The sequence below is a fragment of the Primulina eburnea genome, chromosome 8 (genome assembly GCF_022965805.1).
Source record: "Primulina eburnea isolate SZY01 chromosome 8, ASM2296580v1, whole genome shotgun sequence".
Lineage (NCBI taxonomy): Eukaryota > Viridiplantae > Streptophyta > Magnoliopsida > Lamiales > Gesneriaceae > Primulina > Primulina eburnea.
The window spans coordinates 14,767,324-14,839,412 of NC_133108.1; the positions used below are offsets into that span (position 1 = coordinate 14,767,324).

Below are 72,089 nucleotides of genomic sequence, written 5' to 3' on the forward strand. Positions count from 1 at the left end.
TACATATATTTATATATTATGAAATATATAAATAATTATATTATATTTTGTTAAGAATATTTTTTTTACCTTAATTTTTTGTAATCGACAAAATAACAGTATCGAGCTGTTATAAGAAATTAACCGGTTATATTGTTATGATTTTAGATTTCCGACAGCTGATAAAAAGTCTAGCTGCTCTAGTGCTTTCATTCATCACCACTTGCAGATCACATATATTCTTACAGTCGCATATCAGTCAGAGTGTGCAAATTAATGAAGATAAGTTACTTTCAACCCGCTTAGAGATTATCTGTTTTAGCATGAAACAACATTGCATTAAGTTTGAGTCATTAAGAATTACTGACTTTGGTGTCATTTTCTATTTTTTGATAAATAAAAAATATACTTTTTTCAATTACAAAACATTCTATTTTTGTTTAATAAAAATGTCTTCGTACATATTTTAATACATTGACATTTTATTTATCTATATTATCCTAATAAAAGTTTGTATCAACACATATTTGACATTTTATCTATACTATCCTAATAAATTTTTTTAAATCAACACATATTTGAAAGTTTGAATTAAATAATCATATATTTCATAACATATAAATGTTTTTTATAATATAAAAAACATTTTAAAATTTTAATTTAATATCTCGAATGATTATTGAACAACAAAAATTTTAATATCGCGTGCAAAAAGACAAAAATATATATACATAATGTATTGTTTTTATAAATTATCTATATTATATAATACAATTATTCTACCGCCTGTAGAAAAGACAGAGTGGATCTTATTTTTTAAATTTCCTTCCCCCCGTCTCTTGCACAGGCAAGGGAAGGCAAAAAACAAATTTGCCTCTGCAAGAGACGGGGCAGTGTGCATAATATTTTTTTAGATTTTTAATTTATTTTTACAATAATTTTATAACCTATCAAAAATCATGGTATTTTGATAAAATGTTGTGAAAAAGTAAAAATTTATGATAAAAAGAAAAAATCTCAAAATCTCAAAATTTACCAAACTAAACATTTTATAATATTTTTCTCTCTACTCAATTGTGAATTTCTTCACAAATGGTGAGGCTATTTATAGAATTTCTTTACAAATAATCCAAAAATAAATAAATCATTACCTACATCATCACACACTAATTTTCAATATTTACAAATCTTATTTTCAACATTCAAATATTCAACATTCAAATATTCTATACACACATTTTAAATATTATTTTTCAACACTTCTCCTTGTGATGATGATCATAATGATTGTCTTCATTACGTGTTTTTATATTGTGTCTTTAAAAACCTTACTAGGAAAAACCCATTGGGATAAAAACCATAGCAAGGGAAAAAGAGTGTAGTCACGTAAATTCCCCCTCATGTTGACACGAACAATTCTTCACAAATTTCTTAGATTGCGCATCCCAATATTATATATGTGCTTTCTGAATATTGTCGTAGGAAGTGCCTTTGTGAAGAGATCAGATGAGTTTTCACTTGATTGAATGTGACGAACATCAATATATTTATTCTTCTCAAGCTCCTTGGTGAATGCGAAAAACTTAGGAAGAAAATGTTTAGTTCTGTCGCTTTTTATGTATCATTCTTTCATTTGAGCAACACATGCAGCATTATCTTCATATAGTATCACAGGCTTCTCGTCGAATGATAATCCACATGAGATTTGGATATGTTGGCTCATTGATTTTAACCACACACGTTCACGGCTTGCTTCATGTAGTGCAATAATCTCGGCATGATTTGATGAAGTTGTTACAAGCGTTTGTTTCTGTGAACGCCAAGAAATTGCAGTGCCTCCACGAGCAAATACATATCCATTTTAAGAACGTGCCTTGTGTGGATCAGATAAGTATCCAGCATCGGCATAACCAATTATACTTGGATTAGCATATTTTGAATACAAAAGTCCCATGTCTGTCGTTCCTCGTAGATAACGGAATATATGTTTAATTCCATTCAAGTGTCTCTTTGTTGGATATGTGCTAAATCTTGCCAACAAATTTACGACAAAAGATATATCAGGCCTTGTACAATTTGTAAGATACATAAGGGCACCGATAGCACTTAGATATGGTACTTCTGGACCAAGAATATCATCATCATCTTCACATGGACGGAATGAATCATTTTCTATGTTTAATGATCTAACAACCATTGGAGTACGTAAAGGATTTGATTTATCCGTATCAAAACGTTTAAGGATCTTTTCTGTATAATTTGTCTGATGAACAAACATTCCATATTCTTTTTGTTCAATTTGTAAACCCAGACAATACTTTATTTTTCCAAGATCCTTCATTTCAAATTCTTCCTTCAAGTATGACACAACTTCTTGAATTTCCTTATTCGTTCCAATGGTATTTAAATCATCAACATATACAACAATAATTACGCATCTGGATGTTGTTTTCGTAATGAAAACACAAGGGAATATTGAATTATTTACATATCTCTTTTTCATCAAGTGATCACTTAGTCGATTATATCACATTCGACCGTATTGTTTTAACCCATATAATGATCTTTGTAATTTCACAGAATAACATTTTCCGGGTTTTGAACTTTGTGCTTCAGGCATCTTAAATCCTTCAGGGATTTTCATATTTATATTATTATCAAGTGATCCATTTAAGTAAGCTGTAACAATATCCATAAGACGCATTTCTAAATTTTCAGATACCGCCAAGCTAATCGAATACCGAAACGTAATTGCATCCATTACGGGAGAATACGTTTCTTCATAATCAAGTCCAGGCCTTTGAGAAAAACCTTGTGCAACAAGCCGAGCTTTATATCTTACTATTTCATTTTTCTCATTTTGCTTTCGAATAAAAACCCATTTGTATCCAACAGGTTTTACACTTTCAGGTGTAAGGAATATAGGTCCAAAAACATTACGTTTATTTAGCGAATCCAATTCAACCTGGAAGGCTTCTTTCCATTTTATCCAATCCTGCCGATTTTTACATTCACCAAAATATTTTGGTTCATGATCTTCATTATCATTTATGATGTCGATTGCCACATTATAAGAAAATATATCATCAATTTCTTTTATATCTTTTCGTTTCCATATTTTTCCAGTATTAATATAGTTGATAGAGATTTCATGATTCTCGTCAGTTTGTGGTTCTGACAGAACATTTCATCATCATGTGTTTCTTCAGGAACACCATTCTCTATTTTGTGATCATCATGTGTTTCTTCAGAAACATCATTCTCTATTTTGTGATCATCTTGTTTCTCTATTAATTTTCTTTTTTAGGATTTTTATTCTTGGAACCGACTGGCCTTCCACGCTTCAGGCGTTTAATGACATCATGAGTATCTTCAATTTGTTTCTTCGGAATTTCAATTCGAGCAGGGGCATTTGCAGCATGTATATGTGATTTAGTTACCCCTTTTGAGTCTGCAAATGCATCTGATATTTGATTTGCTATTCTTTGCAAGTGCACAATTTGCTGTACATGTTTTTCACATTGTTTTGTTCTTGGATCCAGATGTAACAATGATGATACATACCATGTAATTTCTTTTTCGGTATGTTTCTGTTCTCCCCCTAACATTGAGAAGATTTCCTCATTAAAATGACAATCAGCAAAACGTGCTGTGAACACGTCGCCTGTCTGAGGTTCAAGATATCGAATGATTGATGGACTATCATAACCGATATAAATTCCAACTTTTCTTTGAGGTCCCATTTTTTTCGTTGCGGTGGTGCAATAGGCACATACACCATACATCCAAAAATTCTCAGATGAGAAATGTCTGGTTCTTTACCAAATACAAGCTGCAATGAGGATTATTTATAATATGCACTTGGTCTGATGCGAATTAATGAAGCAGCATGTAAAATTGCATGTCCCCATATAGAAATAGGGAGCTTTGTTTTCATAATCATTGGTCTAGCAATCATTTGCAGACGTTTAATCAATGATTCAGCCAATCCATTCAGTGTATGTACATGAGCAACAAGATGTTCAACAATGATTCCCATAGACATACAATAATCATTGAAATTCCGGGAAGTAAATTCACCCGCATTATCAAGTCTAATTTTCTTGATTGTATAATCGGGAAATTGATTCCTCAATTTTATTATTTGAGCAAGTAATCTTGCAAATGCAACATTTTGAATTGAAAATAAACATACATGTGACCATCTGCTGGAGGCATCAATCAATACCATAAAGTATCTGAATGGTCCACATGGTGGATGGATTGGTCCACAAATATCACCCTGAATACGTTCAAGAAACATTGGTGATTCAGTTTGGATTTTGGCTGGTGATGGTCTTATAATAAGTTTTCCAAGAGAACATGCTTTACATTGAAACTTATTATTTTGAAAGATCTTCTGGTCTTTCAGTGGATGACCATGTGTATTTTCTATGATTATTCACATCATTGTTGAACCAGGATGTCCCAATCGGTCATGTCAATTTGTTAATATTGAAGAATTATCAACTACCATGTTTGATTCAATGTGACTTATATGTATATAATGCAATCCAATAGGGAGCATTGGTAGTTTTTCAATCACATATTTCTTTCCTGATTTATATGTGGTAAGACACATATATTTCTCATTCTCTTTATTCATTGTTTGAGTATCATACCCATGGGAATATATATCATTAAAACTCAACAAATTTCTTTTCGATTGTGGTGAATATAAAGCATCATTGATAAAAAAAAATTGTACCATTAGGCAACAAAAATTGTGCTTTACCACATCCTTTAATCAAGTCTACAGGACCTGCTATTGTATTCACCATTGTTTTTGTTGGTTTTAGTTCCAAGAAATATCTTTTATCTCGGAGGATAGTGTGCGTTGTACCACTATCGTGTATGCAAACGTCAGCTTTGTTCATAGCATTTTCCATGTTTGAACTTCAAAAAAATTTGCAATGAAATAAAATTACTGACAATACATTTATAAAAATAAAATGCAATACAATATATATGTGAAAAAATATAGCACACGATAAAACATTATCATACGGGTAAATAAAATATTTTACATATTTATTCCACCAGCAAATTGATCATTGTCTGAGAAATCAATTAGAAAATCTCCAGCATCAAAATGAGTTGAATCACTCAAAGGTTCACTTTGTTCAGTGAAGTTGATCTCTTTTTTTTCCCCTTTATTGATTCTTTATAAAGTTTACAAAGGTGCTCAGGGGCTCGACAAATACGGGACCAATGTCCTGAAGTACCACATCTGAAACAAGAACTTTCAAATCTTTTTGAGTGATTCTCATTAACACTCTTATTTTCATGATGCCTTTTCTGTGGATGGTTTGGGACGTTCTTTTGAGATGAGTTGATACGATCCCGCCTACGAGATCTTTGATTTGTCCCGATCTTTGAAACAAGTAATCGATAGGTGTGATAATCGCCTCTAGATCACGCAGTCTAGCAACAATTAATCAACGATAGAAACAATCGCGTTCAAGAGAACCTCCAAGGAACCCGTCCTTAGCAACCCTCGTGATATTCGATTGACAAACGCCACAAAAGATAAATCTTTTGATAAGTTTGATTTGATGCGACGCAAAAGTTATAACGAAACTTAAGCTTGTTTTTGAGAGAATTCTCAAAGAAGTTTTTTTTTATAAAAACTCAATCAATGACTCAAAAGTGTTTCTACAATGATAAAATTCGTCTATATATTGATACCAAATCAAAAGATATGAAATCTAGTTACCAAAATAATTAAAACTCTAATTTAGGAACAAATTCTCGCCTAAACTGCAACATCACCCTCCACTTGAGATTCAAGCCCAATTGCAACATCACCCTCCATTTGATATTTAAGCACAACTGGCGATTTTACTACAGTCACCTCCTCACGTGAACATTGGGTGATATCATGCCCACTTGCTAAACACCAACAACATATAATATCACAAGTACTAGAATTTGAGTTTTTAAACGTACCTTTATATTCATATTTGCTAGCTTCAAGTCTCGACTCCTTCTTTGGCCTGGCACTGATTTTCTTTTCCAAGCTCGTCCTCCAATTGGATGCCAATGACTCCCTATGCACATCACGTCCACCTCGTCTGCCTACTACTCTATTCCCCTCGCATCGCCTATCATACATCTCCTCTTCTTCACATCTCCTATACCTCTCACGTAGAGGCTTCAACTCCTTCTCCCATATTCTATCCGACCCTCCTAACATTATTTGGAATTGACGATCGTCAACCATTATACATGCAAGAAAAGGTTACTATAAAACAATAAAAGAATAAAGTTTCTCACCACAATTCTCACTAGTCACTCCAATGAAAATTCACTCGCACTTGTCTTTTTCCCTCACCACTAAACCTCACAAATCACTCCAATGAAAATTCACTCCACTCAAATATTTTCACTCAAGTGAGAATTCTCAAGGGGGCGCTTAAGTATCGTGGCTTCCACGTATCAAATTTATGAGATCAATCCGGTGACGCTTGAAATTCGACTCACTTAGACCACACAAGGATAAGCAACTTTGGAAATTGACTAGAATGCGACTAAATGACAAGGGTAGACTTAACGCTGAAATATAAACGCTAAAATTCCAACAAACACCCGATTAAATTTTTTTTTCGGGTGAACAGTACCGTGAACAGTAAATCTGGCAGATGAACAGTGCCGTGAACATAAATTCGGCAGATGAACAGTAACTCTGGCGGATGAACAGTAATTCCGGCATGAACAGAAAATTCCATGGATGAACAGTAACTCCGACAGATGAACAGTAATTTCGGCAGATGAACAGTAATTTCGAATATGAACAATACTTCCGGTGAACAGTACTTTCCGATATAAACAGTAACTCCGGCGAATGAACAGTAATTCGTGATTTTTTTTCCCTATAAGAATTCCGAAAATTTAAAGATAAATAAATAAGACCCAAAATTTCGTGTATCACAGATTCACGAACGACGAAGAACGATAGAACAACACAGATCTGAAAGCGGAACTAAAGAATAATTAGATCTGTTAATAAAACGAATGATAAACTTACTTGAATTCAATTAACCTGAGGTATGATTTGCTTCCTTACCTCAATTCATTAATGTGTTATTTTCAAAATTTTAGAGAAAATTTTGAAGAGGATGATTTTGAGAGAGGTGATTGGATCTTCACTTTTGTCTCTAAATTTTAGGAATGTGAGAATTATGAGAAGTTTCATGCATTGAGTTTGAACATTGTTGCTTTTGGTATCTCACAAGTTACTAAGTTGATGGGGTATGTTTGCTCCAATAGTTTATTTATATTAGACTTATATGCTTGTGATGAGGCAAGGGATTCTATGAATAGTACATGTGACATGTTCTATTTTCAAGTCCTATATTTTCTTGATGGTGCCATTGCAAAGAGCATGGATGGATATGATAATTGTTTCATTCATGGTGAATATATGTTTAAAGAGATTAAATTTGACATTTTATATTCATTGCATGAATTACTTTATGGTGAAGCGTATCTTAGTGGCTTGATAATTGACATAATGCATGCGTATATGTGTTGGTTGTATATGAAGAGGTATATTAAGTGGTGTAGTCAAGGGTGCATTGAGTATAGGGAAAGGGCATCTAAGCTAGATTCTTATATGTTGCATCAATTATATTTTATTCCTAGTAGACAATGGTTGTACTCATGTATGGATATTATTTTGGTATTGACTAGGTCTAAGAAGGGGAGAAATCTGATTTTTGTGATACTTAATGATATCTTGTTGTTATTATTTGGTGTCATTTGTTATTTGGTATGTGGCAAAGTTGACGAGTTTTTAGGAAAAGCAACGACGATGTTGGGAATTCCAGTGCTGGAGGAGCGAGCAAACAATAGCCCTACCAACTTGAGCTTAGAGGTAAGCATGTTGATAATATCATCCTTGTTATTACTAACTTGCTTCGTTTTTGTGCAGGGGGGCAAGATTTGAGGACAAATCTTTTTGCAGAAGGGGAGTATGATATGAATCTGGCCGGGCATGACGTGCTAATGGTTGGAAAGAAATTCAAAGATGCACTACAAGGAGTGATGATCAAGGAAGAAGGGCTCGTGATGCATGGGAGTATGTTTGGAGATCAAAAGAACATTATTCAAGCATCATTTTTGTCGACCGAGGATACACGGACCTGTACACGTGGTCCGTGTCCATCACAATCGAGAATGAAGAAAACCGAGCCTACACGGACCCATGCACGGAGGGCTACACGGGGTTCGTGTCTTTTGTTTGCTGGAGAATATTTTTGGCCAAGTGTACACGGACCCTCATCCGGAGGCATACACGGGGTCCGTGTCCTTTAGTTTTAGGCGAGAATTTGTTCCTAAATTAGAGTTTTAATTATTTTGGTAACTAGATTTCATATCTTTGATTTGGTATCAATATATAGACGAATTTTATCATTGTAGAAACACTTTTGAGTCATTGATTGAGTTTTTATAAAAAAAACTTCCTTGAGAATTCTCTCAAAAACAAGCTTAAGTTTCGTTATAACTTTTGCGTCGTATCAAATCAAACTTATCAAAAGATTTATCTTTTGTGGCGTTTGTCAATCGAATATCACGAGGGTTGCTAAGGACGGGTTCCTTGGAGGTTTTCTTGAACGCGATTGTTTCTATCGTTGATTAATTGTTGCTAGACCGCGTGATCTAGATGCGATTATCACACCTATCGAATACTTGTTTCAAAGATCGGGACAAATCAAAGATCTTGTGGGTGGGATCGTATGTGTTTGTGAGATCATATTTATAGGGCAAAAACTAGCCGTTTTGTTACCGTTTACGACCGTTGGTATACAAAAAATAAATGTATGTATTTGTATACTTTTATGGTAATAATATGATGTATATAATATTAGACATGTTAAAATAATTATGTAGATCATATCACATTATTATAATGAGGTGTCATAATTTATTTTGTTTAAAAATCTTATAGGCTTTTATACTTATCGTATCCATTACCGGGAGTGTGGGATGTCGTCTTAACATCCTCCCAGGATTTATAACATGTTTTTGAAAAATTTATTTTATAATATAATAACATTATATTATATATTAAATATATACACAATAAATAAAAAGTAAAATAAATATTATTACTTTTGTTACCTTTTTCTTCTGGTTTGGAGCTTGGAAAAATATGGACTGTTGAAAACCAAACTCTAAATTCTGGACTTTGACAAGCTGATCAACCAACTGATACGCGCAATTATATTCAGCAACTGGACTTAACAACTGAAATCAGCATCAGTTGGAAATTGATCAGTTGATATATTCAACCGTATGCTTTTAAGCTAAGCATCCTTCAACTGAACATGTCTCGGGAAAGAACATTCAACCGACAAAGAGACATAGCAGACTGCAACTGAATATGAAACGCCGCACCTCAATCATTATAGCTTAGAACAACGGATTTCGGCTAAAGCAGTTAAGACGCCGCATTACAATAAATGAAGCAAACAATGACCAAGGAATAATGAAGTGGCAATCAATAGATACAAAGATTCAAATATATCTCAAGTTACCGTTGGAAGGGAAGCTTATAAATATGACAGAAGAACAGCTGAATAAAAAGAGATCACTCTATTCAAAGCTTGCTGTTACTCTGCCAAAATCTTAGCTCACTTTTACTTGGTTTATTCGTAGCAGTCAAGGCTACAATTTGAGCTCACTAGCACTTTGTAATAATCGTTAAATTCGATAGTGCTAAGATCAGTTATGCACTGAGAACATTTTGTAATACTAAGAGTTTCAGCTTTAGGCAGTGATATGTCCAAACTGAAGTGGGTCAGTACAAATCTTGTATTCGATCAAAGTCTTTTAGTGAAAATCCTATCCTTGAGATAGAAGGGGTGACGTAGAAGTAATTGAAATCTCCGAACATCCAAAAACAATCCTTTTGTATTTTATTTCAGTTTTGTATTCTATCTTTCAGTCAGTTACTTTCCGCAACTACTTTAGTTTAACTGATTGTCATTGACCAGCAAGATTCCGAAAATCAGTTTGTCACCAAACTGAACTCAAAATTCGAAAAGATTAGTTTTAATTGTGAGTGTTTATTCAACCCCCCTTCTAAACATTCTTGATACGTTAATCGATCCTATCAAGTGGTATCAGAGCGGTTGAATCTTGTTCTTGAATACTTTTGATCTATAAACTTGCTAGCATGACTTCATTCAAATAAATTCCTATGTTCTCCAGAGAAGAATTTGATGATTGGAAAATCAGAATGCAGGCTCATATAGCTGCACAAGATGATGACTTGTGGTATGTCATAACTAATGGACCCATGAAGATTCTAAAAACAAATACAGTAGTTGCCATAACAGAAGGGGCACCACAAAGAATAGAAAAACCCATAGATGAATGGACAACTGAAGATAAAAGAAAAGCAAATCTTGATAATGTGGCTAAAGACATTCTGTACAAAACGCTGGACAAAGTAACCTTCAGCAAAATAAAGATGTGTAAGTCAGCCAAAGAAATTTGGGAAAAGCTGATTCAGCTGTGTGAAGGAAATGATCAAACCAAAGAAAATAAACTTTATGTTGCTGTTCAAAAGTTTGATAAAATCAAAATGAAAGCAGGAGAATAAATGCACGAGTATGATGAAAGAGTAAGCAGTATCATCAATGAGTTAAAAGTACTTGGAAAAGTGTATACTAACAAAGAGATTGCACTGAAGGTAATGAGAGGTCTTCCCAAGGAATGGGATGTCAAGACCATGGCAATGAGGGAGTCCAAAGATCTGAACCAGATTGAACTTCATGATCCGTTTGCTTATTTAAAGGCTTATGAATTTGAGCTGTTGACCAGGGAAGTAGAACCATCTACCCCTGTAGCCACAACTGCTCTAGCTGCTGTCAGAACAGAACCAATAAGTTCAGTCGAGAAATCTGCTGATCAGTTGAGCAGTGATGCTATGTCATTGTTCATCAAAAATTTTGAAAGGTTCATGAGAAAGAATCAAGGAAAATTCCAGAAGCCATACCAAAGGAATAGCTCCAAAGATGAATCAAATGCCTGCGACAACTGTGGCTAATCAGGTCACTTTATTGCTGATTGTCCTAAACCCAAGAAGGACAGTCAAGGCTTAACTGATAGAAGAAAGAAATCATATGAGCACAAAAAAAGACCCAAGGAAGATAATAAGTCCTTCAGAAAGAAACATGAGGTACTCTTAGCTGAAGAAAACAAATCTAAATGAGCATAAACTGACAGTGAGGATTCAGAACCAGAAAGCTCATGCAGCTCTAGTGATGATGAGAAAGTCAAGTGCTTGATGGCTAATGATGCAGAAGAAGAATCATCTAGCCAACAAGTAACAGGTATAAACAAGAACTCAATATAATATTTGGACAATGGATGTTCGCGACATATGACAGGAGATGCAAGTGCGTTATCTCAACTGATCAAATACAGTGGTCCAAACATCAGTTTCGGAGACAATTCCAAAGGTAGAACTGTGGGTAAGGGTAAGCTTATCCATGGTAATTTTACTTTTAAAGATGTTCTATTAGTAGAAAACCTGAAGTATAACTTGATTAGCATCAGTCAGTTATGCGACAGTGGATTTTCAGTACAATTTGACAAAAACTATGTTCAGTCAAAACTTCAAATGATGAAATCATACTAACTCGCAAACGTTATGGAAACACATATAAAGTCAGTTGGAATGATCAAACTTATGCACCAGTTTGTTTTATTGCTTCCAAATCATCTAAAAACTGGTTGTGGCATAAGAGACTAAACCATTTAAACTTTAAATCCATTGCCTATCTGTGTAAACATGAACTTGTAACTGGTTTGCCCAAAATAGAATTTTCAAAAGAAAAAATTTGCTCAGCATGTCAGTATGGTAAACAAGTACGATCCTCTTTTAAAAACAATGGCTGTAAATCTTCATCCCTATGATTAGAACTGTTGCACATGTATCTCTTTGGTCCAATACCAGTCATGAGCTTAGGAGGAATGAAATACACTTTGGTAGTCGTAGAAGATTTTTCAAGATTTACTTGGGTTATTTTTCTCAAATCTAAAGACCATACTGCTTCGCAACTAATAAAGCTCTTCAAAAGACTCAACCAAGTGGATAAAGGTGTGGTAGATGTCTTGACAAAGCTCTGAGAAACAATTATGTACTTAAGGATTTTCAGTTCCTTTCGAAAAATTAGCTGATAGATATGACCATCCTTAAAGATGTCCACCAACACAGCTATGTTCAAGTGCTCCAGCATTTTTTCAACTCTGCCACCAGTTCGGGAGTGGTAGCCTCTCCAGTATTATACAGGAACTCAAGCTTCTGTAACTTTTCCCAGTAGTGAATATTCTTATAGAAGACTTCATCTTCTATAACAGCCTTCCTGGTCTCCAGAGCAAACGACGAAGCACTCGAGCTACTCGTATCTGCCATTCTTTGTGTCTTGAATATTTTCACCAATATGACTTAATCTAACCGTGTTACTTCTATTTATAGCCGAAAATCATGGAAGCTGAAGGGCTGTCAACGTTTCAGCAAACGATAATCTTTCTAACCTTTAAATTTATTTTATATCGTCACTTTAATTATTCTATGCACCGTTTAAGGGGGAATATCAGTTTTGAAGAATTTAACTGAGAGGACAATTGTTTATGAATTCTCAACTGAAATGAATCAGTTTCCCAACTGATTGTTCAGCTGGATATTTTACAAATCTTCTCACATAAGTTAACAAAATAAAAAACTTATTATATTCCAAATCAACTGACGTGACTGCAGTTTTATAACGTGGCCTATTTTAAACCGCTAATTTTTTGCACACACGCTTACAGCACACGTACACATATTTATATTCAAATTTTTTCATGGACTGACACGTGTCCCGAATTTGAACAGTCACGTACAAATGTACTATGTCCGCTTCAATTCAGTTTTCTTTCTTACGAATACAATCAGTTCCTAAGAGCATACTAATTCCAGAGCTTATCTTTTACGAATTTCAGATCATTTTATCTTTCGAAATGGCGAATCAAATCCCAGCTCACGTGTTGAACGCTATGGCCATTGATTTTGACTCAGTTTTATCAGTTCAAGAAGCTGAAGTTAAGAACTTCTTTTTGAAGATTGAATCTGCTGGTCTCAGGATGTTTTTGGGACAATCTTCGCAGGAGATATACCCCAAGGAAGTAAATGAATTCTATCTGAAGGGGTTTGTCACTACTGATGGAAGTATCTCTGTAACTGTCAATGACCAGCTGTTGATCCTATCTGAAGAGACCTTCGAAGAAATTTTCTCTTGGCCAACTGATGGGAACGTCAGCTTCTCTGAAGTCAAAACATCTGACGTTGAGAAAATGCAATCTTTGCTGTCTGCTGATAGGCGGAAAATCAAAGTTTCCGATCCAAAGAAAGAGCTGAAATCAGAAATTCAGTTATTAGCCGACATTGTGGAAAAGGGCATATTGGCTAAGGCCGGCTCTTATGCTGCCTAATAGGATCTATTAACGTATCAAGAGTGTTTGGAAGCGGGGGTTGAATAAACACTCACAATTAAAACTGATCTTTTCGAATTTTGAGTTCAGTTTGGTGACAAACAAACTGATTCTTGGAATCTTGCTGGTCAATGACAATCAGTTAAACTAAAGTAGTTGCGGAAAGTAACTGACTGAAAGATAGAATACAAAACTGAAATAAAATACGCAAGGATTGTTTCTGGATGTTTAGAGATTTCAATTACTCATATGTCACCCCTTCTATCTCGATGATAGGATTTTCACTAAAAGACCTTGATCGAATACAAGATTTGTACTGACCTACTTCAGTTTGGACTTATCACTGCCAAAAGCTGAAATTCTTAGTATTACAAAATGTTCTCAGTGCATGATCATAGCACTATCGAATTTAACGATTATTACAAAGTGCTAGTGAGCTCAAATTGTAGCCTTGACTACTACGAATAAACCAAGTAAGAGTGTGCTAAGATTTTGGTAGAGTAACATCAAGCTTTGAATAGAGTGATCTCTCTTTATTCAGCTGTTCTTCTGTCATATTTATAAGCTTCCCTTCCAACGGTAACTTGAGATATATTTGAATCTTTGTATCCGTTGATTGCCACTTCATTATTCCTTTGTCATTGTTTGCTTTATTTATTGTAATGCGGCGTCTTAACTGCTTTAGCCGAAATGCGTTGTTCTAAGCTGTAATGATTGAGGTGCGGCGTTTCATATTCAGTTGCAGTCTGCTATGTCTTTTTGTCGGTTGAATGTTCTTTCCCGAGACATGTTTAGTTGAAGGATGCTTAGCTTAAAAACATAAGGCTGAATATATTAACTGATCGGTTTCCAACTGATCAGTTTTCTTTATTAGATCTGTTGATTTCAGTTGTTAAGTCCAGTTGCTGAATATAATTGCGTGTATCAGTTGGTTGATCAGTTTGTCAAACTCCAGAATTTAGAGTTTGGTTTTCAACAATTTTCCCCTTTATGGTGTTTGACAAAACTCAGCAAATAATAATAACTGAATACTGAACTTTATGTGGATAAAATAAGATCTGAATTTCTTGAACTGATAGAGGTCTTGATTCAATAACAGCTGAATCTAATAATCTGATTAACTGCTTTTTAACGAGATGGTTTCTTCTGCTGTTTCTCAAGATTCTCTTTGATTTCTTCCCCCTTTTTGTCAAACAAGTCCATCTTCACAGATAATCTTCGAACGTCAGTGGAAAGAATTTTAACATCTGAGGAGATACTTGAGACAACAGATTGTAAAAAAGTCTGCAGCAATTCCATTTTATTAGAAATAGAAGTTTCCAATCGCTCAACTCGTTGACTGATTATATCATGAGTTGTATAGAGACTTTGAGCTAGACCTCTGTTATTCTTCATCTCAAGCACAATTCGGGTAAGAGACTCCATGGTTGCTTGAATGGCTTTCAGTTTTGCTGAATCAAATTCAATTGAAGAATCCAATTTGACAGTATGAGACAATTGTGTGGATTGAATTTTCTTGATTTCAGTAATCATCTGCTGCATATTGTGTTGCATATTCTGGATTCCTCAAGAACAAGATCCATTTTTGTGGATTGAGGAGGAGGTGACTGATCAGATGTTTCCTGTGTTTGAACTTTAGAGGCTTGATCAGAAATTATTAGAATCTTGTTCTGGACTTCAGTTTCAGATGTTGTAAGATCAGGGACTTCTGATTCAATGACTTCTTCTGCAGTCTGAGTTGTAACTACAAAAATTTGTGCCTCTTGTTGTTTTTTCACCAAATCTGGGGCTTGCTCTTCAGTTGGAAAATTTTCAATGAATAATTGAGTTTCCTCCGATTCAGTTAGTTATTTTTCTGAATTTTGGATGGGCACTTCAGTTTGTTCTTCAGTCTCAGAAGATATTTCTTGCTGAATTAATTCTTCAGCAACAAGAGGCTCAACTGGTTCTTCAGATGATATCTGAACCTCTTGTTCTGGTAGCTCAGTTGAAGGAGCAACTGATTCAGAATTTATTGCTTCTAGCTGAGCTTCCAGGGCTACTGTCTGAATGATTTCATCAATATTGGCAAAAGTTAATTCAGCCTCGGAATACATGTGTTTATCAGCAGATGATAGTGGCATATCCTGAACAGGTTCTTCAGCAACCGGTTGTTGAGGTGGCTCTTTCTGCTGGGAGGAGAATGTATCTTCTTCTGTTTTCGAACAGGAGGATTTTTTAGGAAGAACCAATTCCTGATCCTGTTCCCAAAATCCGATTTCCCTTTTTAGGCCACTAAGATCTGAGTCCAGTTGAGTGAACACAGCTCTATCATGATATGCAATTGGGCCTTTGGGATTATAGTTGGATTTCAGCTTTTCAACCATTCTAGTCAGCTTTTTGTCTCGGATTTGATCAATGAAATATTTTTGCCTCTCCAATGCCTGGGCAATAGTAGCAGCTTTGACTATATTCAACGCAATCGCTTCAAGTTTAATAAACTTTTTCAGTTGGGATTTGTGCTTCAGCTCTTTGGCAAAAATCTCAGTCCTAAAACTCTTCCAACTATCAAAAGATTTTAGTTTCGATGTGGCAATTGCATTGACCTGTTCCCAAACCAGGTCAATGTGAGTTTGGATGGCATTAGATGGCCTTGGCTCTTCAACTAGCATGCCCTTTCCTTTTTCAGTAGTGAGAATGTGAGGAATATCCAAACCAGAGTGAGTGGTGACCACTGGTTCCCTCAATATAACGCCTTTAGATCTGGCCGGAGGCAAAATGGTAGGGCGATTTACATGAGTCAAGGGAGCTCTTACTTTAGCGGGTGCCTTTTCTTCAGTAACTGAATCATCAGGTGGAACAACCTACAAAGGGATAGCCTGAATAGGCTGTTGGGCAGTTGATTGAGTCAATCTCTCAGTTGGAATGAATTCCACCGCTGTTATTGGTTTAGTTCTTTGCGTCCTCGGTCTCTTAACAAGCTTATGAGAAGGAGTTTTCTCCGAATCTGATTCACTGATAATCAATTTTCGTTTTGCAGTCTTCATTTGGGCCAAAGTTTTGGCCTTCTTGACTGGTGTTGGAGCAAGTGGTTGTGTCCCAACCTCCTGTTTGGTTTTCAAAAACTGTTTGGGAGAAATGTCCAGTTTGGTCTTTGGCGGCAAGATGTTCTTGGCAGTGAATACCTTGAACTTTGATGATTTTCCAGCATTGTCAGCTACCAATCCCTTTAGTTTCAGAAGATAACTGATTGGAATAGCAAAGCCTCTTGATTGTTTGGTAGGTTGAAGCATATTCCTCAGAATATTGAAAATAATATGCCTTCAGTTAGCTTTCTTCTCTCCCATGATGATGGTCATCACTTGGAATTTTTCAAGAGTAAGAGCAGCATAATAGCCTGCCTTAGCCAATATGCCCTTCGCCACAATGTCGGCTAATAACTGAATTTCTGATTTCAGCTCCTTCTTTGGATCAGAAACTTTGATTTTCCGCCTATCAGCAGACAGCAAAGATTGCATTTCCTCAATGTCAGATGTTTTGACTTCAGAGAAGCTGACGTACCCATCAGTTGGCAAAGAGAAAATTTCTCCGAAGGTCTCTTCAGATAGGATCAACAGCTGATCATTGACAGTTACAGAGATACTTCCATCAGTAGTGACAAATCCCTTCAGATAGAATTCATTTACTTCCTTGGGGTATATCTCCTGCGAAGATTGCCCAAAAACATCCTGAGACCAGCAGATTCAATCTTCAGAAAGACGTTCTTAACTTAAGCTTCTTGAATTGATAAAACTGAGTCAACGTGAACTGAGATTTGATTCGTCATTTCGAAAGATAAAATGATATGAAATTCGTAAAAGATAAGCTCTGGAATTAGTATGCTCTTAGGAACTGATTGTATTCGTAAGAAAGAAAACTGAATTGAAGCGGGCATATTACATTTGTACGTGACTGTTCAAACTCGGGACACGTGTCTGTCCATGAAAAAATTTGAATAAAAATATGTGTACGTGTGCTGTAAGCGTGTGTGCAAAAAGTGAACGGTTTAAAATAGGCCACGTTATGAAACTGCAGTCACGTCGATTGATTTGGAATATAATAAGTTTTTTAATTTGTTAACTTATGTGAGAAGATTTGTAAAATATCCACCTGAACAATCAGTTGGGAAACTGATTCATTTCAGTTGAGAATTCACAAACAATTGTCCTCTCAGTTAACTTCTTCAAAACTGATATTCCCCCTTAATCGGTGCATAGAATAATTAAAGTGATGATATAAAATAAATTTAAAAGTTAGAAATATTATCGTTTGCTGAAACGTTGACGGCCCTTCAGCTTCCATGATTTTCGGCTATAAATAGAAGTAACACGGTTAGTTTCAGTCATATTGGTGAAAATATTCAAGACACAAAGAATGGCAGATACGAGTAGCTCGAGTGCTTCGCGTTTGCTCTGGAGACCAGGAAGGCTGTTATAGAAGATGAAGTCTTCTATAAGATTCTTCACTACTGGGAAAAGTTACAGAAGCTTGAGTTCCTATATAATACTGGAGAGGCTACCACTCCCAAACTGGTGACAGAGTTGAAAAAAGTGCGGGAGCACTTGAACATAGCTGTGTGGTTGGACATCTTTAAGGATGGTCATATCTATCTGCTAATGCTTCGAAAGGAACTGAAAATCCTTAAGCACATAGCTGTTTCTCAGAGCTTTGTTAAGACATCTACCGCACCTTTATTCACTTGGTTGAAAATGTGGATAATTGTTGTAGAGGAAAAATATGATGATGTAATCCATGCACACGTTTATGGTTGAATGAAGTATTTATACGAGCTTAACTTTGTTTTTCTTTTTCTGATATTAGTTGATAATGAACAACTGATAAATAAGAAGCCTGAGTAAATGAGAAAAACGCTTCGGTTGACTTGAGACTCTTTAGTTTCTTCAACATTTAATGTCATCTGTCTAAAATAGGACGATAGAGATAAAATTTGAGACAATAACAGTTCAATATGTCGGATTCAAGTAATTCTGATGCATGCAACAGTACGCATATTCAAGTTACTGAACAATTAAGTCTTTATTTAGAAGAGTTGAATAAAACGCTGGAGGAATATGTCTTGACGAAAGTGATGTCAACATGGTTCAAAATTCATGATTTGCAGAGGATAAGTAGTAGTAGTGGTGCTGCTCCTTCTCGTGCTCAAGCAGCAACAGCAAGAAAATACATTAATCGTTTTGAAGTCAGGCATGTTACAGACTTGGTTGATGACAATGTTCTGTTACATGCAATGCTATGGAAGGAATGGCATGTGATCGAGAAGATTTCTACAACTGAATCATTTTCTAGAATCCAAATTTATGAGTTGAATAATTTGATTACAGAATGACAAGATTCAGTTGGTTCTAAGTTATCTTCTATAAGATGGAATCGATTTTATTCTTAATAAAGTATCATTTCCAATTTGTTGTTGTGTTCTTATTTTCTGCAAATAATTTTATTAGTAAAATAACATCAATAATAATTTTAAGACAAGTCAATTAAACCGAGAATATTGCGAAAGTAAGAAAACTTAGTCTCGGGTAATGGTTTGGTGAAGATGTCAGCTGCTTGTTGCTCAATTGAAATATACTCCAGTCTAATGTCCTTCTTCAAAGCATGATCTCTAATGAAGTGGTACCTGACATCTATATGCTTCTTAGGATTTGCTTGAAATCTCGATATAATGTCGCCTCAACTGATATTCCCCCTTGATCAGTGTCCAATTTTACTGATGAGCTCATGGGAGTATTTGCAGCTGAACATGATTCCATGCCAAATTTCTTCAGCAGCTCCTTTGTATATTTAGTTTGACTGATGAATATACCAGTCTCCAGTTGCTTCACTTGCAGTCCAAGAAAGAATGTCAGTTCACCCATCATGCTCATTTCAAACTTATCCTGCATTAGCTTAGCAAAATTTTCGCATAATTTGGGTTAGTTGACCCAAATATGATATCATCAACATAAATTTGAACTAATAAAATGTGATCATTCTTAGCAAATTTGAACAAGGTCTTATCAACTGATCCAACAGAGAAATCATGATCAGTTAGAAATTTTGAAAGAGTTTCGTACCAAGCTCTGGGAGCTTGTTTAAGACCATATAAGGCTTTGTTCGAATGATATACATGATCAGGAAAGTTGTGATTTACAAAACCCGGGGGTTGTTCAACATATACTTCCTCTTGTAGTTGACCGTTTAGGAATGCACTCTTTACATCCATCTGATAGACCTTGAAGTTCTTGTGTGATGCATAAGCAAGAAAAATTTTGATTGCTTCTATTCTTGCAACTGGAGCATACGTCTCATCATAGTCAATTCCTTATTCTTGCCTATATCCTTGTGCCACTAATCTTGCTTTGTTGCGTCCAACTGAACCATCCTCGTTCAGTTTATTTCTGTACACCAATTTTGTACATATAATAGTTTTTGAAATTGGTCTTGGAACTAAGTTCCAAACATTGTTTTAAGTGAACTGATTTAGCTCTTCTTGCATTGCATTTACCCAGTTAGGATCAGCAAGAGTTTCTTCAGTTTTCTTCGGTTCTAGTTGTGAAATAAAAGCTGAATAGATAAATAAATTTAGCATTTGATTACGAGTTCTTACTGGATCAGATGGATTTCCTATTACGAGTTCAGGTGGATGTGATTTTCTCCATCTGTACTCAGTATTTGTTGTATCAGCAATTTCTTCAGTTGGTAACTGAACACAGTTTTCAGTCTCAGTTGGTGCTTCGTCAACTGGTATTTGAATGTTATCATTATGCTCTATCAACTGATCATCAGCAACGACTTCCTGCACATCTGATTGGTCCAGTACTTCTGTTCAGGTGTTTGAAGTATGTTTTGATTGCCATGACTTTCATTTTTGTCATCATCTTCCAAACTGATATCTGTAAATCGATCAATTAGCTCAACTTGATCAGTTGGTTTATCAGTTAGTTCAGTTTCATCGAAATCAACATGAGCAGATTCTTCAACATTTAGGGTTTTCTTGTTGAAGACTCTATAAGCTATATTAACTGATGAGTATCCAAGAAATATTTCTTCTGCAGATTTAGCATCAAACGCTTTTAAATAATTTTTACCATAATCAAGAATAAAACATCTGCAGCCGAATATTTTGAAATAAGTAATTATACTTTTTCTTCCATGCCAGATCTCATATGGTGTTTTCATATGATTCTTATTAATCATTGATCTGTTTTGAGTGTAACGCACAGTGTTTACTACCTCTGCCGAAAATCTTTGAGAAATACCAGAATCAGCAAGCATTGTTCTAGCAGCTTCTTTTAGAGTCAGATTTCTTCTCTCAGCTACACCATTTTGCTGAGGAGTTCTGGCTGCTGAGAGCTCATGCTTAATTCCAGCATTTTCTAGGAAATTTGAAAGAGTTTGATTGATGAATACAGTTCCTCGATCAGATCTGATTCGATCAATTCCAACTGATTTTCATTTAAAAGTCTTTTGAATACCTTTATTAGTTGCGAAGCAGTATGGTCTTTAGATTTGAGAAAAATAACCCAAGTAAATCTTGAAAAATCATCTACGACTAACAAGGTGTATTTCATTCCTCCTAAGCTCATGACTGGTATAGGACCAAAGAGATCCATGTGCAACAGTTCTAAGCATCGGGATGAAGACTTACAGCCCTTGTTTTTAAAAGAGGATCGTACTTGTTTACCATACTGACATGCTGAGCAAATTTTTTCTTTTGAAAATTATATTTTGGGAAAACCAGTTACAAGTTCATGTTTACTCAGATAGGCAATGGATTTAAAGTTTAAATGATTTAATCTCTTATGCCACAATCAGTTTTTAGATGATTTGGAAGCAATAAAACAAACTAGTGCATAAGTTTGATCATTCCAACTGACTTTATATTTGTTTCCACAACGTTTGCAGTTAGTATGATTTCATCAGTTGAAGTTTTGACTGAACATGAGTTTTTGTCAAATTGTACTGAGAATCCACTGTCGCATAACTGACTGATGCTAATCAAGTTATACTTCAGGTTTTCTACTAATAGAACATCTTGAAAAGTAAAGTTATCATGGATAAGCTTACCCTTACCCACAGTTCTACATTTGGAATTGTCCCCGAAACTGATGTTTGGACCACTGTATTTGATCAGTTGAGATAACACACATGCATCTCCTGTCATATGTCGCGAACATCTACTGTCCAGATACCATATTGAGTTTTTGTTTGTACGATTACCTGCAATCACACACATAATATAACTTGGTACCCATATCTATTTGGGTCCTGAGCTGATTAGTCCCTTAGGAACCCACACTTGGACTAGTCCAACAGACTTTTCAATTGCTGTATTCCAAATGGTTTTTCTCGGCTTTTGTGTGCTTGGTGTGTAGTGTACATATGATACAATATGTGTTTTAGCTTTATTCAACTGGTTGTTCAGTCTATATCTCTTCTGAACTGGCTTGCAGTTATAGTAATTGAAATAGCTATTCGAATAGTTCTTATGAAACCCTTAGATGACTGACTTTGTGAATCAGTTGAGAATTTTTGACTATAACCAATCCCATATCTTCTAGCCTTGTTCATATTCTCAGTAGGTTGCTCAATCAGTTTACTGGGCTCAATTTGTTCTTGTACCACTGCTGTTTTGACAAAGTGAATGTATTTCCCTTTGTCTACTTTTAGCTTTGGTTGAGTATCATTTGGATATATTTCTCTTTGAGTGTTGAACCCTAAACCAGTTTTATTAGAAACTGATTTTTGTGAATTCTGCATCTCATTCAGTGCAGTAGATGACTTGTTCCAAGACTGAATGAGCTCAGTCTGTTTTGAGTTTTCAAGAATCAACTTCTGGATTAATGACTGATTTTTGTTTCTCTCTGCTTTTAACTCAGCAATTTCCTTTTTAGACTCAACCCATCAACTGATTCATCAGTTTTGGTTTTATTGTCTGTGGGATAAGTTTGCTTTGCTTTGATTTTTTTCGAATGATGATGCAAGCTTTTGATACTCATTTACCATGTCATGTAGTGTTAGAATGAGTTCTTCTCGTGTGAAATCAGTTGAGCTGAAATCAAATACCTGTTGGCTAGATGATTCTTCTTCTGCATCATTAGCCATCAAGCACTTGACTTCCTCATCATCACTAGAGCTGTATGATCTTTCTGGTTCTGACTCCTCACTATCAGTTTCTGCCCATTTAGATTTGTTTTCTTGAGCTAAGAGTACCTCATGTTTCTTTCTGAAGGACTTTTTATCTTCCTTGGGTCTTCTTTTGTGCTCATATGATTTCTTTCTTCTATCAGTTGAGCCTTGACTGTCCTTCTTGGGTTTAGGACAATCAGCAATAAAGTGACCTGATTTGCCACAGTTGTAGCAGTCATTTGATTCATCTTTGGAGTTGTTCCTTGGTATGGCTTCTGGAAGTTTCCTTGATTCTTTCTCATGAACCTTCCAAATTTTTTTATGAACAATGACATAACATCACTGCTCAACTAATCAGCAGATTTCTCTACTGAACTGATTGGTTCTGTTCTGACAGCAGCTAGAGCAGTTGTGGTTGCAGGGGTAGATGGTTCTCCTTCTCTAGTCTGCAGCTCAAATTCATAAGCCTTTAAATCAGCAAACAGATCATGAAGTTCAATCTGGTTCAGATCTTTGGACTCCCTCATTGGAATGGTCTCGACATCCCATTCCTTGGGAAGACCTCTCATTACCTTCAGTGCAATCTCTTTGTTAGTATACACTTTTCCAAGTGCATTTAACTCATTGATGATACTGCTTACTCTTTCATCATACTCGTGCATTGATTCTCCTGCTTTCATTTTGATGTTATCAAACTTTTGAACAGCAACAGAAAGTTTATTTTCTTTGGTTTGATCATTTACTTCACACAGCTGGATCAGCTTTTCCCAAATTTCTTTGGCTGACTTACACATCTTTATTTTGCTGAAGGTTACTTTGTCCAGCATTTTGTACAGAATGTCTTTAGCAACATTATCAAGATTTGTTTTTCTTTTATCTTCAGTTGTCCATTCATCTCTGGGCTTTTCAATTCTTTGTGGTGCCACTTCTGTTATGGCAACTGCTGTATTTGTTTTTAGAATCTTCATGGGTCCATCAGTTATGACATACCACATGTCATCATCTTGTGCAGCTAAATGAGCCTGCATTCTGATTTTCCAATCATCAAATTCTTCTCTAAAGAACATAGGAATTTTGTTGAATGAAGTCATGCTAGCAAGTTTATAGATCAAAATTATTCAAGAACAAGATTCAACCGCTCTGATACCACTTGATAGGATCGATTAACGTATCAAGAGTGTTTAGAAGGGAGAGTTGAATAAACACTCACAATTAAAACTGATCTTTTCGAATTTTGAGTTCAGTTTGGTGACAAACAAACTGATTCTAGGAATCTTGCTGGTCAATGACAATCAGTTAAACTAAAGTAGTTGTGGAAAGTAACTGACTGAAAGATAGAATACAAAACTGAAATAAAATACAAAAGGATTGTTTCTGGATGTACGGAGATTTCAATTACTCCTACGTCACCCCTTCTATCTCAAGGATAGGATTTTCACTAAAAGACTTTGATCGAATACTAGATTTGTACTGAACACTTCAGTTTGGACATATCACTGCCAAAAGCTGAAACTCTTAGTATTACAAAATGTTCTCAGTGCATAACTGGTCTTAGCACTATCGAATTTAACGATTATTACAAAGTGCTAGTGAGCTCAAATTGTAGCCTTGACTGCTACGAATAAACCAAGTAAAAGTGAGCTAAGATTTTGGCAGAGTAACAGCAAGCTTTGAATAGAGTGATCTCTTTTTATTCAGCTGTTCTTCTGTCATATTTATAAGCTTCCCTTCCAACGGTAACTTGAGATATATTAAAATCTTTGTATCCGTTGATTGCCACTTCATTATTCCTTGGTCATTGTTTGCTTTATTTATTGTAATGCAGTGTCTTAACTGCTTTAGCCGAAATGCGTTGTTCTAAGCTGTATTGATTGAGGTGCGGCATTTCATATTCAGTTGCAGTCTGCTATGTCTCTTTGTCGGTTGAATGTTCTTTCCCGAGACATTTTTAGTTGAAGGATGCTTAGCTTAAAAGCATACGGCTGAATATATCAACTGATCGGTTTCCAACTGATCAATTTTCTTTATTAGATCTGCTGATTTCAGTTGTTAAGTCCAGTTTCTGAATATAATTGCGCGTATCAGTTGGTTGATCAGTTTGTCAAACTCCAGAATTTAGAGTTTGTTTTTCAAAATTTACCAAACTACACACTTTATAATATTTTTCTCTCTACTCAATTGTGAATTTCTTCACAAATGGTGAGGCTATTTATAGAATTTCTTTACAAATAATCCAAAAATAAAATAAATCATTACCTACATCATCACACACTAATTTTCAATATTTACAACTCTTATTTTCAACATTCAAATATTCAACATTCAGATATTTAATACACACATTTTAAATATTATTTTTCAACACAAAAAATATTATATTAAATGAACAGTACAAGATCATTTATTACTCTCTTTAACAAAGTCTATTATTATATTTAGGTAATCTCAACGGGTAAAAAAGTTGTTCTTGCTTGAACGTTAAAAGATCAACTATATAAAGGCTTTTCAATGATTCACAAAATAGTTTTCCAACTCTCGAACTCTGAATTTATTGTGAATAATCTTTCAAAAAGACTCAAGTTTTTCAAACGCTTAGAAAAACCAACACACACTTAATGTTTTATCAGATTCAGAATATCATTTTTGTTATTCTTATTCACACTCCATTGTTCAAATTATTGTAAGTGTGAAACATTTGTAATTTGTGGAAAGAGTCTTTCCCCGAATTAAATCTCGTGAAGTGTTGAGTTGTAATACTAGGAGTTTGAGTACGCAAAAATAAGGCCTGTAGAAGTGGGTTCATACAAGTGTGTACCAATCAAGTCTTCTAGTGATACATTCTTGCAATAGAAGAATGAGAGATATAGAAGAGTTTTGTCTTTCGAACTTCAAGAAACAATTCTTGTATCTTATTGTCTTCTACTGTTTTTAATTTCACTAAAATGTTGTGGATTGATTCCGCACTTTCAAAACAGTCTGCTGCATTTTCAAGAATGAGATCAGCTTGTGATTTCTTAAAACATTTTAGAAACACACTTGTCAGAAAAAAATAGAATTTGAAGTTTGAAATATTTATTCAACTTCGCTTCTAAACACTTCATCGATTATAACATTTTTCATTAAATTAATGTATAAACCATAATACATCAAATTGGGTGGAAGAAAAATGAAATTTCAAATTCATTTCAAATCCAGAGTCTTCTAACAAATGAAAAATAATCTAATTCCAATGCATTTAAAGCATGTCCAATTAACTTGCTTCATAATTTATTACACCCTTAGATCCGATCACTTCATCATCCGAACACTATCTTGACGAGCATAGAGTTGTCGATCGGTCACAACCAAAAAAACAAGTTTTCGCGGCGCGACATCAATGGCACACATTAGTTGCCACTTTGCACATTGCGAATAAACCTAACTGCAGCGCGCAACACACACACCATTAATAATTTTAACACAAACACCTCATAAACAACATAATTCGTACGCCGTGAATAATCTTAACTGTAGTGCGCTCAATGTGCCTTGTATTATATTAATACACACACCTTTGACATACTTTGCACATCGTGAATAATAGTAATTGCAGCGCACAAATTATGATGTGAATATCTTCTGACTTTCAACGATTTGTCTTTGTGTAACACTGGATATCATTCTGCGGCGAATATAGCACGTCGCTAAAAATAAATTTTCTTGTAGTGGATCTATGCTTGATCACTCCCTAGTAGGATGCTAAATGTACTTTGTAATCGATATTCCAGGGATGGTGATGAACACCCTAAAATCATTATGCAAATGTATGCAACTAATCGATATTCCAAGGATGGTGATGAACACCCTAAAATCATTATGAAAATTTATGCAACAAACATATATAGGATATGATCAGCAACATGAAACATGAAGAACATAATGTCATACCATTAATTGCTGCGAGAAGAAAGCAGATTCATCACAGAATTTTGATAAGGTGATTGTATAAACACATTACTGTATTCGATATTTTCTAGTTTTAGGAGTTTTTTCGTTTGCTTGATTTCACTTGTACCTACGATTTACGAAACCGACATATGCACGAGAGAAATATTAACTTGCATATTTACTGTCCGTTCTCCTTCACAGAATAGCATATAGGTTAAAATTTAACGAGAGAAATATGGACTTAAATATTTATTGTCTACTCTCCTTTACGGAACCTACATCCAGAACAAACGAAACAACAAATTGGATGAAAACTAACCTTAATTTACAGTAAGATAAAGATGTCGAACAGAGAGATAAGCAATAGGCGTCGTCTTGTTCGGCAATGGAATAGTTCTATGATGTCGAATTTTTTCCCCTTCGTCTTTACCGCAGATGGGTTTGGATTGAGGGCAATGAGAGGAAAACCAGTGGTCAATCGATAAGAGCTATTGTTTTATTTGTAATTTAATCATAAAAGCATTTCCCTCGGAAAACGTCTTTCTCCGCTTTAAATGATCTGAAATATATTTTCCGGGTATAACTATTTAGTAGTCAAAATTTCAAACTTAAGCCGAGTTTTAAATATATTTTTTTCCTCAAACAAGCTCTGAAATATATTTTTCGGGTATAATTATTTTGTTCGATATTCACGTATTTTATTAATATTTTGTTATAAATATATATGAAGTCGAGTGACTCTAGTCAGAGACTAGGCTGTAGTAATTCGTTTCTGAAGTCTCCCTGTTTGTGCTTGGAGTTAAAAGAGGCGAGAATATAGAGGGTTGAACTGAAATTACAAAGCATGTGTAAAGTACTTGAATCTGACTACATCCCTATTCAGCATCATTCAACTTAGCAAAATTAATAACTAATAACAATCCTATAGGTAAACTCCATTAATTATTATTGATCATTCCAAGAGGATTGATTTTTCATCTGAAATGAAACCTCTTGAAACTGATGAACATCCCATGCAGACTTTATCCAAACCTTCTTGAAAGCATCACTAATATTAAACAGATCATACCTCTACATATTCCAAGAATAATGCATGCATGCATAACACCTGCTAATTAACAATTACCAAGAATCCGACTCTTCATATTAACCATAATAAATATATACATGTCTTATATACATCAAATAAATCGATCCAATATGGTTATCTTCAAGTTGCATAAAACACTTGAGTCATAAATTTAATGGAACACACACTGGTGCAATCTGGTGACAACGGAGAAGCCGAGAAATGGATTAAACATTACAGCAATCGTCACGATATATTGCTCGTCGGAGAGGGAGATTTCTCCTTCGCCGCCAGCCTGGCCCGGGCATTTGGCCATGCTTCCAACATCATCGCCACATCGCTAGACACGAAAGGTAAAAATACCCACTCATATATACATGCACACACACACAGTTCATTTTTTTATTGATATGTACATGAAGTTGATCATTAATGCCTGATATTTACGTATCATATATGTGTATTAATTAAAGAAGAACTGGCTGTAAAGCACCCAACTGCGGCCCAGAATCTGGAGACGCTGGAAAACATGGGCTGCACTGTAATACATGGAGTCGATGCAAGCACCATGTGTGAACAGCCCCGACTGAAAAACCGATTGTTCGACAGAATCGTGTTCAATTTTCCACACGCTGGTTTCGATTATAGAGAACACCACATCATACAAATCGAGTACGTAACAGTACTCACATTCATTACTTTTCGGTCCCTGTTTTACACAAGATACAGATACATGTGTTTGTGTTTTACATTTGTTGCAGGCTTCACCAGGATGTGGTGCGGGGATTTCTGAGAAATGCTGCTATGATGCTAAAGATTAGAGAGAACGGTGAAGTGCACGTGACTCACAAGACGTCGTACCCATTCAGTGAATGGGAGATCGAGAAATTGGGTAAACAGGCCGGGTTGGAGTTCATTGAAGCAGCTGAATTTCGCCTCTGGGATTACCCTGAATACTTGAATAGAAGAGGAGGAAATGGAACATTTAATAAATTTCATAGCAATGGCACTTTCCCAGTTGGGGAAAGCTGCACTTATAAATTCCGGAATTAGTGTCAAATGCATGTACTTATGCCATCTTATCTCCATGAATATATATATATAAAAGACTCTTACCTTTCTGAGAAGTTTCTGACAAAGTGGTGAAACTAAAAGTCGGTTCAACGCTTGCGTTTCGAAAATAACAATCAAAATGGAATAATTTTGTACATCAAATTTGAAGGTAGCAGCCTAAATCAAATTGTAAGATGATAATTAAAAAGAAAAAAACCCGCTAAGCTAAGGGCTACTTGTCAAAAAAAGGAGGAAATTCCGAGCATGGTTACAACTTTAAATGATTAAATCATAACATGAGAATCCGAAATCTCATCTTACAAGAACGCATTTGATCGAGGGCTTCGATTTTTATCTTTCAATTCATCACAGCATATGTTATGTGAAGTTAGTGTAAGTCTTAATAATTGTTCGCATTCTTTTAGAAAAAGTGATTCTTACATTTTTAATTTTTATTTTTCTTTGCAAATTCACAAAGAAAAATGTAAGAATCAAAAGTCATATGGTTCAATTTAATATATATATATATATATATATATATATGTTAATTATCTCATATCAACTGAAATAAGTTTGAGAGTTCATATTGACTTTGACAACCTCTGTTTTGATTTACATAGGTTCAAGTCATTATCAGCTGTAGTATTAGAGCCAAGAATCACTATCATGTGTTGAATGGTCCTATGAGGTACCAGTAATGTCTTGTAAAAACTTTATACTCTAAGGCTGCGTTTGGTTGCAGGATAAAATAAATTAATGATTAGTATGTAAATGATAAAGAAAATGATTGTTGTAGAGATGTAATATATGGTAGTATGTTTGATAAGATTTTTAAGAATATGATAATTTTGAAATTTTTTATGAAAGGACAAAATTGCCCTTCCTCTTTTATTTTTCTTCTTCCACTCCGATGGCGGCGGTCCGGCGGTTCGATGGTGGTCCGACGGCGACGGCGGTCCGGCGGCCACGTTCCGGCGACGGCGGTGAGTCGACGGTGGTTCGGTGACGGCTGTGAGGTGGCATCCGGCGAGGGCGGCAGCGGCGAGTGTCCGGCGGCGGTCCGGCGAGGGCCGCGGCGGTCCTGAGGTGGAGGCGGCGGCGGTCCGGCAACCGAGGTGGTTCAATAGCGGTGAAGGAAGAAGGGTAAAATTGGAAAGAGAGTAGGGATAAAAGAGGGATTAATAATCCTACGGATGAAGGAGGTATTATTTAATCACACGTAATACCACCTAATCACTTATAGGAGGGATTGAGCTGGATAAATAAAACTCGTACCAAACGCATGATAAAGTGTGATAAAAAATTTAATCCTTCCTAATTCAGCCTACCAAACGCAGCCTAATTGTTCATTCATTGACGTGACAGGTGTGTTATATGTCCCAAAATGATTCTAAATATGTAAATCCGCAAACATTTCAAATATCCCCGTCTCACCCACAAGGTTGAACAAGACTATGATACATAATAAATTTTCAATTTTTGATGACCTATTTTTTATGTCAGTTCCCATAATTCGGTCCAACTTTGTAATCAAGCCATATATTCCTTGAAAAAACCCCAAACACTTTGAACTTAAAGAAATACAAATTAAATTATAACAAAATTTATGTCACTAATAGCACGACTCCCTTAGAATCCAACACCCAGAATTTGTTACATTGCTTTTGCGGTTGTTGATCATCCAAATGAATGAATAATTCTACGTAAATAAGTTACAACAATCACGAGTATACCCTCAAAAGTAAGAATAAATCTAAATATTCAGCCTCCAAAAAGAAACCCAGCCGCTTGTTCTTCATTGCCATCGAAAAACTTGAGAGCTTGAATCACTTGTTCCCTCCCAAAACCTAGCTCGACCAGCTTCGCCACCTTGGCTTCAAAGTCAGGTCCCTGCTAACACACTTGATTGCTTAAATGCCAAAATTCACATAGCTTCATCAACTTGCCAAAATTTGAACTGAATAAAACTAGAACATATGTTTCTTTCAGTTAGAACTATAAAAAGGTGGAGATTTACCTGGGAATTGTTCCTGTCGGTACTTCCTGTAGGTCATATAAAATAGGAACGTTAGCTCTGCGAAACATAATTTCACCACATATACAACATCCGATGGAAAATTAAACCAGGAGTGAGTTTTAAGAAACAACAGTCTTGCAATGTAGATAAATGGTGAAATGAAACATTCAAGTCCCTGGTACCATGATTTATTGTGTTCTCAGAAGCTGCAGCATGTCACTCTTACTACAGAAAACATTTAACAAAAACTTTTCATTTATCTCTTGGCAATCATTTTAACTGTTCATTACAAGTTGCCATGCAAACTTGTTTTATCTTCAATTTTATACACCTCATGTTTGCATAGCTATAACAACGACTTTGACTTGGACATGCTTAAATGAAGTAATGGTAGATGCTTAAACAAATAAATTAGAACAAACCAGGAGGTGCTCCTGCTGGCTTACTATCTTTAGCAGCAGATGTTGCCTGGAATCAGAAGACAATGAGCATAGGTTCTTCGGTGGAAATTTTATTTGAAATAAGAACGTTAAAGTTTTAACAAAATACAGAGGAAAGAAAACCTCTTCACAAAATTACTCAACATGCTAAATTGAAGAATGCATCTAACCCCACATTAATCAAACCTATGGGGAAATTGAGAGGTAAGCTGGCATATAACAGAATAAAAGCTCCTCATCCAGACAATTAGTGGGAGATGTGCAACTTATTTTACGCCTTAGAAGCCTGAGATTGCTCTATTAGTGCACAGTAAACTAGTCTAACTCATACCTTTAAGTTTTCCGGGTAAAACTTTTTCAAACATGATTGAAGATTTTAAAACTTTTTGTATTTCATTTAAAATTTATCGAATAATAACTTCAACAGTTGAATAAGTGATCAAAGAAAATTGTGAAACAAAACAGTAGTTTGAAAAATATAAATATAAAAAGAATGAGAATGCAATGATTATATTTTGAATAATTGATTTGAAGCATGAGAAAAATAATTTGATAAAAAAATTTGAGAATAATTTTTTCTTTTCTATTTTCATCCAAACTCCACATCCATGGCAGCTGATTCCCCATCCTTTAACTTTTTTCTGGAAGTTAAATTACAAAAAAATAATTCAACCGAGGAAATTATTGAACACGTCATGTCAATCACCAACCAATCAAAGAATGAGAGAAGGTAAAAATACACCTATACTACAAGATTTTGTGAACCCTTACTTGTGCTCCTGAGCTAGAAGCTTCCTTGGCATACCGGTCTTCATCCAACAAGCGGGATGGAATATCCTTCTCTGTATTTCAATATATATTTGGCAAAAGATAATTCAGACCAATTTCCTTGAGGCAGAAAAACGAGACCCATTGTCAATGTAAAAGTAAGCCTCAGGAGCAATTTATAAACACAAAATCTTAAATATCAACCTGCCAAAAAAGGTACCGCAACCTCTCCTCCACCAACTCTGAGTACATTCTCCTTCAGGTCAATAATGCACTGCAAATGATTGTTTGTAAAGTACATCTACATAAAAATTAAAATATGCAAATTATTGAAAGTACGAGTGAAGATAATACTTGGTGCTTGCGGAGCATATCCAGACCAAAAAGAAATTCCATGTTTGGAGAATCCAACACCGTGAATGAGCAAGGATAAAATAAGCTACCTATCTGCAAGTTACAAAGAAAAATGTTAAAATTCAGAGGAATGTTTCAAGAACAAAGGCATCAGCATCATAGGGGGATAAAAATATCAAAGAAAGGAGATTGAACTCCGACAAGGAAAAAAAAGCAAAAAACCAAATGAACGATGTATTTTGTGTCGTACCTTGATTGGGGCAACATGTATCCGACCAACAATCTCAGACTGGCCAACTCCATGAGCAATACCCCTATACCTTGTATCCAAGAGCCTCAACAATCTGGGAGAATGAGGAAAGGCCAATCAGAATTACTCTCTTTCATATAATAGTTGAAGAGGCACCTAATTTCAGCACGTCTTACCCACAACGCTCTGCACAACTTTTAGATATAATTGTCGATTGCGCCCCACTATCAACAAAAGCCTGAAATAAATACAACTATGATTGCTTGCTTTCTTCTTTAAATAAGAGAATGCTCGGTATTTAACAATCAATAAGCACAAATCGTTGATCAAATAACCGTGATGTCGATTGAGCTTATATTTTAAGTTGACGAGAGTTTCAGACTATGGACAGATCAAAACAAAGAAATACGGATGCATGAGAATAAAAGACATTGTATTGACTGTCTGAAATGTAATTCTTTTCTCATGTACATTATGTTACAAGGAGCTTCATTATATACCCAGCTATCCGCCTAAACTAATGCTACACAATATTAGCTATCCTAAAATAACCCAACATATTAGGTATAAAATAGTTCCTGATAATTTTGAACAAAAAATTGATTTAGTTTATGTACAAATATGGGATGCAAGATAATGGATGGGAAGCGGGTTTAGCAAGGAATGTTACATTCAGAAGCCCATGGGAATTGATTTCTCGAACTTACCCGGTTTTCCATCATTTAGTGAGGGTGGTGGCTAAAAAAGGAATATCATTAGATTTAGAAAGATAAGTGGTGGGGAGATTATCTTTCAATGACCTTTACCCATCTTTATTTCTTTATTTCAGATTTCTTCGCTTCATAACAAGCCTATTATCCAGTTCATTCCAGAAGAAGGAGCTTGTTCTTCTTTATCCCGGGTCTTGCACTTCTGTGGGGATTTTAGTGAGGAGGAAGTGAATGAGTTGATTTATTTGTTAGGGTCTTTAGATAATGTTATGTTGGTTGTGGATGGTAAAGATATCAAGGTTTAGGAAGGGGATTCTTCATGATCTTTTTCTGTTAAATCTTTATGAGTCTTTCTTCCCGATCAATGCCTTTCTGTTATTTCCTTCTTTTCAATATATATGGAAAGAATCAATCCCACAAAAGGTTCAAGTATTCTCATGGAACGTAGCTCTGGGTAAATTGTCAACTTGTGTTATGTTGCAAAAGAGATTACCTACTTGTGCACTATGTTCGAATTGGTGTGTACTCTGCCGGAAAGAGAAGGAGACTCGAGATCATATGCTTATGCATTGTCCATTCACTTGTATTTGGTCCAAAACTCTAGAAGAGTTGGGACTAATGTGGGTTGTTCCAAGATCAACGCGCAAATTGTTTGTTTTAGATATTGGTCGTGATATTGGCAAGAGATGCAGTTTTTTTTGGGGTGTGACGGTCCGCTGTATATTTTGGTCAATCTTGCTAGAGCGAAATAGTAGGATCTGCGACGATACAGCAGAATCAGCTGAAGAGTGGTGGGAAAATATCAAATTTAAGGCTTCAGTTTGGATTAGCGAGCATTCAGAATTCAACAATTTCTCCGTTTCAGATTTAGTTAAGGATTGGAGCTTTATATGTTGTTTATGTAATAAGAGTTTCAATTATCTTTTATAATCCTAATATAACGACGTTTCTTATAAAAAAAACAAAAAGATTTAGTTTAGGTTTCTCTACACTCCTCTCAAGTTGGCACAAAGATATTTATCATGCCCGACTTGCTAGTGAAATCTTCAAACTTAGGTCGAAAGTGACCTTTAGTGAACCCATCTGCAACCTGTTGTTCCGTAGTAACATAAGGCATACATATTGCTCCACTTTCCAACTTTTCCTTGATAAAATGTCGGTCAATCTCAATATGTTTAGTTCTATCGTGCTAGACTGGATTGAAATTGCTGACTTGTTATCACAGAATGGTTTCATTGGGACTTCTCATTCTAATTTTAAATATTCTAGAACCTTCTTCTGCCACAATATTTCACATACTCCATTCACCATAGCCCTCAGGTCTGCTCCTAGCCACAACACTTTGTTTTTTGCTTCTCCAGCTGACTAGGTTTCCCCACATGAACATGCTGCATGCCGAGGTTGACTATCTATCCACATTTGATCCAATCCAATCAGCATATGTAAAGCCCTCTATGCTCTTCTGACTACAATTTTTGAACAGTAATCCTTTTCCCAAGAGTGCTCTTCAAGTATCTCAAGATCTTGTAGATGGCTTCCAAATGTTCCTCATAAGGTGAGTGCATGAATTGACTCACCATGCTCACAGAACATGCAATATCGGATCGTGTGTGAGAAAGATAAATTAATTTCCCCACAAGTCATTGACATCTCCCTACCTCAACATCCCAATTTCTTCAAGTAGGTCTGAGATATATTTCCTTTGTGAGACATAGCTTCTTTTTCTCGATCTGGCAACATCCATCCAAGGAAATAATGCGAGGGCTCCAATTCCTTGACCTCAAATTCTGATGCAAGACATTTTTTCAGTCTGGTTATTTTAATGTCATCGCTTCCAGTTAGAATTATGTCATCAACATATACTATCAGAACTGCCACCTTTCAACTCTCGGTATGTTTCATGAATATTGTGTAATCTGATTGTTAGTCCATAGAGAGATTTTTTTAACTTGCATATCATACCACCTCCAAATTGATCTCAAAGTCGGGGGGAGCCTCCGTATACATTTCCATTTTCAATTTACCATTGAGAGTAGCATTTTCCACATCCAACTGGTGTAGCGACCAATCTAGATTCACAGCTACATAGAGTAAAATCCCGATTGTATTCGATTTTGCCACAGAAGCAAACGTTTCCTGATAATCAACCCAATATGTTTGAGTAAATACCTTGGCAACAAGTCTGGATTTATACCGCTCCAATGACCTATCTGAGTTAAGTTTCACATTGAACACTCATTTACAACCCACTATTTGTTTTCATCTCGGTAAAGTTATTAGCTCCCAGGTTTCATTCTTTTTCAATGCTTTCACCTCCTCAAGAATAGCTTCCTTCCAATCTAGAACAATTAGAGCCTCCTTTATAGACTTAGGAACCTCCACACAATGTAACTGAGAGATAATAATGGAATAGGATTTAGAAATATTCTTGTAGGAGATATGGTTAGATAACAGATGTTGGGTGCATGCTCTGATGCCTTTTCTAAGTGTAATGGGAATATCCGATTAATATGAGATAAATTAAACCAGAACACGACATAAGAAAAAATTATAGGTTTCTGCTTCTAATTTTTTGGGATTGAAAGCCCAATTAAACATTATTTGTTGGTTTGCGTTGGTCCTAACTCATCATTTTCATCTTCTATGTCTATTTACTTCTGCACACATAAGAAAATCGAACCAGACCCTAAACCTAATTTTTTTCTTTATTTTGATTTCTCTTGCATTGCCTATTATCCTGACCCGTCATAAGCAGAAGAAGCAGAAGGAATGAACCGGTGTCAATTGGATTTTAACAAGGTTTGGGCTGAAATTTATTCTAAGAACCATTACAAGTCTCTTGATACCGTTGAATCCACCTAGTGGCGCCTAGTCCCCGCCGAGGCGGCCTAAGCTTTAGGCACTGGTCTAGCGCCCAACTAGCGCCTAGCGAATTATAGAACCTTTACAGATTAGGGACATGGAAAATATTGTGGAGGTTCAAGATTCTAAAGAGCCATATGCTATTCTTATTTTCTTGTTTCCTGCACATGGAGTGTAAGATAATAACAGCTTAGATGAAAATGTCATGTGATCAATAGCCCGGAATCTATAATCCATGGATCTTCGGATAAAATGGATGCATGAAAAACCGTGCGCTGAAAGAGACTACCTTGCTGGGCTAGGGAACTAGAGGATGGGGCAGAGGTGGATTGGAAAAGTTTATACAATTGATCTAACTGTTCCTTGCTGAAAGAAGGTGTCCCTGGTGTGACCCCAGCTTCTTCCTCAGCTCCAGATTGATTTGGTCTACGTTCACGACCCTTTGGCTTGGAAAATTTTGGCTTCCAATTCGGTGGTTTACCATGCAAATTCCAACAAGTTACCTTTGTGTTGTTTGGTTTGCCCATTCAATTTATGAATGGTGAGATGGATAGATGAATTGTCAAGCCCATTAGGGTTTACTGTATACATCTTTTGTGATTTCGGGCCCATAATCTGGTTGGAAACTTCTGAGCTTTTCTCCTCATTTGACCTAGACATTATCATGTCTTCTCAGACTCTAAAGGTGCGTCGGATTTGACACCCATGTGTTATCAGCTCTTCACAACGTATATATGAGTATTGTTATTCGAGCCAGCCAAAGGGGGTTCGCTACTTCACAAGGTCCCTAATGGCGTTATCAAAGCCTTACAGCTCTGATACCACATGGACAGATCGAAACAAATAAATATGAATGTGTAGAAGAATATTCTATTTAAGAATTAGATTTGATTTGATTAGATTAGATTTAGATTGATTTAGATTTGATTTTGGTTATAATGTTTCCTTATTTTGTGCTATTTTGTTTCCTTAGTAGATAGGATCACATCAACTATATATTTAAACCGCATATTGTTATGGGAATAAGAAGAAAAAGTCTGTATTTCTTCATGGTATCAGAGCCGATCTCAGTACCCTAGCCGCCACTATCATTCGTCCGGCAGTCCTCATTCCTTCTTCATCCGCCTCTTTTCACTCTTATTCGTCCGGCAGTCCTCACCTATCATTCCATCCTCATTCGTCTGGCCATACTCATGACTAAACACGGCACCAAATACGGCATGACATCAAATACATCTTCCTCGGAAGTCATTTCCTCCGAAGTCAATTCCCCAATCTCCTCATCTCTGACTTCTCCTCTAATATTGTTACAAACAACAAACTCCATGGCCAGAATTATCTTCAATGGTCACAATCTGTGTTCATGTATATTTGCGGTAGAGGGAAGGATGGACATCTCACGGGTGAAACCGCAGCTCCGCAGACTATGGATCCCAAACACCGATCCTAGAAGATTGATGATCACCTTGTTATGTCTTGGCTGATAAATTCCATTACTATTGAAGTCGGAGAAAATTTCCTACTTCACATAACAGCCAAGGACACATGGGAAGCGACACTTGAAACATACTCAAGCACAGAAAATACCTCTGAACTACTTGAGGATGAAACGAGACTGTATGATCTTAAACAAGGGGATATGAGCGTTACTCAATACTTTTAACACTCTCACACGCTACTGGCTGCAACTAGACCTATACGAAGTATATTCTTGGAAGTGTATGATGATTCTACATTGTATAAGAAGATCGTTGAGCAGAAAAGGACAGTTCGATTTCTCTTTGGCCAGAGGGAGAGTCATGGGAATCAAGCCCTTTCCTAACCTTAGAGAGGCATTTGCAGAAGTTAGGAGAGAGGAAAGTAGGAAAAGGTTGATGTTAACAAAAAGTAAACCCGGAGTGGAAGGATCGGCTTTATTCACCCACAACTCCTCTCAACCCAATAGGTCTGGCAAAGGACGGCCCTGGTGTAACCATTGCAAGAAATTGGGTCATGTCAAGGCTACTTGCTGGAAATTACACGGCAAATCAATAGATTGGAAGCCATCCAACAGTCGGGTTGTGAGAGAAACCCGTGCAAATAATGCTACTACCACAAAAATTAGTACCGAGGGTAGTCCTTTCACCAGAGAGCAAATAGATGCATGGCAGAAAATGCTAAATCAAATATCGAGCCCCGGACAATCATCCCACGCACCTGCCGAGTCACACACAGTGCCTCTTTCACACCAAGGTATCATGTCCTATGCTCATATTGTCAAAAATAAATCATTACAGCCATGGATAATCGACTCAGGGGCCTCAGATCACATGACTGGAGACTCCAGCCTCCTAAAAAATTATCAGCCGTGCACGAATAATTCTAGAGTACGAATAGCTGACGGCTCTTTATCACCTGTGGCAGGAATAGGATCAATTCAATTGACTGGAGACTCCAGCCTTCTAAAAAATTATCAGCCGTGCACGAATAATTCTGGAGTACGAATAGCTGATGGCTCTTTATCACCTGTGGCAGCAATAAGACCAATTCAACTGACAAGGGACCTTCAACTTTCTTTAGTTCTTTATGTTCCAAAATTGAATTGTAATTTGATTTCTATCAGTCGACTTACGCTGGATCTTAACTGCGTGACTAAGTTTTATTCCAATCTTTGTGATTTTCAGGCAGTGGATTCGGGGAAGGTGATTGGCAATGCTGAGATGCATGATGGCCTGTATTTACTCAAAGGAAATAATCTCCTCAGTAGACAAGTTCACTCACCAGACCTTGGTCCTACATCAAATTCAGTCAAGTGTTTCCCAAATTCTGTCTTTTTCTAATTTTGCGTCTGTTGAAAACCAAGTTATGTTATGGCATCTTCGCCTTGGTCATCCTAACTTTGATCCCTATCTATTCATTAATAAAAGTTCAAGCGTTTACCAATGTGAAATTTGTCGACTTGCCAAACACACAAGAAGTATATATCCGAGCTTACAATACAAACCTTCATCTCCATTCTCTATAATTCTTAGGATATCTGGGGATCCACACGCATCAAGAATATTAATGGGGCTAGGTGGTTTGTTACATTCATAGATGATCACAATTCATAGATGATCACACAAGAATTACTTGGACCTTTCTCATGAAGGAAAAATCAGAAACATCCATGATCTTCCAAACATTTCACTCCATGATAACCCAATTCCAGAGTAAGATCAAAGTCCTTAAGACAGAAAATGCTAAGGATTACTTCAATTTTGTCCTTGGATTTTATTTTTCCAAACACCGTATCATTCACATAAGTTCTTGTGTGCATACCCAACAACAAAATGGAGTGGCAGAAAGGAAAAATAGATAATTACTCGAAGTTGCCCGTGCTATCATGTTCACCAACAATGTCCCTAAGTATTTATGGTGAGAGGCCATTCTTATTTCTTACTGCAACGTACCTCATCAATAGGATGCCAAGCCGAGTCTTAAAATTTCAAACCCCCTGTAAGAAACTTCTCAATGTCTCTCCTCACATTCAGTCTTTTTCTTCAAATCTACCACCCAAAGTTTTTGGATTTTCTTCTTTTGTTCATATTCACCAACATCATTGCACTAATTTCGATCCAAGATCTCTAAAGTGTATATTTATTGGATACTCCTCCAACCAAAAAGGATACAAGTGTTACTCTCCAATCACTCAAAGAGTATACAACACCATGAATGTAACATTCTTTGAACATCAGCCCTACTTCACCAAATCCGATTTTCAGGGGGGAAAACTGGACCTCAGGTCCTTTCCCAGACACCAATGATGTACCAGCCCAACAAATACCCGCTCCTGTGTACCTTCTCGAGCCTTAAATAGTTCCAGCACCAGCCCAACAGATATCTACTTCTGTGTCCATCCCCAAGCCTGAAATAGTTCCAACTTTTGCTACTCCTACTGCTGAAACAGTTCCACTTGATTTAAAACAACCACAAGTCGACACTCACAACTCCGAACTACGTGTCTATAGAAGGAGAAAACCCATCAAGCATATACAGGACATCATTACAACTCAGAACTCTCAATCATCAGCATCAGACTCTCCTGCCCATGATGATTATATGACCGATGATTTGGATCAGCCAATTGCCCACCGGAAAGGTGTTAGAGGGTGCACTAATCATCCTATTGAGAAGCATGTAGCCTATGGGAAGTTGCTGCCGATATTCAGAACATTTATTTCAGCCCTTGACAGCATACAAATGCCTAATTCTGTACAAGAAGCTATAAGGATTCTTGCACGGAAGAAGGCAGTTGAAGAGGAGTTTCAGGCTTTAGAAATGAACAATACATGGACTCTTGTAGAGCTACCACATGGCAAAAACCCAGTAGGTTGTAAGTGGGTATTCACAGTAAAATACAAGGCAGATGGCAGTGTTGAAAGATTCAAGGCTAGACTTGTGGCCAAAGGTTTCACGCAGTCATATGGGATTGATTACCAGGAGACATTTGCTCTAGTTGGCAAACTCAACACAGTTCGAGTTTTAATCTCTCTTGCAGTGAATCTAAATTGGCCTCTTCACAAGCTTGATGTAAAAAATGCCTTCCTGAATGGGGAGTTAGAAGAAGAAGTTTATATGATTATTCCTACAGGAATGGAAACCAAGCCAAACAGCAGGTTGGTATGTAAACTTAAGATTAAGTCCCTGTATGCCTTGAAACAGTCACCACGAGCTTGGTTTGATAGGTTTGCTGAGGCTGTGATCGCTAATGAATACCACCAGTGTCAAGTAGATCATACACTGTTTGTAAAACGCAAACCAGGAGGGAAAATTGCCATTCTCATAGCATATGTTGATATCATACTGACAGGAGATGATTCAGAGAAAATTATCAGTCTCAAAAATATGTTGGCTACGAAGTTTGAAATCAAGGACCTTGGGAACATAAAGTATTTTCTAGGAGTGGAAGGCGCTCGGTCCAAAGAAGGAATCATCATATCTCAGAGAAAATATATACTAGATTTGTTAAGTGAAACAGGTTTACTTGGATGCAAACCTGTGGACACGCCTATGGATACTAATAAGAAGACGATGAGGAGTGGAGACAGCAACCTCGTGGATAAAGAAAGGTATCAGAGACTAGTTGGTAAACTCATCTATCTATCTCATACTAGACCTGACATTGCATACTCTGTTAGTGTAGTCAGACAACACGTGAATGATCCAAATGAGGATCATATGGAAGCAGTGATTCGAATTTTGAAATACTTGAAGATGACTCCGGGACACGGTCTTCTGTTCAGAAAGTCTAAAAATCGGGATGTAGAAATCTACACTGATGCTAGTTTGGCAGGAGAACTAACAGATTAAAGATCAATCACTGGTTATTGTTCATATGTTTGGGGTAACCTTGTGACGTGGAGAAGCAAAAAGCAAGCTATTATTTCTCGCAGTATTGCTGAATCAGATTACCGTGCCTTGGCATTAGGAACTTGTGAAGGAATGTGGCTTCAAAGGCTGTTAAAAGAGCTCAAGGTTCAGACACAAGACAAAGTAAAGATGTTTAATGACAATCAAGCTGCTATCAGCATAGCCAAGAATCCCGTTCATCAGGACAGAACTAAACATATTGAGATCGATGGACATTTGATATCAGAGAAGGTGAACAAAGGAATTGTTCAACTCAGTTATGTTCCAACACGACAGCAGATTGCTGATGTTCTCACCAAAGCACTTCTAGGAGCTGCTTTCGATGAATTAAACTCCAACCTTGGTTTGCATAATATATACAACCCAACTTGAGGAGGAGTGTAAAAGAATATTCTAGTTAAGATTTAGATTTGATTTGATTAGATTTATATTGATTTAGCTTTGATTTTGGTTATTCTGTTTCTTTATTTTGTGCTATTTTGTTTCCTTAGTTGATGGGATCACATCAACTATATATTTGGACTGCATATTGTTATGGGAATAAGAAGAAAAAGTCTGTATTTCTTCAGAAAGCATGAGAATAATAGACATTGTATTGACTATCTGAAATGTAATTCTTTTCTCACATACATTATGTTACAAGGAACTTCATTATATACTCAGCCAGCAGCCTAAACTAATGCTACAGAATATTAGATATCCTAAAATAACTCAACATAGTAGCTATAAAAAATTTCATAATAATTTTGTACAAATAATTGATTTAGTTTCCGTTTCTCTACTAATTGATTTAGTTTCCGTTTCTCTACAGAGACGAAAGGACAGGTCTAAACTACAGAACTGTATACTGTTCAGCGGCTACATATTAACACATGATCACACTCATATAAAACCTAGCATTTGTGTGCCAAAATAAACATTGATGGCTTCCTTTTGGTTCACAGATTGTAAAATCATACTACTTTACCAAGTCGGTACCTTCAACGGAACACCATTAACTTCCATGTCAACGTACAACATTACCTGAAAAGAAACCAAGGTTTTAGTTACCACCGAGAGTACAATGCATGGCAAAAAGACAAGCATACCACTCTTGCAAAAGCTTCAGGGTTGTATTCCAACGCAGCAGCCCAGTTCTCGTCAATGCCTTTCTGTCGACCACAAATGCAATCAGTAGAAAACCATTAATTATTATTACCTCTTAACAAAAGCCATGAATAGACTAATTCAAAATGCCGTACGCCAAAAAAGGGAAAGTTTCTACTACAAATTCACAGCGTTTTCCATTAACACCCATAAAGAGTCACAATGAACAATAAAGCACAAAAATCATATTTGAACCAAAATTACTATTACGAAGATCAAAAAGCCTTGAGATTTCCACACAAAAAATATTATCGTATTACAGATAACAGAAAGTTCTTTGGCATGGTCCTTCCCCACATACCCGACACAAAATGCGACAAATATTATACAAAGAGCAATTCAAAGTAAAGCCTTCAGCAGCTACCTCAATCCTAAAGGTAAACGATAAAACTTAATTGAAATATGGTAACCAAAATAATCATGCGGTACGCTGAAAAATCTGTCAATCCTTGGAACCTTGGTGAAGATATATTATTTAACATGAGAAACTTGCATGAAAGATAAGATTTATAGGGTTTAAAATCATAAAAAAAAAATTGACAAGCCTAAATAAATAAAATTTAAGGCAAAATCTTGCAGAAACCAAAAAAAAAAAGAACATTGAACTCATAATGGATAACCCAAGACAGTTAACATCAAATAAAGACAGCTAATAACGGCGAGGAAGGAAACAATGTACCTGGCGAATGGCAGCTTCAATTTTCCTTTGTGTGTCCACATCAAATGGGTCAGCATACAGTAAAGCCTATATAAAGAAATCTTCGAGAAAATTAGCTTGGGAAATAAAAGTGCAAGAAAATCTAATCAGACACAATAAAAACAATTCAACAGATATTAGGTCTGCTGTTCATTCCCTTATATGACAAGAGAAAGCAAAGAAAAAATTTCAGAAAAAAAAATTTATACAAAAAAGTGTAATGCTTAAGTTCCAACTTTGAACCTTCAATTATTATCGAATTATACATGTAACAAAATTATTGAAACAAAATTTCCCTGCAAAACAATGCATAAACAACAGTAGGGCTGGATCTTAAGATGTAAAGAAAGCCAGTCTTTATAACACCCAAAGACATAGGAAGCAACTACCTCAAGGCAAATTACATAATTATGTAGATACATGCAAATGGTAAAACAAAAGAAACAACTTTTTTCAGGATATCCTCTTTACATTTTTTGGATCTGGAAAACAATTACACATTCAAGTGACAAAACCGTACTTCAACCTAATCAATGTATTGTGCAAAAGGATTATTATTCAGCCTGGAGACTAATCAAATGAAACTTAATTCTAACGTGCGAGTCACCATGTAAATATCACGATCTAGTGCCTTGTGATGGATAAAAATTAAACCAATCATTCGCAACTAATTAGAATCCATGAGAAGAACTACAAGGATGCATCAGACGGGATTTGATTACCATCTCCTCTTCTTGTCGACGCCGTAATTCAGTTCTCTGGAGATTGCGTGCACGTAAAAGGCCTTGCAACTTGTCGAGATCATTTCCAAGAATAGCTTGTGCTAACTCAGGATCGCTCTAACAGTTGGCATATCAAATAATTATAAATAAATCATTTCATGTTAGCTATGGACAAAAGAAAAAACACCAAAATAATCCATGAAATAATATGTAAAATATACTTTATTCAAATTTCAAAGCCATAAGCAACAACTTAGCATCTTCAAAAATTCTCCGTGAAACAAAGAAAATACTTGTGAGTAAAACTACAGGGTCATCATTAAGAATTAATTGAAGTTGTGTTCAGCCCCTTCATAATTTCATCTACTCCTGAGCCAATAGAAGGGGAATTTTTTTCAGCAGGAAACATGATCCATACAGGTACCATAAAGAGTAGTGATCCTACATTTCATTTTCATGAGATATAACCAATTTTGCACCCATATGCTTTTCACTATGGCAAGCTCTTTATCATCAGACAGGCAGTTAAGCATACTATGAGGATACAAAGAAAAGTACAAAAAATCCTGTAGCCCCTAAACATGGGGATTCAATAACGCGATCCATAGATGAAGGCAGACTCCATTGATCCAATCATTTGAATTTTTACATTAAGTTACATCTTATATGTATTCCTATTCTCTTCTCGCTTTTGTTAATACTTAATAGGGATTGAACAATTGACATTGACACTTGATCCAGAGTTCAAGTTTTTCGGAGCATCCTTTAAATAGATTGAAAGTGAGTAGGCAGTAAAGAACAGAGTTTTTCATACCTGAAACAACTGGGTCATTATATTGGAATCACCTCGTAACTGCTGCTGGAATGCGGAGGGATTTACAGCTGAACCATCAGGATTGAAAGTCGCTTCGTTTGCAGATGCTCTACAACATGTCACAACAAAAACATCAACTTAATTTCCAAGTGAAGGGGAAGCACGACCAGCCAGAATGTATTAAAAAATACTTCTGAACTTGAATAGGATTATATATTACTAAAAGGGAATGCATTATAAATCATAATTCAAACTTATTAAAGGGCACTAACCTGGGACGAGAAGATGAAGCTTTAGAGACCATCATGACCAAATCTCCATCACCAACACCAAGAACACCCAATTTATCCGCATTCCTCATCTCTCTACCATTATACAGCAACTGTTGCTGCTGGAGTGGAATCTGTGTCTGTGAATTCAACGTTCCAGTAATGTGCAATCAAAATTCAGCAAACAGATCGCAAAACAGAAACTTAAAAGGGTAGATTTATTCAAACCTCGACTTCCAGAAGAGCTTTCAGATTATCAACCTGAGATTAAAGAGATAAAAATCGAGCATTGACAAAAAGAAAAATGAACTAAAGGGAGAGAGTCTTTTCTTAATCAAACCATGTCCAAAACAAAGAATTAAAATTTAAGAGTAACCAAAAGAAAATTACAGATTCATCACGATCCACATCTAACGTAAGAATTTGCTCGTCGGCGGTCATTACAGTAATCTTCATCTTCTTCAGTTGGATTCAACTCGATTTCTTCGACGAGAAGCGAGGCTCTCTTGTGCTTGTAGGAGTCAATCCAATTATCTTTTTTTTCATTATTTATTTATTATGTGTATTTCTTATTCCCTACGATACCCTTTTTAGTTTTTTCAATTTCCAAAGGTAAATATCCTAATTCCAAATAAACCCAAAAACAAAAGTATCCTAATTATTCAGAAACATTTAATATACCAAGGCATCGTTTGGTTTACTGATTGGTATAATTAAGGAAATTTAGTAAGACTGATAAGTAAAGTCAAAGTTTTGGATAATTATTGTATATTGGATAAGATATATTATGTTTGGGTAGAGTAGATGCTACCTGTGGAGGCAGTGTTCTCACAGGATCTCAGCCATTGATTTTACATGGTGATTAAATCTGAGCCTTTGATCACTTCATGGGGTGTATGTGTGTTTAAATCTGGACCTTTGATCACTTCATGGGGGCAGTGCCTCACAAGGTAGGGTGAAATAAACCTTATGTTTGGTATTCTTTTTAGTTGGACAATGGAATGATAAATAAAATTGTTAATACCCAAAATGCCCTTCGCTCTTTATTAAAATTATTATTTTCTATGCTTTTGTTCTCCATCTTCAATCCTATTTCTCTCCACACCAGTAGCGTACATACGGTTTCATCTTTACGCAGAACGCTTTTCTGTACAAACACAAGCATTTCGTCGGTATTGTTAACACAATTATTTTTAACAGATTTGTGTATTATTCTATTTTCTTCAAATGACACCCGAAATTCCAGTTTAGATTCAGTGTCCCTTTGTTTCGCGTCTTCGTCTGATTATACGTTACTGTCGTAATCTTGCTTAATTTCATTACGCTCCGATCAGTCACCAACATACGATCACTTATATATGTAATTTGATACCGTATGTAACCTTGATTTTGTCTTGTTGTAAAACCTAATTTTTGTTCGTGTAAATAGGTATATTTCAGTTGGACACTATTTATTTCATGTATTTAATAAGTTAAATTTAATTAATTACATGGTTTAATTCTATATTGTGAGTTAATGTGTTCAATTGTTGAGTTGTTATGGAGACAAAGCCTACATCTGAATGTCAGTGTGGCAATGGGTTGATGCTCTTACGCAAAGCTGGTGATCGATCCACTCGTACGGGTGAATTTTACTATATATGTTCGGCAGCTCTTAACCATCGAAACAAATTCATGTGGTATGACCAGTATCAAGAAAGTAACGTGATACACAAAAATAGCATGTCAATGGAATATACTACAGGCTCTTGCAGTGGTACGAAGCAAACATGTATCAATCACAAAGGTCCCTCGACGCAAGAACATTCATTTAGTCAAGATTGTTACCCAAGAAAGAAAGAATCAATCTCCCCAGAAAAGAATTTGTTGAACTTGCTATTGACGTAAAAGAAGCAACCGGAGACAATGAAAAAATGGTCCCGAAGCCCATGCCTATTTCATCAGATGATATTTGTTGTTGTTTCGTAAGTGTGTTTCTCTTATTCTTACTATTGTGTGTTATTTTGTCAAAGTAAGATAATTAAAAAATATGTGTAAGATCTCTGGTAGTTGTACATGTATGTTGTATCATTCATTTTCTAGTAGAATGATGCAATGTTAGTTATGACAATCAGTTGTTGGTTGTGGCATTTTGTATTTTAAGACAATGGAAGCAAATCAGTGGGCCTCCAATGAATTTGTAAAAATATTTGTGCTACTAGTTTACTCCCTCGAATTATAATACAATGTATTATTGTATCATTACCATCACTGAACATTGATTGATTTATTAATTAACTTATAATATGAAATCTTTGGTGTTGTCTTGTGTTGATTTCATGGATCATTTTTTAACTTCTCCACACCAAAACAATTGACACATATAGAAGAAAATTGAATGCTTCTCCATTTGCTGCTGCAATGTATTTAATATTTTTCTGGTTCCAATAGAAATGGGACATTACAATTAATATTAGTTGTCACACCCTGCTATTGAGGAACAGAATAGATGGAGTTGCAATATTGGTAGTAGGTGTACCTTCATAAATACATGAATTACTTCTATTTAACTCCTTCTTTCCTTGGTACTCGGTCATGTAAGCATTTTTTAAACACCACAAATGTAGTTGAAGGAAAAATGTCTCGAGATTTGGATGTGTCATCTGAGGAGTCGGTCAATAGCACTTACAAAGATGTATTCCCAAATGTTATTGAGCTTATATCAAGTGATGATGAAGCTGAAACCGAGATCAAAATAATTTCATCGGACGATGAGAAGCATCTCAAAACCGATGAAGATGTCATCTTGGGCTTCCCAACAGCTACGCCTCCAACAACAGGTAAGTTTGATGCAGTTGTTCCGCCTACTGCTGTTAATGTATTGCTCTCTGCAAACATGACAGGAGATTCAAAAACACTACAACACAAGGGTATGCAGCAGAAGATGGTTAATGATCTTGTGGGGCAGAAAGTTACTACAGATGCAGATAATGACGGTACAAATGAGCAAGTCGTAGCGGCATTGGCTGAGACATAATCGGTAGAAATCAAATGCTACGAAGCCCCGAAAAGTGCTACAAACTGCAGTGGCTAAATGTTGCATCCGTCGCTAAAGTGAATTAGTTTTGGAACCTTTTTTGTTGTTGGTTTTCACCAATTTGTCTTGGGTGCAATGGTGCGTAATGCTGTTGTGCATATAGTCAGCAATGATTTTGTTTTTGTTCCAACAATTGTACATACTCACCCAAGTTAATGTTACAGGTTCCAAAACATTAAATATAAGGTGCAATTTTTTTTTTTCAATGTGAACAATCGGAAACGGAAGTAAACGACTACTGCAATTTCATTATATTCCCAAAAGAAAATAAAGATACGAACTCATACATTGTCACATAAGTTTCATTTACAAAATATGCCAAAGGTTTCTGAAAGAGATGATCAACGCAACTAACCACACCATTCAACAAACAAAATAGATATTGTGGTAGTTAGTTGAACACTGTCATGAACAAAATACAAAACAATTGCATCCCATTTCAAAACTTACTACGTTCTTCATAATTCAGGCTTCCTTAGGTAGCCTTCGAACCAACTTCAACCGTGCATGTTGAGGAGCTTTAAACAATAGATTCTGTTGCTTTGGATTTTCTGCTAGCAATGCAGCAGCAACAACAATTTCATCTGTACTTAGTTCGGGGAGTGATGCTAGCACAGCAAACACATCTTTTGTTGCGTTTACTGTATCATACTTAACACCAATTCGCTTCACAAATTCGTTCATCATAGTTCTTGACATCTCAGTGAAATTGTTAATGGCATCAATGAATAGCTCTTCACCTTCTGAATGCTTCTTCCGTTTCTTAGTTTTCTTTGATATACTACCAACTTTGTTTACAGATGGAGTATTTGACACCGACATGGATTCACCTGCTTCCTTAGTCTCCTGGAGCAGAATATTCGGTCAAATTTTGTCTTCAGGCGCAATGTCATTATCATCAGTCATGTTTAGTACTCCTTGAAGGGCCTTAGCAAAGCTCTCAGCATGTTGTCCCGTTGCACGGTCATTTCCAAATATTTCACACCAATCGGGATAATAGGGCCATGTTTTGTATCGCCACGTACGCACACTGCTATTAGTCTGTTGTATATTGGAGAGTAAATAGTGTACAAAAAAAAATTTAAATGACAAAGAGCATGGAGTTGATACTACACCTAGTTATGAAGTAAATATACAATGCGAAAAGAAAAAATTGCAAGTGAGCTTTACCTTCACAAATGAATCCCACGTTTCGCCAGTTGCTTCAATCCTCTTCTCTGTTTCATTCCAGCCAATTCCACTCCTGCTAAGCATTGTTAACAAAGAACCACGAGTCCTTTTCCACACATGTATCTTTGAGTTAATATGTGGGTTCCCTCGTAAATCGGTGTTTGGAAAAGCCTGGGCAATAGATTTCTCTAAGACTGTCAAGTATCCGCAACGAAACCCATTTTCACTCTTCCATCCAGCACTCACTAATTCTTTAAGTGCCTGAATGAGGAATTCATCTTCCTTCTGTGTCCACACTCGGCGAATTCTCACTGTTTTCTTACCGGTGCTAGTTGCAGTAGCAATAGGTGAGCTAATATCCATGATGACAAGAACAATTTATAATAATCCCTGTACAATGCAGAATTATTTACGTATACAATTTTAGTCGAAAAATGTCACCATCATACCTAAATTTATTAAAATACACAACCAAAATCGAGTTTTACAAATCAGAAATATAAAGACAAAACGTGAATCACAACCGAAAACATAAATCATCGCCCTTTCACATATTTTCTAAAATAACACAAACACAGACAAAAAACATGAACAACATCATTTCTCATGTACTATGGTACATAGACAGTGCTAAGTTTTCCCTCCATGTGTCCCATGCAGGAGAAGATTCAATATTGCCAATGAAGTCAAATTCTCCGATTTCTGTAAGTTCAACATATGACTCATCATCTACATCTACAAGGTCATCTACCATTTCGGAGTGAATGAAATTATGTAGCAGAATAAAAGCCATTATTATACGATTCTGAACTTTGAAGGGATAAAACGATGGGCTACGAAGAATAGACCATCGTCTTTTCAATAACCCAAATGCTCTTTCAATAACATTATGAGCATGACAATGTTTAGAGTTGAAAAACTCTTTGTAATTCTGGGGTGCAAAAGAACCGCCCACCCACTGATCCATATGGTATCGAGTTCTCCTATACGGCGTAAAGAATCTTTCAACATTTGTGTGGGGACCCGGACGCTAATCATGTTCTTAATCGTGATTGAGACTAATTAATCAATTGTAATAAACAGGGTCTAATTTTTTTTTTTCTTTTAAAATGCGGAAGGTAATGGAATCAAACTCCTATATATATCAGTACAAAAGTATAAATCTGATAAAATATACAATCATACATACTCAGGTTCAACAACTACTATCAAGTGTTTAAACCCTAGCTCTAGTCCAAGTCCGGTATCACCACTCTAATCTCAATCTGTCTTCACCTCTGCGACCCTGTACCTGTCCCACCTGTTGCCATGCACACATACAAACAAGACAACAGCCGGATAACTCCGGTGAGATATAAATATCCCAGTATAAACAATGTATTAAATGCAATCATATAAATCATATATAAAAGCATAAACAAACATCAAAACATGTATCTAGTCTGACTACATGAATCAATGACTCGTGATCTAATCTTATCTTATCTCAAATATAGGGATCCCAATCTAATTTAGACTTTGGTATGCTGTATCGAATGTGTCTGAGATAGACGTCGATCTACATCTGAAGCTCTTCGATACACCGTAAGTCTAGAGTCTTATCGGTTCTGAGAAAGACTCGGCGGTTCTGCCTTAGCTAGGCTGTCTGCCCTAGACTCGGACTCTGACTCTGTTCTAAGTCAATACATTAACATATCAATCTGATAATCTGCAAATATCAATGCAATAAAATAAAGTATGTGATTTAGGGAAACTCAAGTCAAACCTCACTTGAGTTGTGCAATCCCAACTCAACATTAATTTATACCTTTCTTGCTGTCGTTCTGATACAATCAAAGTCTTGATTCAACGTCTGTCACTGTTCAATCTGGCAATGACAATACCAATATTCTGTATCAATATTCTAATCAAATCACAATATCTCTGCTTTATCAAATTCTGACAGTACAACAGTACAATCTTGCGATACTGATAATACTATATCAGTGTATACCAATTCCAATCATTTACAATCAACCAATGTACCAATCTGATATCAATTCTAGTCAATTTCATTCTGAAAATCATAACAATTCCCTATTCAGTCCGCTTCTTAATCTGACTTCGATTCTACGCTGTCTAACATGTCAAGAATAACATATATGACGTGTATTCAATTCTAACCACATCATAATTTCAAAACATGTTAAAACGTAGTAAAACTTACGTCCAGTTGAAGCCTACGTTGATAGGAACACGGTACCGAAGTCGGATTTAAAATCTGACGGACGGATTTCTCACAAAAGGCGTAAGGATTTTTCACAACTTTCCCCTGACCCTTTCCTCGGTTTTCTCTCTTTGATTCTGAGGAGAATCGCTTGTTTCTTATATATATATACAAGTTGGTCGGTTAAAGAAACGTGGCTTGTTTTCACCATTTTCAGGCGGCGCTCGAGCGGTGCAAATCTACCGCTCGAGCGCGGCATGTTCTGTCCGTGTTCTTCCGGATTGCACCTTTGGCGCTCGGGCGGTCAAAAACTACCGCCCGGGCGCCAAGTCTTCTGCCCGAGACAATTTCTTGATGCACATTGGCGCTCGAGCGGTCACTTCCTACCGCTCGGGCGCCAGACTTTCTGTCCCCAAGTGGTATAAATCATATACTTGGTCCGATTTGATCTCGTAATGGCCCGATTATACTCATATTATCTTAACTCCAATAATCTCATGTTAATATAATTAAAATCTCATATTAACAGAATCAAGATCTTGGGCCTTACATTTCTTCCCCCCTAAGATACGATTTCGTCCTCGGAATCACAAGCATTCAATCGTATCAATAAGGAGTATATATACAAAACTGTATACAAATTTACCTCATCTAAACAACTCTGGGAATTCTTGTCTCATATCTGACTCAGTTTCCCATGTCGCTTCTTCTATACCATGACGAGTCCATTACACTTTTACAAGTGGAATTGTCTTTGTTCTGAGCTGTTTTTCTTTGCGATCAATAATCTGAATCGGTTTTTCAACATAGCTCAGAGATTCATCAAGCTCGGCCTCGTCTGGTTAGTCCGCTCTGACTGTCCGTCGGTCTGTGGATGATATGTGGTACTCAGATGTAACTTCATACCGAGAGCCTGCTGCAAACTCTGCCAGAAGTGCGAAGTAAATCGAGGATCACGATCTGATACAATCGACTTCGGCACTCCATGCAATCTGACTACTTCTCTGACATAGATCTCTGCCATCTGGTCAAATCTGTACGTCATCTTGTACGGTATAAAACATGCGGATTTGGTCAATCTGTCAATCACGACCCAAATCGCATCACAACCTCGGGAGGAACGCGGCAACTGCGTCACAAAGTCCATGGAAATGTGATCCCATTTCCATTCAGGAATGGACAAGCTCTGTAATAAACCTCCTGGTTTCTTTCTTTCGGCTTTCACCTGTTGGCGATTCAGACATTTGGAAACAAATTCGGCGATATCAGTCTTCATTTGTTTCCACCAAAACTGTCCTTTCAAATCGTTATACATCTTCCTGCCACCAGGATGAATACTAAATCGACTGTTGTGCGCTTCTGACAATATCTTTCGTCTCAAATCTGGAACATTCGGCACAACCAGACGATTATTCACGTATAAAACGTTATCACGTACCTGATACTCTGATCGATGTCCTGCTCTAACCATCGATACTGATTTCTGTACATTCTGATCACTTCGCTGAGCTGTCTTAATTCTCCCAATCAGCTCTGGTTCTACTTGCACCGTATAAAGTCTTAACGGTCTATAATCTGTTTCAAATTCTAATCCAGACAAACAGCAGTCTTCGATCAAATTTGAAACACCAATCGTCGATAAGGATAAAGAACATACCTTTCGACTCAGCGCATCTGCTGCTGCATTGGATTTCCCTGAATAATATTTGATTTCACAATCAAAGTCTTTCAGTAAATCCAGCCATCTCCGCTGTCTCATATTCAGCTCTGATTGCGAAAACAAATATTTTAAGCTCTTATGATCAGAATATATCTCAAACTTTTCACCATAAAGATAGTGTCGCCATATCTTTAATGCAAAGACAATGGCTGCCAATTCAAGATCATGAATTGGATAGCGAGTCTCATGTGGTTTAAGCTGTCTTGAGGCATAAGCGATAACATGCCCTCGTTGCATCAGCACACATCCCAACCCTCTGTGAGAAGCGTCGCAATAAACCACAAAATCACCAGTACCGGATGGAATAGTCAACACCGGTGCACTGGTCAACCTCTTCTTCAACTCCAAAAAACTGGTCTCACATTCTTCAGACCAAACAAATGGAGCATTCTTCTGAGTCAGCTGAGTAATTGGTTTAGCTATACTTGAGAAATCTTTAATGAAACGACGGTAGTATCCTGCTAAACCCATGAAACTGCGAATTTCAGGTACTGATGTCGGTCTTGGCCAAGAAATCACGGCTTCCACTTTACTGGGATCAACTGAGATCCCATCTCCGGATATAATATGACCCATAAATACTACCTGTCTTAGCCAAAACTCACATTTTTACAGTTTAGCATATAACTTCTCAGCCCTTAAAATTCGCAACACAGTTCTTAGATGCTCAGCATGCTCACTCATATTCTTTGAATAAATCAAAATATCATCGATGAAAATAATCACAAAATCATCGAGATATTTCTGGAAGATACGGTTCATCAATCCCATGAACACAGCTGGATCATTCGTCAGACCAAACGGCATGACCATAAATTCATAGTGTTCATACCTGGTTCTGAATGCCGTCTTTGAGATATCAGAATCTCTGACTCTCAACTGATGATATCCCGATCTCAAATCGATCTTGGAATATACTGAAGAACCCTGCAACTGATCGAATAAATCATCTATACGAGGCAAAGGATATTTATTCTTTACCGTTGCCTTGTTCAGTTGCCGATAGTCGATGCAGAGTCTCATCGAACCATCTTTCTTTCTTACAAACAGTACTGGTGCACCCCAAGGAGACACACTCGGTCTGATGTACCCCTTGGCCAGTAAATCTTCCAACTGATCCTTCAATTCTTTCAATTCAACTGGTGCCATTCTGTACGGAGCTCTAGAAATCGGTACTGTACCTGGCATCAGTTCAATGCTGAAGTCTATCTCTCTAACTGGAGGTAATCCCGGGATCTCATCTGGGAAGACGTCAGCAAACTCACGTACCACTGGCAGATCTGCCAATGCTGGACTCGACTTCAGTAAATCTACTGAATATACAAGGAATCCTTCTGCTCCTTTCTGTAACAATCGAGTCATAGATAATACAGATATTAAAGGAATTCTCGATCTAGAACCCTTACCGTAAAATTTCCACTCTTCAGACATATCTGGTCTGAATCTCACTATCTTGTGGAAACAATCAACTGTCGCTCTGTACTTGGTCAGCATATCAATACCGATAATACATTCAAAGTCAGACAATCCAAGTACGATGCAATCTAACTCAATCTCATGCCCGTCATACTGTAGCATACAATGTTTAACCGAATTCACGGATATCAAACCCATCCCCAACAGAAAAGAGACAGACACTATAGTAGCTAACGACTCTACAGGCAATGCATGACTCAATGCAAATCGTTCAGAAATAAATGTGTGTGAAGCACCCGTATCAATTAATACGTAAGCAGGATAACCACATAAAGAACAGTTACCTGCCACAACGTCATCTGGTGCTTCCTGGGCCTGCTCCTCTGTCAAAGCGAAGACTCTGGCCTGCTGTCTCGGAGGCTGACCAACTGTCTGGCTTCCTCCTGGCCTCTGCTGTGACTGAGTTGGCGCTGGCTGGAATGTATGAACAGCAGCGGATCGTCTCTCAGTCTGTGCTGCTGATCCCGATGACTCGGCCCCCTGCGCTCTTTGGGAACCTCTCTGGGGACACACTTTAGCAAAGTGCCCCGGCTGTTTACAGAAATTGCAACTACCAGTCACTCCCTGGCATTGCTCAGTAGCATGTCTTCCTCCGCAAGTCTTGCAATAAACTCCAGTGTAACTCTGGCTCAGTCTGGAACCACCGGAGCTGGAAGAACTACTGCCAGATTTCTTGAATTGCTTTCCCCTGGCTTTCAAAAATTCTTTCTTTCCTCCACTACTGCTGTCACTCTCAAATCTGGAAGGTGGTTGCTGTGGTCTCGGTGCTGGAGGCACAAATGAAGCCCCTTTCTGTCTCATCAGACCGGCTTCTGCTCCCTTGGCTCTGTTCAGGGCATCAGTAAAATTATCCGGTCGCCCTGTGTTAACCAATGTGAAAATGTCGGGGTTCAGGCCATTGATGAACTGGTCAGCAGTAGCTTCTTCGCTGTCAGCCACATGTGGAGCAAATTTCAGCAAGGAGGAGAACTTTGACACGTACTCCTCTATCTTCATCTGTCCTTGCTTTAGATTGGCAAACTCCGCCCCCTTGTCCTTCCGGTACGACAATGGAAAGAATCGTTGATAAAATTCAGTTCTAAATATATTCCAGGTAATGTTCGTACCTCTATGCTCCATGGCTCTCTTCCTCGTAATCCACCAGTCCTTGGCAACGTCGCGTAACTGGTGTCCAACTAATTTCACCCTCTTCTCATCGGTATACTCCCACGATTCGAACAACATCTCTATATCATCAAGCCAACTCTCACACTCCACAGCGTTCTCTGTGCCTTCAAGGGTTGGCGGATGAAAAGACTGAAATCGTTTCAGTAACGTTTCCATTGGAGTCGGTGTGACATCCATTGGAGGATTGGATGTACTTCCCTGTTCTGGTACTCGTCTCGGAGGCATATCTAATAATCAAATAGATTAGTAACAAGTACAACAATTCTGTTTCAATCCTCCTCTGATCATCTTACTGCTGATCTAGAATCAGTACTGATCCAATCTCAATAAAACATATTACTATATCAAATCAGATAAACAAGTAACATGTAATAAAGCAGTAAGACATGCTAGCATTCAAAAGCAGGAAAGAAAACCTCAGTCTACCCCGCTCACTAGCCTCTTCTATCTAAATCTAAAGGATCTATCGCTCTGATACCACCTGTTGTGGGGACCGGACGCTAATCATGTTCTTAATCGTGATTGGGACTAATTAATCAATTGTAATAAACAGGGTCTAAAATTTTTTTTCTTCTAAAATGCGGAAGGTAATGGAATCAAACTCCTATACATATCAGTATAAAAGTATAAATCTGATAAAATATACAATCATACATACTGAGGTTCAACAACTACTATCAAGTGTTTAAACCCTAGCTCTAGTCCAAGTCCGGTATCACCACTCTAATCTCAATCTGTCTTCACCTCTGCGACCCTGTACCTGTCCCACCTGTTGCCATGCACACATACAAACAAGACAACAGCCGGATAACTCCGGTGAGATATAAATATCCCAGTATAAACAATGTATTAAATGCAATCATATAAATCATATATAAAAGCATAAACAAACATCAAAACATGTATCTAGTCTGACTACATGAATCAATGACTCGTGATCTAATCTTATCTTATCTCAAATATAGGGATCCCAATCTAATTTAGACTTTGGTATGCTGTATCGAATGTGTCTGAGATAGACGTCGATCTACATCTGAAGCTCTTCGATACACCGTAAGTCTAGAGTCTTATCGGTTCTGAGAAAGACTCGGCGGTTCTGCCTTAGCTAGGCTGTCTGCCCTAGACTCGGACTCTGACTCTGTTCTAAGTCAATACATTAACATATCAATCTGATAATCTGCAAATATCAATGCAATAAAATAAAGTATGTGATTTAGGGAAACTCAAGTCAAACCTCACTTGAGTTGTGCAATCCCAACTCAACATTAATTTATACCTTTCTTGCTGTCGTTCTGATACAATCAAAGTCTTGATTCAACGTCTGTCACTGTTCAATCTGGCAATGACAATACCAATATTCTGTATCAATATTCTAATCAAATCACAATATCTCTGCTTTATCAAATTCTGACAGTACAACAGTACAATCTTGCGATACTGATAATACTATATCAGTGTATACCAATTCCAATCATTTACAATCAACCAATGTACCAATCTGATATCAATTCTAGTCAATTTCATTCTGAAAATCATAACAATTCCCTATTCAGTCCGCTTCTTAATCTGACTTCGATTCTACGCTGTCTAACATGTCAAGAATAACATATATGACGTGTATTCAATTCTAACCACATCAATTCTAGTAAAACTTACGTCCAGTTGAAGCCTACGTTGATAGGAACACGGTACCGAAGTCGGATTTAAAATCTGACGGACGGATTTCTCACAAAAGGCGTAAGGATTTTTCACAACTTTCCCCTGACCCTTTCCTCGGTTTTCTCTCTTTGATTCTGAGGAGAATCGCTTGTTTCTTATATATATATACAAGTTGGTCGGTTAAAGAAACGTGGCTTGTTTTCACCATTTTCAGGCGGCGCTCGAGCGGTGCAAATCTACCGCTCGAGCGCGGCATGTTCTGTCCGTGTTCTTCCGGATTGCACCTTTGGCGCTCGGGCGGTCAAAAACTACCGCCCGGGCGCCAAGTCTTCTGCCCGAGACAATTTCTTGATGCACATTGGCGCTCGAGCGGTCACTTCCTACCGCTCGGGCGCCAGACTTTCTGTCCCCAAGTGGTATAAATCATATACTTGGTCCGATTTGATCTCGTAATGGCCCGATTATACTCATATTATCTTAACTCCAATAATCTCATATTAATATAATTAAAATCTCATATTAACAGAATCAAGATCTTGGCCCTTACAATTTGGGTAGCCATTGTCGCACAAGTAATAACAACCTGTCATTTGTCAATAGTATTATAAGTTAGAGACAATAAATACAAAAATACAAAAGTTACTTACCAACAAATTATATTTCTAATCTCATTATGAAATAATGTGAGAGAACTATTATTTCATTGATTACTAATTAAATCTTGACATATTAAATAAATAAATATTAAATGATATTACAACTATACCAAAAAAACGTCTGAAGAATAAATTCGTAAAGAAAAAAATAATATATCAAACATGTTCATGTAACGAAACATAACCAAAAACATATTTATAAATTATATAAATGTAAAAAATTATAATTTATTTAATATTTTAGAGAGTACAGAGAAATAAATATATAAAAATAACATAAATCAAAACATTATCAAAATTAAATGAAATGATATGGATCAATGCAAAAAATTCAATAAATGTTATTTACACTTCATTTTTTAAAAAAATACACTTCATATTTCTTTATTTACTATTAAATGCCTTAAATTTTCTCAAATGATTTTTTAAAATATTCATATAAACATACAATGTGTTTTATACATTTTTCTTTTATTAAACACAAAAAATATTAAAACTAATTCACAAAAAACTTTTATAATAATATCTCATAAGCTAATTTATGATACGGATTTTCTATCCGATCCGACTCGTGAAAAATATTATTTTAAATCAAAATTATTATTTTCACTTAAGATATAGATTGAGTCCTCTCGTTTCATGAGTATAAATCTGTGAGATTATCTGATCGAGCAAAACTTGCACAGTGAATAGTCCCAAAATTTATTTTATAAATGAAAGCTCGATTTAAATATCGCAAGTGCACGATAGTCAAGTTATAATAAACGTAAGTGAATACGAGTATCGTTCTACAAGGACTGCGTTACACTATTTTTATTTTCAAATAAAATTTCTTTAGCAACGATAAAATGAGTTGATGATTAAACTAATGTAAATTAAACAACAAAAATAATTAAAATGCAAAGAAAACGTATTCAAGAAAGCAATGATTAATTTGGACGAAATCAATTGAGAAATGAATTTGTTGGGAATTAGCAGTTCACCTACCACTCGTGTTTAAATAATTACACTCGAATTTTACTCGTGCATTCGACGGAATTCCCGAGACTAATTAATATACTCTGTCGAGCTATATTAATACTAATAATAAACATGCAGTACTCAAGTGTCCTCAATTATTTAACAGTTCAAGATTGCATTACATTATATGGAATCCACTAGCTTTCATCCGGGTGAACTATCACTATCGACACGTACCCAATTCCGTATATCTACTAAAATTGTAAATCCGTGGTTTATACTATTTGATCATATTGGTAATTGTTCTATCAAAATCATCAACAACATGAAATAATCAAAGGAAGTTAGCTAGGCTTCGATTGAAACAAGAAAGAATAATAGCATAAACAAATCACTAATAAAAACGTCGAGAAATAATGTTAAACACCGAGTACGGGGTAGGATCCCCTCAAATCCCAACAAATCTAGAGTTTAGCTACTGAAATTAATGATAAAAACCAACAATCAATGTAAGAAATAAAATACTGAATAATGAAAATACTAAAGATGACGATGGATGACTGCCACGACGCGTGGAAATCTCGAGGTCTTCGAAATTTCCTTTTTCTAGCCTCTCCTCCCAGAAAAGTGATGAAAAAATATGATTCAGTCCCCAAAAGGATCGCTGATCTCGTGTATTAGGTTTAGGTGTCGGATAGAGTCCATAAAAAGTTGGAAACAAATCTTCCTGAATCTCGCTTCTCGCTAGGGCGGTATATTTTGACCGCCGTAGCGAGAGGTCCTCGCATAAACTTCCTCGAGCATGTCACTGGTTTCGCTGGGGCGGTCACTTTTGACCGCCCTAGCGAGACACTTGCGCATAAAATCCTCGGCCAGACCAAAATGCTCGCTGGGGCGGTCAATCACATGCTAAATAATGCTAAAAAAATGCAAAATTAAACTAAAACAAACTAATATGATGCATGAATGCGACTCAAAACCAACACTAAAAACACGTAAAAACGAGTCCTATCAACCCCCTCATACTAACCTTTTGCTCGCCCTCGAGCAAAATAGGTTAAAGCACGAGATTCTAAACAAACACAACAAACACAAAATACTCAAACAAGAAATAACCAACACAAGTAAATGTCAATGGTGAGTTAACAACTTTTATGCTCATGCCTCAGTGAACTTTCCCACATACAAATCATAATCAAGTCAAATCACAAACGAATACTAATTCTCATCTACACATAAATCTTGACACTAATTTGAACGTGTGTGTGTGTCATGATGGGTCTAGTCATTCGTACTTCAAATAGATCAATCATCAAATCATGCGAGTCACTAAATTAACACTTCAATACAAGTTTCACTAGCATGCACCCCCGTGTCCATTTATCACTAACTATAAATTGAACTTTATTCAATTCTTAAGTGCAGATAAGGGTGTCGAAAAGAAGGAAAATAAGCTCAAGTGGCTAAAAGTTGGGAGTACACCGATCATTTTCATTGTGCAATCGTCAAGACTTTTCATCTGACTTTCCTCGTCTCCTTACATCTCCAACTTTTAGCCTAGGAATAGAATTTCATTCCTTTTATTTCGGCTCCCCCTCACCTTACATCTCCCTTTTTTTTTAAGATGCACAATTTTCACACATGTACTCCCTAGGCTAAGAATATATAACTTTGGATTACAGCTGGTTAGGGGTATGATATTTTAATTCAGTGCATTGAAAAGGGGGTATATGTAAAGTTCAAGGCAAATCAAATGTTCTCATTCAAGGTCCCAATTAGTGACTTATTTTCACGGGTTTACATGCTAAATCAACTCATACATGATGCCTTTCAAGTTAACCACACAAAACCTTCAAATTTCACCATTATTCCTACAAAATTCTAGTCCCCACACATATGTGCTCAAAAAGTTCAAACTTTGTACCAAAATTCATGCTTGAACAATCAAGAGTATCATTCATGAAGTGACCCAATCAATACTTTTGTATGCTATCAATTCAACATCATCATTGGCTCATAAACTATGTCTTCTCACCATAAACGACACCAAACATGCAATACTATAACGGACTAAAAACAACCAACTCAAAACAAGCAATACTAACAACACCAAATAAACTCCCATAACTGAAACTTGACACCACCAAAGTAATATAAACTCCACCAAACAAAAGAAATGCAACGAACTTAAAACCAATTAACTAAGCAAACATAACAATCTACCCCCCTCATACTAGAGTTGTGCAATGCCCTCATTGCACAAAACAAAACAAACACTAAAAACATAAAAACTCATTAATGTAAATGCAAAGACAGAATATGCAAAATAAAAAGAAAGGGGAAACAGTAAACTCCCCTGATCAGAAATCATCCTCCTCCTCATTCTCTGGCGGTGGAACTCCCTCTTCAGCTGCTGGGGGCATAGGATAATTGTACTGAAAATGGAAGGGTGGCGGGTATGCGGGTGTAGGTGGCCGTCCTGAAGTGTCGATGCCCAAATGAGTTGAGATCCCCTGCACCAAGTATTCGATGTTCTGAATGTGAGCCAGATTAACGGCCTGGTACTGAGTCTGATAATTGGCCCAAGCGCCCAATTCGTCGACGCGATCTCGCATGGCACGGCGGCGTGGCTGCGGAGGTGGTGGTGCATGTCCTAAGACCGGAGGTGGTTGAGCTGCTCTCCCATAATCGAAAAATACCTCCTCGGGCAGCTCAGCCTGTCTTTTATCCCTCTTGGATTTATAAAGAGCCTCATCAATGGCTCTCATCGGCGGTAACCACTCATCATCATCTGCGAATATCACCCCCGCTCGGGCACACAGCTCAATCACTATCGTCGGGAAGTAAAAAGCCAAAATTGCTGCTATTAATACACATGTTAAGCTGTCCTAAAATGAGCCTGCCCACATCAATCACCATCCCAGTACAGATGGCATAAAGAACAACCGCCCGCTCACGCGGCACATCACTCGTATGACCGACCGGCATCAATCTCTTAGACAAGAATGCATACCACAATGCCTCCTCCACTTTCAAAAATTTTTCAAGAAAGATCGTATAAGTCCCCGGTTGTTTCCACGTGGTGCCCGGATAACAGAGTGTGCGAATGATCAAATCATAATCCGGGTTAAGCACCCACGCCTGAAACACCGAATCGTCCACCGACGGTAAACCCAACATTTCATTGATCGTCTTGGAATCATACGGGACTAGATGTCCCCTCACAAATGCCTTATACTCATTCCCCTCCGGAGCATTGGCATAAAATTCACGCACAACCAGAACCACTGCTGCATTCGGTTGTGCTACAAAGATATTCCACCCTCTTCTTTCTACTTGGGACTCCGAAAAGTGATCGATAATAAACGAGCTAAATCCACGCTCAGGGATTGGTTTCCTATGTAGTCTAGCATGTTCAAATCTCTCCCTAGCTTTTTCATTCACAAACATAGATGGAGTAGACCGAGAACTAGAAGCACCATGAGTTACCTTAGATCTTTTGGGTGCCATGTCGAGACTGGAGTGCACAAAGTATCAAAACGCCGGAAAATTCTTGAGGGTCGCCGGAGATGCTCACCGGAATCTGTGGAAGATGACCGGAGTTGCTTGAAAGACCACCGGACAAGAAAATTTTGTAGCCTAAATACTTCCTGGTGGAGTGTATAGACCAAGATTGAGTCTTTGCCCTGAAAAATCACCAAATAATAAGTCTTGAGCACAAAAGATGGAAGGAGGCGCCGAAAATTGGAGGTGGAGGGGTAGGGTTCGAAGTGGAGAAGAAAAGAGAAGAGGAAATTTTTTTTAATCTGCGCGACTCGCTAGGGCGGTATATTTTGACCGCCCTAGCGAGAGGTCCTCGACTTAAAACCTTTTAAAAAACCGTATCGCTCGCGGGGGCGGTCATAATTAGGTGTTTTCGGCGACTATGTTATTGAACAATGCGAGTGCCCGCTGGGGCGGTCAGTTTTGACCGCCCTAGCGAGATATTCTCGTCTAAAAATGAATGCAATGCCATGCAACTACCTAAATGCAAATTATGCGATTAATAAATAAAGAAAATATAATTAAGATCAATATAAGGAGTAGAAGTAGTTCTCAATTTATAGTCTAGAGCTCGACTTTTCACCCATGTCCTCAATGACTGTCATGGAGCCGAGTGACTCCAATTTGTGGCTCAATTGTGCCACCGATATAGTGCTTCAATCTTTGAGCGTTCACAGTAAATGTCCTTTCCTTGCCATCATGCAACACCACTGCACCCGATGGGAACACCTTGGCTATAGTGAATGGTCCTGACCACCTTGACTTTAGCTTGCCCGGAAAGAGTTGTAAGCGAGAATTGTATAACAACACCGCTTCACCCACTTTGAATTCCCTTCTTATAATGTGTTTATCATGGGCTCGTTTGGTGCGTTCCTTGTAAGATAGTGCAAGATCATAAGCTTGTAGTGACCCGTTCCAGAATCACCTACTAATTGAAAACTAAGCATGCAATTAACTTAATAATTACTAATCAGAGATAATAGCGGAAACAACTAACAAAATAATGGTTATACAACCCAATCGAAGTCTAGAACAACTCAAAATAAGGTAAAGAATATCTGGTACAACCATATCGAATCAAATGATACCGAAACTAAACCAACCGGCTACTCAACGTCCTCCTCCTGCTCCTCCGGAACCATCCAACCTGAGACCTGCCCCGAGGGAATGGGGTGTCCAAGATAAACAAAACCGAGGACGTGAGCGATAAGAACGCCCAGTACAAAAGTATGAGTATACAGACCTATATGAAATGCACATGCTATGATCATGATACCGGGGTAGTCAAGAAACAGGAATCACAAAAGGATCTCAACAATGCTCAGTCTAGAGGCGCCAAGTGGATAGTGCCGCGCGGTCCAACCTCTGGGTCACTGCATCCACTACAAGACAGACGTGGACCTAAAATGTCCCGGACCACCGAAGCCCTCCCGACCCGTCGGCCACTGTGTACTCTCGGTGTCCATGCGTCCACAAGACAGGGCTGAGCGGCCCCAAGATATAGCTTATCTCGAAAGAGATACAGCTCAACAGCAAAGGCTATCTCGAAGGAGATACGGCTCAACATGAAATGCAACGTGCAGTAATAAACGTGACATAATAGCATGCATCATATGACATATATCAATGCACCACATAATCATGCAACACATATATGAATGTATACTCAACCAGGATATCTCGGATAGTACTTTCGTACCTCTATCACAGCAATCCTAATCCACTGGAACAACCAGACAACAGGTCTAATCCAAGCCTATTCATCAAGTGAAAACCATCACTAAACTTATCTACCAGACTTAACTAGATAATCCTGAGATAAATACTGATAAAATTCCAAACCTTCGTCCGTCGCTAGCCCGCTGATGCCGCTGGCTCCCAACTAGAGCACAGCTCTGCTACAAGACCAGCAGCTCCCCGCTAGTGCCCAAATCTCGGAACAAGACTAGAACCTGTCAGAAACGACTGAAATGCTATGGAACTCTCTGAATTGGCGAGTCAAAATGAGGAAATCCGACCACTATTTATAGGCCATGTTCGGATCCTCCGAACACCACTTCGGAACGTCCGAACGCTACGTGTCCACTGGCTCTTGACAGCTCATGATCGGATCCACCGAACCTACACTTCGGACCGTCCGAACATGCACGTGTCCAGCTGCTCTTGACAACTCATGATCGGATCCACCGAACCTACACTTCGGAACGTCCGAACTCCCACGTGTCGATCAACTCTTGACACCTAATGATCGGATCCTCCGATCTCACTTCGGACCTTCCGAACTCTTCGGTGCTTCCGAACCATCTTCGGACCTTCCGATCATGATTAATCACCATTAATCCGTTAATTACCCAATTCGGCATTCGGGCTACTACATTCTCCCCCCCTTAAAAGATTTCGTCCTCGAAATCAGGCTTAGAGAATGAACAAAACGAAATAACAACATCGCTATTATATCTCAATTGTTGTTGAATACAACTGATATCTCGATTACAATTGAAAAACACAAACATATACAAAGCAAAACTCAAAAGAGCTCTGGATGTTCTGAACGCATACGACTCTCTAACTCCCAAGTGGCTTCTTCAGTGCCTCTGCGCTGCCACTGTACTAAGACAAGAGGAATGATCTTATTCCGCAACACCTTGTCTTTGCGATCGAGAATCTGAACTGGTCGCTCCACGTAAGACAAATCTGATTCAAGTTGAACTTCAGAGGGATGCAAGATGTGAGACTCATCTGCTACGTATCGTCTCAACAAAGATACGTGGAACACATCATGAATACCGGACAAATACGGAGGTAATGCTAACCTGTAAGCTAAATCTCCCACACATTCTAGAATCTCAAAAGGACCAATGAATCTCGGAGATAGCTTACCCTTGAGACCAAATCTCAAAATCCTGCGAAAAGGCGAAACTCGGAGAAACACTTTCTCACCTGGCTGAAAATAAAGAGGTCGCCGCTTGGTGTTCGCATAACTAGCCTGTCGATCCTGGGCAATCTTAATCCTCTTCTTGATTACTGCAACTTTATCAATAGCCTGCTGGACTAACTCCGGTCCCTCAACATGTCGTTCACCAACTTCGTCCCAGAATAAAGGAGTACGACAACGTCGCCCATACAACGCCTCAAATGGTGCCATACCAATACTACGATGGTAGCTGTTGTTGTACGCGAACTCAATCAAAGGCAAATGATCCTGCCAAGCGGGTCCGAAATCCATAACACAGGCTCGCAACATATCCTCAAGCGTACGGATAGTCCTCTCTGACTGACCGTCAGTCTCCGGATGATAAGCAGTACTCAGACTCAGTGTAGTACCCAAAACTGACTGGAAACTACCCCAAAACCGTGAGGTAAAACGAGGATCTCTGTCACTGACAATGCTGACAGGCACTCCATGCAAACGTACAATCTCCTGAATGTACAATCGAGCCATACGATCGAAAGTGAAATCCCGGTTATAAGACAGAAAATGAGCAGACTTGGTGAGTCGATCCACCACTACCCAAATAGCGTCACTATTCCTCGACGATAATGGCAAGTGAGTAATGAAATCCATCGCGATATGCTCCCACTTCCATTCAGGAATAGGTAGATTCAACAATAATCCTCCAGGTCGACGGTGCTCTGCCTTAACCTGTTGACAAACAAGACACTTGGAAACAAACTGATAAACACTGCGCTTCATCCCTTTCCACCAAAATCGTGTCCTCAAGTCTTTATACATCTTATTACTTCCTGGATGAATACTCAACTTACTTCGATGAGCATGAGATAAGATCTCCTCCCTCAAATTATCATCTTCTGGTACTACAACTCGATTAGACAAACACAGAAGACCATTAGACTGATAATGGAAACCGCTATCTCCACCCGCTAACCGAGCTAATCTCTGAGTCTTGAGATCAGACATCTGAGCATCTCGAATCCGAGCGAACAAGGCTGGCTCAGATAAAATGGTAGCAACACGAATGCTCTCCATACCTTTCCGATGTTTGAAATTAAATCCCAACGAACAACAATCCTGAATAGTACTAATCATAGCACTGGTCTGAAGTGCAGAAACTCTCACTTTGCGACTAAGAGCATCAGCTGTGAGATTTGCAGATCCTGGATGGTACTTGATCTCGCAGTCATAATCTTTCAGCAAATCCATCCAACGACGTTGCCTCATGTTCAACTCAGCCTGAGTGAACAGATATTTCAGACTCTTATGATCAGTAAAGATTTCAAACTTAACCCCGTACAAGTAATGACGCCAAATCTTCAGCGCGAACACAATAGCTGCCAACTCTAGATCATGAGTAGGATACTTCTCCTCGTGAGATTTCAGCTGTCTGGAAGCATAAGCAATCACATGACCGTTTTGCGTCAACACACACCCTAAGCCTTGAGAAGAGGCATCGGTGTAAACACTGAAACCATCAGATCCTGACGGTAACGCCAAAACAGGTGCAGAAGTCAGAAGTCGACGAAGCTCTCTGAAACTATCTTCGCACTTAGATGACCACTCAAATGGAACATCCTTCCGAGTAAGTTGCGTCAAAGGTCTAGCTACCTGGGAGAAATTCACGATGAAGCGACGATAATACCCTGCTAGACCTAGAAAACTACGGATCTCAGCCACCGTCGTAGGTCGTGACCAATTTAGCACTGCCTCAATCTTGCTGGGATCCACAGAAATTCCTTCCTTGGAAATCACATGACCAAGGAATACTACACGATCAATCCAGAACTCGCACTTACTCAGCTTAGCATACAATTGCTTCTCGCGAAGAATCTGCAACACAATCCTCAAGTGCTGGACATGCTCTTCCACACTATGAGAATAGATCAAGATATCGTCAATGAAAACCACCACAAACTGATCCAGAAAATCTCGGAAGACTCGGTTCATCAAATTCATGAACACCGCTGGCGCATTCGTCAATCCGAATGGCATAACTAGAAACTCGTAATGCCCATAACGAGTACGAAATGCAGTCTTGGAAATATCATCATCTCTGACTCTCATCTGATGATAACCTGATCGCAAGTCGATCTTGGAGTAAACAGAAGTACCCTGAAGCTGATCGAACAAGTCATCAATACGGGGTAATGGGTACTTGTTTTTGATCGTCACCCGATTCAGCTGGCGATAATCAATGCACAACCGCATCGATCCATCCTTCTTCTTGACAAACAAGACTGGAGCTCCCCAAGGCGAAACACTCGGGCGAATATAACCCTTATCAAGAAGATCCTGCAATTGCTGCTTCAGCTCTCTCATCTCTGACGGAGCCAGACGATAGGGGGCACGAGAAATCGGTGCAGTCCCTGGCATTAATTCAATGCCAAACTCCACCTCTCTAACCGGAGGAAAACCAGGAATCTCTTCTGGAAATACATCAGGAAATTCACAAACCACTGGAATATCCTCTATACCAACACTACCTGTGGACGTATCAATTGTATAGATGAGGTAGCCTTCCCCGCCCGCCTCTAAAGCACGACAGGCTTTCAGAGCAGATACTACTGGCATCGGAGGTCGCGCTCCCTCACCATAGAAAAACCAACTAGAGCTCTCAGTCGTACGAAACTGAACAAGCTTCTGGTAACAATCCACAGTAGCTCGGTAGGTAGTCAAAATGTCTATACCCAAAATACAATCAAAATCTTCCATCTCCAGAATCATAAGATTCGCAGTCAACTCGTTACCCTCAAAATCTAAAGGACAACCCATCACTAGACGCTTGGCTAAAACCGAATGACCCATCGGGGTAGAAACAGAAAGAATGACGTCTAGAGAAACATACGGTAACTTATGACGTTTAACGAATCGTGCAGAAATGAATGAATGAGATGCTCCGGTATCTATAAGAACAAAAGCAGGAATACCGCATAAACAAAAAGTACCTGCTATGACTCTCTCGGTCTCGTCTGCAGCCTGATCCTGGTTCAACGCAAAAACTTGACCTTGGGCACGAGGTCGAAGATTCGAACTACCCACTGCCTGACCCTGCCTCCTCTGCTGAACAGTCGCCTGAGATCCAGAACCAGGATCCTGCTCCACCTCGCAACTGAGGACAATTCTTCTTAATATGCCCCATCTCTCCGCACTGATAACAAGCTCCTGCGGCTACTCGGCATTGCTCCGATGGATGGTTCTTCCCACAATGCGCACAAGACTCCTTCTTCTTACCAAAGCGGAAAACACCGCTAGATCGAGATCTAGATCCAGAAGAAGACGAACCAGATTTCTTGAACGACTGAGATCGAGGCCTTAAAGTACTCGGAGGTCTAGAAGAAAGAATAGCCCTACCACGCTGGAGACTGATCTCTGCTTGACGACACCGGTTCACCAACCCATCGTACGAAGTAGGATTATCACAGACAGTGACTCGATCAAAGATCTCCTGATTAAGGCCCTGGAGGAAATGATCATACTTGGCCTCAGAACTGCCACTGATATGAGGAGCGAAGGGTAATAACTCAAAGAATTTCTGCTGATACTCATCAACAGACATACTCCCCTGCTTCAGGTTCAAGAGCTCAATCGTCTTGGCCTGGCGAAGGGCTGGAGGAAAGTACAGCTGCATGAACGCTGCACGGAAATCGGCCCAAGTCGCTCTACCCTGAGACTGAACTATCGGCGCAGAAGTCGATCGCCACCACCTGCGAGCACGGCCCTCAAGAAGAAAACTAAGGGTCTCCATCTTCTGCTCATCGGTGCACTGGAATGCGCGGAAACAACTCTCCATGCGCTCTAACCAATCCTCCGCATCATCGGGAGTCTCACCGCCAACTAAAGGCTTAGGCCCCATCTGCATGAAACGATGCATATCGAAACGCCTAGGACCATCCCGACGATGACGATGCTCATGGTGACGCCTAAGATCATCCTGGTCACCCCATCGACCTACACTCCCCTGACTACTCCCGTCATCAAAATGGTCAGCCATCGCTACAAGATAGAATAGGGAAAAATGGTCAACGGAAATCCCAAAACAAAATCTATATCCCAAAATCATACGCATGCTCTGATACCATAAATGTAGTGACCCGTTCCAGAATCACCTACTAATTGAAAACTAAGCATGCAATTAACTTAATAATTACTAATCAGAGATAATAGCGGAAACAACTAACAAAATAATGGTTATACAACCCAATCGAAGTCTAGAACAACTCAAAATAAGGTAAAGAATATCTGGTACAACCATATCGAATCAAATGATACCGAAACTAAACCAACCGGCTACTCAACGTCCTCCTCCTGCTCCTCCGGAACCATCCAACCTGAGACCTGCCCCGAGGGAATGGGGTGTCCAAGATAAACAAAACCGAGGACGTGAGCGATAAGAACGCCCAGTACAAAAGTATGAGTATACAGACCTATATGAAATGCACATGCTATGATCATGATACCGGGGTAGTCAAGAAACAGGAATCACAAAAGGATCTCAACAATGCTCAGTCTAGAGGCGCCAAGTGGATAGTGCCGCGCGGTCCAACCTCTGGGTCACTGCATCCACTACAAGACAGACGTGGACCTAAAATGTCCCGGACCACCGAAGCCCTCCCGACCCGTCGGCCACTGTGTACTCTCGGTGTCCATGCGTCCACAAGACAGGGCTGAGCGGCCCCAAGATATAGCTTATCTCGAAAGAGATACAGCTCAACAGCAAAGGCTATCTCGAAGGAGATACGGCTCAACATGAAATGCAACGTGCAGTAATAAACGTGACATAATAGCATGCATCATATGACATATATCAATGCACCACATAATCATGCAACACATATATGAATGTATACTCAACCAGGATATCTCGGATAGTACTTTCGTACCTCTATCACAGCAATCCTAATCCACTGGAACAACCAGACAACAGGTCTAATCCAAGCCTATTCATCAAGTGAAAACCATCACTAAACTTATCTACCAGACTTAACTAGATAATCCTGAGATAAATACTGATAAAATTCCAAACCTTCGTCCGTCGCTAGCCCGCTGATGCCGCTGGCTCCCAACTAGAGCACAGCTCTGCTACAAGACCAGCAGCTCCCCGCTAGTGCCCAAATCTCGGAACAAGACTAGAACCTGTCAGAAACGACTGAAATGCTATGGAACTCTCTGAATTGGCGAGTCAAAATGAGGAAATCCGACCACTATTTATAGGCCATGTTCGGATCCTCCGAACACCACTTCGGAACGTCCGAACGCTACGTGTCCACTGGCTCTTGACAGCTCATGATCGGATCCACCGAACCTACACTTCGGACCGTCCGAACATGCACGTGTCCAGCTGCTCTTGACACCTCATGATCGGATCCACCGAACCTACACTTCGGAACGTCCGAACTCCCACGTGTCGATCAACTCTTGACACCTAATGATCGGATCCTCCGATCTCACTTCGGACCTTCCGAACTCTTCGGTGCTTCCGAACCATCTTCGGACCTTCCGATCATGATTAATCACCATTAATCCGTTAATTACCCAATTCGGCATTCGGGCTACTACAAAGCTTTTCCTCGAAACTCATCTAACTGATTCAACTGCAGCAATCATTTTTCACCTGCAAGAGCAAAATCAAAGTTTAGTGCTTTGATCGCCCAATATGCTCTATGCTCTAATTCTACTGGTAGATAACATGCTTTACCAAAAAGCAACCTATATGGTGTAGTGCCTATAGGTGTTTTAAAAGCAGTACGATAAGCCCACAAAGCATCATCTAACCGAATGAACCAGTCCTTTCTATTCACATTAACCATCTTCTCTAGAATCCTCTTAATTTCTCGATTGGATACTTCAACTTGTCCACTACTTTGGGGATGGTATGGAGTGGAAACCTTGTGGGTGACACCATATTTGCCCAACAGTTTATCAAAAATTTTGTTGCAAAAATGGGTGCCATCATCACTTATGATTGCACGTGGTGCACCAAATCGATTAAAAATATGTTTCTTCAAAAATTTTAACACCACTTGTGCATCATTAGTCGCACAAGCCTCTGCCTCCACCCATTTAGATACATATTCTACTACCACCAAAATAAATTTCTTTGCAAAAGACGCAGGAAAAGGACCCATAAAATCAATCCCCCATACATCAAATATTTCACACTCAACAATGTTATTTAAAGGCATCTCATGACAGTTGGAAATATTACCTGTGCGTTGGCATCTATCACAATTGAGAACATACAAACGAGCATCCTTAAAAAGAGTTGGCCAATAGAAGCCACATTCAAGTACCTTAGATGTCGTCCGTATGGGTCCAAAGTGACCACCTACCTCACGGTCATGACAATGGTTCAGAATTTGAT

The 72,089-nt window shown here is 37.8% G+C and overlaps 3 protein-coding genes across 3 annotated transcripts; 1 reads left to right on the forward strand and 2 right to left on the reverse strand.

The window, feature by feature from the left end:
• The first annotated feature begins 27,821 nt into the window (after positions 1–27,821).
• LOC140839035 (uncharacterized protein At4g26485-like) lies at positions 27,822–28,699 on the forward strand. The gene is made up of 3 exons (XM_073205665.1): positions 27,822–27,999; positions 28,120–28,318; positions 28,408–28,699. Exons 1-3 carry the CDS (start codon positions 27,822–27,824, stop codon positions 28,697–28,699), a joined length of 669 nt encoding a protein of 222 aa, XP_073061766.1.
• Positions 28,700–30,291: 1,592 nt separating this feature from the next.
• On the reverse strand, positions 30,292–45,686 carry LOC140838897 (protein DNA-DAMAGE INDUCIBLE 1-like). The gene is made up of 16 exons (XM_073205512.1): positions 45,530–45,686; positions 45,368–45,400; positions 45,143–45,279; positions 44,871–44,979; positions 44,057–44,173; positions 43,317–43,382; positions 42,580–42,642; positions 42,470–42,514; positions 32,705–32,766; positions 32,529–32,622; positions 32,279–32,371; positions 32,129–32,198; positions 31,928–31,998; positions 31,139–31,184; positions 30,717–30,742; positions 30,292–30,589 (listed from the first exon to the last, which is right to left on the reverse strand). Exons 1-16 carry the CDS (start codon positions 45,593–45,595, stop codon positions 30,461–30,463), a joined length of 1,227 nt encoding a protein of 408 aa, XP_073061613.1. The 5' UTR covers positions 45,596–45,686; the 3' UTR covers positions 30,292–30,460.
• A 2,778-nt stretch (positions 45,687–48,464) lies between these two features.
• On the reverse strand, positions 48,465–50,355 carry LOC140837808 (uncharacterized). The gene is made up of 2 exons (XM_073203912.1): positions 49,386–50,355; positions 48,465–49,256 (listed from the first exon to the last, which is right to left on the reverse strand). The coding sequence occupies exons 1-2, from the start codon at positions 49,746–49,748 to the stop codon at positions 49,080–49,082; spliced, it is 540 nt and encodes a 179-aa protein (XP_073060013.1). The 5' UTR covers positions 49,749–50,355; the 3' UTR covers positions 48,465–49,079.
• Between the last annotated feature and the right edge of the window lie 21,734 nt (positions 50,356–72,089).

What these genes read in the sequence shown, in the direction of transcription:
- LOC140839035 (XM_073205665.1), top strand. Translation starts at nt 27,822, where the DNA reads ATGGAACACACACTGGTGCAATCTGGTGACAACGGAGAAGCCGAGAAA. An exon ending in CACATCGCTAGACACGAAAG is followed by an intron (nt 28,000 to 28,119) that starts GTAAAAATACCC and finishes TATTAATTAAAG; the next exon opens with AAGAACTGGCTGTAAAGCAC. An exon ending in CACCACATCATACAAATCGA is followed by an intron (nt 28,319 to 28,407) that starts GTACGTAACAGT and finishes CATTTGTTGCAG; the next exon opens with GCTTCACCAGGATGTGGTGC.
- LOC140838897 (XM_073205512.1), bottom strand. Translation starts at nt 45,595, where the DNA reads ATGAAGATTACTGTAATGACCGCCGACGAGCAAATTCTTACGTTAGAT. An exon ending in ATGTGGATCGTGATGAATCT is followed by an intron (nt 45,401 to 45,529) that starts GTAATTTTCTTT and finishes CTTTAATCTCAG; the next exon opens with GTTGATAATCTGAAAGCTCT. An exon ending in TAATGACCCAGTTGTTTCAG is followed by an intron (nt 44,174 to 44,870) that starts GTATGAAAAACT and finishes GCCAACTGTTAG; the next exon opens with AGCGATCCTGAGTTAGCACA.
- LOC140837808 (XM_073203912.1), bottom strand. Translation starts at nt 49,748, where the DNA reads ATGGATATTAGCTCACCTATTGCTACTGCAACTAGCACCGGTAAGAAA. An exon ending in CGTGGGATTCATTTGTGAAG is followed by an intron (nt 49,257 to 49,385) that starts GTAAAGCTCACT and finishes AATATACAACAG; the next exon opens with ACTAATAGCAGTGTGCGTAC.